Here is a 72,089-nt window from a genome sequence, read left to right as displayed (position 1 = left end):
ATGTAAAATTAAATATATATTATATTATTTTACACAAACAATTATATATACATATATATTATTAAAAACTAAAAATATACTATATGATAATTTTAATAATAACTATTTTAATGAAAAAATATTTTTAAATATTTGTTTTCTTATTTTTATAATTTTTTATTTTTTAAAAATCTTTTTAATATAATTTTAATTTCTAACGACACTAATTTTAAATTTTACATCATAAATAATTTTTCATAAATATTTTTTAAATTTATTTTTTAATTAACATTGATAAGATATACATATATATATATATATATATATTATATTACATTATATTATATATGTATATGTGGCTTATATATTTGAAGAAAATCATTTACAATTAGTCAAAAAATCTTGTTATTCAAAAATTCAAAAAATAACTACTATAATAAAATCTAATAAATTATTTTATATAAAAAATTAAATGATTTAAATAGATTATGATAAACAGTATTTTCCTACTTGTATATATATCCTATGTAATTTATTTTCTTAAACTTTGCGACGGAATTTACGACGGAAACAAATTCCGTCGCTAATTTCTGATGGAATTGTGACGGAATTTCGTCGCTAATTTTTTTGACGGATCAGCGACGGAATTAGCGACGGAATTGTCTGACAGAAAAAGATTCCGTCGCTAATTCCGTCGCTAAATACGGATTAGCGACGGAATTTAGCGACGGACAGAAATTCCGTCGCTAATCTGGACGGAAGAAATTCCGTCGCTAATTGTCAAAAAAAAATTGCGACGGAATTTCCGTCGCAAATTCCGTCGCTAATTCGCTGTTTTTGTAGTGTATATATATGTATATAAACACAATATCTCACTTTCAACTCCATCTTATTTCCTCACATCTTATTTCTCTGACTAAACCCATGGGCTAATACTGACCCATGTGACTGGTAGCTCAACATAATAAGCTCACCGATCAAGTGACATGAATAGGCCAAAATCCACAGAGCATAAGATCGAACTACGGGTTCCCCCTCTAGTCAACTAGCGGGGTGTTGTATGCCCTACAACACATGAAAGGGCCAAAGGATCAACTAGTGTATATCTGACATCATACCACCTTATTATTTCTATAATATGTATAAAATCCACCCTCTTATTTCCTCTGTAATATGTCTCCCACCAATCAACACTCACCATCCCCTCTCGTATTTATACTCATGAGATTTATAAAATAATCATTTACATATAACATAATAACTTTCACATTTACCAAAATCAAGATTTCAAAATTTCAATAATTAACATCAATCCTCAAAACCATTTCTCAATAAATTCATAATTTCATAACTATTTTTTAATAAAATGAAGTATCTCAAGGCAATTTCAATAATAATACATTTCATTGCACAAATCATAGCCGAATGGCATTTCAAGAATCTCATGTAATTTGAAATCACTTACAAACATCATACAAGTATATACATAACAAGTGGAAAGTAGTTACCTTTCACCAAGGCTATAAAAAAGATTACCACAAAATCAATCATGTGCTCAAACCAACAATCCAATAATTAATCTACACAATTAATATAACCACATATTAATATAAACTAATTAATTAAGCTTATACATATTAGTTAAATTTCTAATTCTAATTTAATTTAATTTAATTTAATGTTTATTCTAAATTTTCACAACTCTCATAACCTAAAATTAAGTATTTTAGAACCAAATTATAATTTTATAACAAGCCAAATTATTTAATTACATCCTTTGAACTATTTACTTTAATAAAAAGAATTTTTCAAAATTCCCACATATGAAATTATTATATTTTAAATTCTAAAATTTTCATTTCAAGTTTAAACCTCAAAACCAAACTATCAAAAATTTAATAGTACCTAAAATATTTATAAATAAATAATCTAATCAAAAATTTAATGGTACAATTATCAATTTTTTCACAAATAAAATTTTTTTAGCTAAAATAATTATTTTAAAACCTTCAATCATCCAATAGATGAAACTAAACTAATTAAAATATCAATAATATGTTAAACAATCCAAATAAATTATTTAACTTAATTTTGATTGGTACAAATATGATCTATATCATATATAACAAATTTTTTAATTAAATAAATTAATTTAAATACTAAAAACCAACAAATGGGCAAATCTAAATTGATTAAAATTAACTACTCATTTACCTCTAAATTCCTATAGTCATCTATTATCAAAACTCAAAACTTATCCCATATACAAGTTTTAAAATTTTCTCTAATTACTATAATAATACTACTATTAAGAAGCATAAAATATATAGAAAATATTCATGAAGAAAGTTTGATAAAAAGAAGTAATTTTATGTACCTAAATAGTTTGTCCTCTCTTTCACAAGGACTGTAGCTCTACTTTTGCTATCTCTCTCTCGCCCTCTTTCTCTCATTCCCTCTTTCTCTCTTGTGTCTGACGAAAAAGAAGAACGAAGTGTGGGGGTATATATCACCCCCCACACATTTATTAGGGGTAGCTCCCCCTAATAAATTCATCTAAACTTTCGTAGAAAGTCATCTCTCCTTTTTTTTAAATATTAAAATATTATTATTTTATTATCTTAATAAAATATTATTTTTTAAATATTTTTTAACTTTTTTTTTTGCATAAATCCTAAAATAAAATTTAGGATATTACACTATCGAGTATGAGGGTTTGCATCTCTTGTGTTTTAATTGTGGAAGGTATGGCCACCTTGAGAGAGAATGCCAGGGAAAGAAAGAGGAATCTATGGATAGGGAAGTTGAAGTGATGATGGATCAGGAGGGGGAAAGATGGAAGCAGAGAAGCCTAAAATTTATGACGAATGAATGACTGTTAAAAAGGAGAGGAGGGCAAGAAGGGGAGGAGCAGGAGGATCCTTTTCACAGTCTCGCTTTCCTGGTTCCCGTGTTATGGTATTGGTTGGTGAGGAGGGGAATGGTGAAAATGAGGTTAGATTTCAAAATGAGATAATTCAAGTACAACAAAATCATATACAGGAAGATAAAGGAGGAGTTAAGAGGAAGGTGAAGTTGACGGATATTAATAAAGGGATAAGAAGGGAAGGAGTACAAGTGGTGAAAGGAAACAAAGAGAAAAGTAGAGGGGAGTTCAAAAGGGTGGATTTAGAAGAAAGGAGGATTATCTTGAGAAGATCGGATGGTGCTATTAAGAGGAGGATTGAAGAGATAGAATCAAGTATTCAAAAATTTGGTGCTGTTACTGTCACATTTCAATTTTGAGGCCTAAAATCCCAAAAAGTATCCTAAAGAAGGTACACTACCAAATCCCTTTGAGCAGAAGTCCCAAAGATGCGAAAGGAAGGTAGGACAAGAATAGGAACTAAACTGCAAAGTGAGAAAGTTTCTAGGGGCAAAAGTGTAAATAAAGTCAGGGGATCCAGGAGAGTCTTAAGGATTAAAGAAAGGAAAAATAGGTTAGGTGTAGGCCTAAGGTTGAGATGCAGGTATCAAAGTGATGATTCATGAACCCAAGTAAGGGCAAAATCGTAAATTTAAGAAGTTATAGGCCAATAAGGATAATTATGAAAAATATACAAAAAATTCTAGAAAAATTTCATAAAATGGGAAATGGTGTATAGAGGGCTTTTGATAAAGATAAATGATGAAAATGCCCCTACAGTATCTTTAATAGAATTTTCATTATAGTGGCTTGGTTTGAGGTAATTATTTAGATGAAATAATTTGAGCCATAAGTAGGCCTTAAAAATGTGCATAAAAATGGAGAATAAGTAGTTAAGAGGCTAAAAAAATTTATAAAATTAGTCTTTTTTCCAAAAGGTCAACAGAGTGGCTTTAATAAAATATAAAGTCTAGTTTCGCCCTTAAGAGGCATTTTACAAGAAATTCAAAAAGAAATAGTTAAAAGAACGGTTATGACCCGAAAAAATTCATAGAATTTTCCTATAATTAGAGAAAGTTTATGGAGTAGACAAAGAAATTTTTTGAGTTTCAGAAGACCGTTAAGAAAGCCAGATAAATGTGAGCCAAGTAAATCAGGAAGAAATTTAGAGTTCAATTTTGATCCAAGGGTCAAGATCTAATCTTCTCCTTTTTTTTCATGAGATTTCATCACATGGCATGATGAGGCAAGAAAGGAGCTTGATGATTTCAAGATTATGATGTCACGAGGACACTTGGCAAGTTCTTGTGGAGGAAGATTTGAGCTTAGGACAAGTGGCCTTGGAATTGTCATATTTTATCAAAGGTAAAGTTGGCAACCCTTGTCATGATTTTGTCTATAAATACCCCTCTTAGAAGAGTATTTTGGCAAGCATTTGTAGAGTAAAAATTCTGTAGAAAATTAGAGAGAAAAATAAAAAGAAAAACATAGGGGTGAAGGCCAAGAAGATGGAACAAAATTCAAGCTTCAAGATCAAGGACCTTGGAACATCCAAGAAGAAGTTTCAATTGCAGGAGAAGAAAGTCACTGTCTTAAAGAACTGAACTCGAACATCAAAAGCAGGGACTTGACTTTGAAGAAAGCAGTGATTTTAGGGGTGGCATGAGTAGTAGACCCCCTGATGGTTGGAGTGCAGAGAAGGATGTAATGTTGCGGGGGAGTAGGGTAATATGGAAGGGGATATTTGCATGTATTTGGATTGATTTCTCCTATTGCTAATATTTTTGATGATGAGTCAAAATATCTTAGTTTGGAACTACAGAGGGGCTGGTGGTAAGGCTTTAGAGAGGAGTTTGAGACTTATTATGCATGAGAAAAAGCTAGATGTTGTGGTGCTACTTGAAACTCACATTCAAAGATAGAAGATGGTTGATGTGTTGAATAGATTGGGTTTTAGAGATTACCATATAATTCCTAGAGTGGGTTTCTTTGGTGGGATTTATGTTGCTTGGTTTGAAGGGAGAGTAAGTTTGAAAGAAGTGGAAACTGATAGGCAATTTGGTTGTTTTGATATCAAATTTGGCAATGAGGATAGCTAGAAGATCACCTTTACTTATGTTTGTCCTAGAGACAGAGATAAACAAGCCTTTTGGAAAAGAATGGCTCAACATGCTGTGGAGGACAAGGAAGCATAGCTAATAATGGGAGATTTGAATGATATTAGGGGGGAGGATGAGAAGAAAGGTGGTGCTCCCATCAACCAAGGGCGATGTACTAGGTTTGTTGAGCACATCGAGAAGTGTGGTTTAATAGAGGTGCAACCACATGGTAACAGGTACCCCTGGAAAGGACCGCTCATGCATGGATATGATCATGTCTTTAAAAAACTTGATAAAGGTCTTTGCAATGTGGAATGGTGCTAGAAGTTTCAAGAGCCAGGAATTAAGATACTACCACGACTTGATCGATGCTCAGATCACCATCCACTACTTTTTTATATGAAGGAAGAAAGAGGTTTGAGGGAAAAGAGACTTTTTAGATTTGAACCAGCTTGGCTCCTCCATGATAAGTTCAACGAGATGCTTCGGGAGAGCTGGAGGAAGGGAGGCGAAGTTGATAAAAATCTGGTTGAGTTGCAAAACGAGCTTAGAAGATGGAATAACAAGACCTTTCAAAACATTCAGAGGTGTAATAGGAAGCTTCTAATGAGGCTCAATAGGATTCAGCATAAATTAAGCCTAGAAAGAGGAGAACCGTGGGGATTGGTGAAGCTGAAGAAGAAGCTGCAACATGAGCTAGAAGATACTTTAAAACAGGAAGAGGTGCTCTGGTATCAGAAGTCAAGGGGTGAATGGATCAATGATGGGGATAGAAACACTAAGTTCTATCACTTAAGAACTATCAACAAAAGAAGGAGAAATAAGGTGATGATGTTGAAGAGGGATGATGGGGAGTGAATTAAAGATCACGAGGAACCGAAAACTTTAGCTTCGTTGTATTTCAAGAATCTTTTTAGTAAAGAAGAGGACTTTATAGATAAAGAGGTGAATCTGGTTAATACTTTCAGCACATATCCATTGTTGAATGACAAGGATATAGGGGGAATGGAAGAAAGGATAACAAAGGAAGAAGTGAGAGAAGCAATGTTTAGTATAGGAAGAACCGATGGGTTTCTAGTTGTGTTCTTCCAGAAAGCATGGGAGACTATTGGCGAGGAGGTGTGGTGAATGGTAGAAAGTATTTGGAGAGGTGTAAAGTATATGAGGGAAATAAATGGAACTTTGATAACTTTAATTCCTAAGATAAATAGGCCAGAGAGTATTAAGCAGATACAGCCTGTCACATCCCAAAAATTTTCATCTGCCAATAAAGGATAAAAAATTGGGATGAAGGTTAATGTAGGAACTAGACAGGGAGATTAAACAACTTTTGATATGAAACCCCGAAAAGGTCCGGGCTGACATTTCCGTAATTATCAGTCTAGGAAAGGCAAAACTGGAAAATTTAAGAAAAATTCTAGAAATTCCCCGAAAAATAGGAAAATTTTAGAGTAGAGGTTTTAAAAAATCGGTTAAGGCCCAAAAGGTGGAATTTCAGTGAAAATGAATTATTACAGAATTTCCCGTAAACAGAGGTTTTTCAGGAAATTATTAGAAAAATAAAGGAAAATAATTATTTTAATGAGTTAGAGGCCTCAATAAATTTGGAAGATTGATAAAAAATTCATCTAAATGTTTATTTGAAATTATGAAATTGATTTTAGGCCTTGGAAGCTCAAGAATTAATTTTAGGGAATTTATTTTCCCTTAGATTTGCTGATAAAAGCCTAATCAGAGAAAATTCAAAATAAATACGTAAAGGTGGTGAAAAATTCTAAAAATTTTCAGATCATATTCTTATATTAAAATGTAAATTATCATGGAGAGAAATAAATTTTTGGAGGTCTGAAAAAATTATGGAATCTTACTAGTGAATAGTAACCGATAAAATTTCTAATTAGTTTGAGATAGTGACTTGGTTTGTGGGCCATATTTTTGGACCAGCCCAAACCATTTGTGTGGCCCACAATAGACTCATTAAGGGCCCAATTTCGTGCAAAATCTGGAGGCTTCAATTAATTAAAGAAAAATACAAAAATTAAGAGATATTTGTGTGGAAAAATCTTGTACATGTACACTTGTTCAAATCTGAAAGTTTGGGGCACTTGATGGCTGCCAACACACCTCCTTATCTGTCATTTGGGGGTGCTAATTAGTGGCAGAATTTTTGGTCTATAAATACCCCTTGAAAATACAAAGAAAATGTTAGAAAATTGGGAAAATAAGGAGAAACTTTGCCACTGTTCATCCAGCCCTGTTGCATGAAATTCTTGAGGATTTTGAGGCAAGAAATCATCCAACTTACTTCAAGGAAACACTAAGGTATGTCTAAGCATCAATATCCCTAAGTTTTACATTGATTAAACAGGGATTTTTGCTTGGAAAAATGTTGGAAAATTCTGAAAATTTTGGTTGAGATATGTGATGCTTAGAAAAGGATAGAAACCTTAATAATTAAGTGGAATAAGCAAGATCAAGTAATGTATGGATTGATTTTTGGATAAATTAAAGTTAGGGTTTGAGGGGGGAATTTTTGTCTAGCACTATTCATGCAGGAGCTGATTGATTTTGCTTGATTTGATGATTCCAATGGCTTTAAAACATTTTTTTTTGTAGGGATATGTTGTTGGAAAGTGTATAAAATCATTAGAATCAAAAATAGAATTTTTAGAAAATAAATACCCTCTATTTGACCAAGAGGAGTTCATAGGGAAGGAGTATGATTTTTAAAAATCTGATTGCACCATTAGATTCCTCATGAAAAATTGTGTAGGATTGAGTTATGAAATGGTTGATTCTAAAGAAGGAATCAATTTGTTAAAAATCAAAGAAAAAGGGGGGAAATTGTTGAGTTAATGTTTAAGTATTAGACTTAAGTTGTTTTGTGATTAATACGGCCTATGATTATACTTGGTTTAATAGGCATTGAGAGGAGGAATTAAGGAGAAGCATTACTCCTTGGAGGAATTAAGTGGACAAGCTTTGCAAAGGTAGCTTTAAATTATAATTTGATTGTTTATCTTGTTTGTTTGTTGTGAATGTTGTTGCTTGGATTGGAGAAACTTTGTGATGATATTGATTGTTTGATTGACATTGGTTATGCTTTGGCCAAATGTTTTGTGGTATGTCAATGTGGATAATATAATGTTCCTCTCCTTGCATAATATTTGGTATGAATTCCTATGAATTGGTAATGGTTTGGGTATTGCATGACATGTCACATTAAACTTGCATTGATTTACATGATAATTATAATTCATATGCTACTAAGATTTCTTTAAAATCTCATTCTTCCTATGTTATTTTATGCCCTAATTAGGAAGTAGACCAAGCATGGATCAAGAAAAGGAATTAGCCTTGGCATGAAATGGCTTTATGAATATTATGTTATGTTAGAAACTTTTACAATATATAATGAACCTTACATGGATTTTGTAATAAGTTATGTATGACATTTTGATGTAAATTCTATTGTTATCTCATGTTTCAATGTTGGAATTATGCTTGAGGCATTTTGGAAGGAATGTGGTTGAAGGAAATAGGGGAAATAAATCAAGAAAATGGTAATTAGGGGATAGAAATTTCCTAAAAAGTGCTAAAATTGTAACACATAAAATAATAAGCAATTGTTGGAGTTTGGACATGAAATTTTACAGGCACATAGATCTCATTTTTAGCTTTAAAAAAAGTGGTAATTCATTAAATTTGGAGTTATGTGCTAAGAGTTATGTCCTTCCAAAATTGGGCAAAAATACTGGAAATTTAAAAATTTACCAAATGAACAGTACACTTTGACGAATTTCATGGAATTATTATAGATGGAATTAGACCTAATGATTATTTTTTCTCCATAGAACTCTTAGCAAGCTTCGCGTGAAAATTATAACTACTTTGTTTTGATTTTTTTGGATTTAGTTATGAATTTTCAAAATTTGTCCATTTTTGGATGAACAGTATACGGACAGGAGAAGCAGTAAAATCTTGAATTTTAAAATTTTCATCCAAAAATGTTACGAAACGACTTATATTGGTTCCAATTGATGTATAATTGGTTATAAAGAGATGTGTGACACGGCCTCTAGCACTTTGTAATGTTATATACAAGTGCATTCCTAAAATAATTGTCAAAAAGATGAGAGGTTGGATGGGGAAGGTTGTTGCTCCAAATCAGGCTAGTTTTGTGCCTGGAAGACACATACAAGATAATATAGTGGTTGCTCAAGAGTTGATCCATTCGATGAAGTAGCTGAGAGGAAGGGATTCTTTGCTTTGAAAATTGATTTAGAAAAAGCCTATGATCGATCGAGATGGAAATTTATTAGGGAGGTCTTGGAGGAATTAGGGGTGGAAGCTAGATTTAAGGAATTAATTATGAGATGTATCAAAACAACTAGTATGCAGGTGCTGTGGAATAGAGAAAAACTGAAGTTGTTTGGCCAGAGAGAGGGGTCAAGCAAGGGGATCCCTTGTCCCCTTATATTTTTATCTTGGGGATGGAAAAACTGGCTCATATAATCAATGATGCTAAGAACATGGGGAGTTGGAAGACTATTTGAATAGGGAAGGAAGGGCCAGAAGTTACACATTTGATGTTTGCTGATGATTTAATTTTGTTTGGTGAAGCTTTTGAAGCACAAATGGAGTGTACTATTCAATGTTTGTAGAAATTTTGTAGAATGTCAGGGCAAAAAGTCAATTTGAGGAAATATGTAATTTTGTTCTCTAGAAATGTCAATAGAGATGCTGCAAGGAGATTGGCCGGGAAGGTAGGAGTGCAGGTTGTGGATGATTTAGGGAAGCATTTGGGTATTCCCACCTCATATGGAAGATCTAAGGCTTCAAATTCATCTTAGAGAAAGCCAAGCAGAGATTGGCTAGGTGGAAAGCACAATGCTTAAGTATGGCAGGTCATGTTACCCTTACTAAATCTGTCTTAAGAGCTGTCCCTATGTACTCTATGATGATTTCAAAACTACCTAAGTTGTTAATAGAGGCAATTGAAAAGACACAGAGGTGTTTCATTTGGGGGCATAGAGAAGAGGAGCGAAAGACATATATGATAGTTTGGAAGCAAATTCAAAGACATCATAAATGTGGAGGGTTGAGAGTTCTAAATTTGAGTAAGATGAATAAAACTTGTATGATAAAGATGGCTTGGAATCTGAGAATGAATAATAGGGGCTTATGGAAGGAAGTTCTCCTACATAAGTATAATAAAAGGGAAGAGCTATCTCTAATCCTAAATGTTAAGCCTTCTGCTTCTCCTTTGAGGAAGGATTTAGGAAGAGTTTTGGATGACATTGGAAAGTGGAATTAGAAAGGAGTGGTGGGAGGAAGAGATGCGGGATTTTAGAAGGATGCTTGGATTGATAGTGAGACAATACTTGCTAATTTTAGAGTTGGTAGAAGTGAACAGGTAGAAGATTAGACTGTTGCAGATGTAGTGGGTGAGGAAGAGGGTTGGAAGTGGGAGCTGTTAAGTAGAGTTTTACCTATAGAGACTCTACAAAGATTACAAGCTAAAGTACTGCCAACAAGAGGGGAAGAGAATGATAAACTGCTATGGAAGGGGAGTAAGAACAGAACCTTTACAATTAAAAGTGCCTACAAAATTTTGAATAATGAAGATGTACAATTTATAAATAAGATTTGAGAGGTTGTTTAGAGATGGAGAGGTCCAGAAAGAATTAAAATTTTCCTCCTGTTGGCAGTAAATAATAGGGTTCACACTAATTCTTTAAGGCAGAGAAGATGGGGTGCATAAGGGTAGTGTGGTGTTTATGGTCTTGAGGAAACTACATTGTATGTTCTAAGAGATTATAAGGAGGCTAGGAGAGTGTGGTTAGAGCTGGGAGTTAAAAGGGATTTCTTTAACAGTTAAATAGCAGCAGAGTGGATCAAAGAGAATATTTCAAAAGATATGAGAAGAAGAGGTGTACCTTGGAGCGTACTTTTTGGAGTTTCTTTCTAGTCTGTGTGGAAACTGAGGAACTTAAGGATTTTTAATCCTGAAGAGGTGGTGAAGCTGTTGCTTAGTCACCTCTTTTGGATCCTTCACTTTAGCAGGGAAGTGGCAAAGGCTAAAAGGGTTGCTTATGACTCACCAGTTATGGTGGATCAGGAAGTATGGGAGCTGAGGTTTTGGACTGCTCCGCCTAGTGGATGGCATAAATTGAATGTTGATGGAGCTTGTCGAGGGAACCGGGACTAGCTAGGTGCAAAGGAGTAATAAGGGATACTGATAGGAAATGGGTCGTAGGGTTCTCCTCACAAAGGTTGGGTGCCGCACTTCGTTTGAAGCTAAGGCTTAGGGTACTCTGAAAGGTCTAGAGCAAGGATGGAATTTAGGGTTAAAGAAGATAATTATTGAAACTGATTTAGAGGAAGTGGCTTTGAGATTGAAAAGGAAAAGAGAAAGATGGGACATTTATTTGCAGTCTCTGGAAGTAGATATTTGATTTTGTAGACAGAAACTAGAAATTCAAGTTAAGAGAATCAACAGAGCAATGAATAGGTATGCAGATATTTTGGCAAAGATTAGTTTTGCTCTTACCCCAGAGATGCACATCTGGCGAGAAGCCCTGCTAGAGGTTTGGAGAAGATATGAAGAAGAAAAGTTCTTGGAGAGATTAAATGATGCGAGGAATCTAAGGATGTCAGCAGAGCTATTGATATGGGATAGGTAGCTTTTCTAGGCTTGGGCCCTCCTTTCTTACCAAAAAAAGAAGCTTGAAATTAGTAATATTACCAAATAAAAAATTCCTATAAAACTGTGTTATTATTTGCAAGTCAAATGTTATCAAAATTTATAAAGGTGTGAGAGCCGAATCTGCATTTTATATTTAATAATGGGTAAAGGTGCATCAATCATCCTGATTTTATTTCTCAAATATATCTAGTACTCTAATTTTTTTTTTGGTGCATCTACACTCTGATCTTATTTTTTTGGTATCTACAGCACTCTAATCTTTTTTCAGTGCATCGGCACCCTAAAGATACCATCGGGGTGGTGGATGGACTAAGAAAATAAGATCAACGTATTAGACATATAGTATAAAGCTCAGGGTGCTAGGTGCACCTTTATTCTTTGATAATTTTAAGTTTCTTTTTGAGGAATTCTTCCTTCCTCGAGTTAAATTAAATGGTCTCGTACGTGATATGTCCACTCTGGCTTCTCACCTCCCAAAGAGGTCAGTACAATTGGGTATATAAAACGAGGAGTTGCTAACCAACATTTAAACATTTAAAGAAGAATATAATTAAAGAGGCTAGGCCGTCATTATCATTAATTATGGAAACGAGAAATTAATCTCCATGCCTAAGTAATTTAATCTGCATCAATCCATATCCATAGTGTTTTGCAGAAAGATCAAAACTTGTTCACTTTGGTAGTCCAAATAAAAGAAAAGGACCTCTGTAATTTTTGCTTTTTATGTGATCATGTCTTCGTCTGAAAAGTTGATTTTGTTCACTCTGGACGTAGACAAGAATAAGAATAAAGTACTGTATGCTGAAGCAGGAAAAGACTTCGTGGATGTTCTACTAAGTTTCTTAACATTGCCATTAGGAGCTATTTCGAAACATGTAAGTGAGAAATTTTCTGTAAAGTCTTGCAGATTCAACTGTATAAGCTCACTGCGTCAAAGTGTAGAAAAACTGGACCTGAAGTCCTTTTCTGCAAATGGGGATAAAAAAAATGTTGCTTCATCCAAAGATCCCAATGGATGATTATTACAAAAATATTGGTTGTCGTAACTATGACAACACACCCTTCTCAAAGGGCTTTAAGGGCTATGTTCGTCAAACGACTTGTTATATTGTTTCTGATGATCTAAGATTAATGCTCAGCGAAACGAAGACAACACTGTGGATGGTACGAAGTTTTGGAATTGAAGATGTTAATGAGAGATTAAGGCAAACCTGCGATTGCTGAAATTGGGCTCTCTAGCTGCGTATATGGATATGGCTCTATGATTGGAAGAACGTAATGGTGTGATGGCCCAATATTATAGCCCATGATCATCCAGGCCACCTAGGCACTGGGTTGAAGATAGGTTTCAAGGGCCGAGAGCTTTGTCCACACAATTGAGTCCTCAAACCACTTCTAGCAATTCTACTACATCCTCTACGCTCAGTACGACTCGAGCTGTAGAGAACAAGTTGGCTGACGACAGTAAGAAGACAATGATTCCCATCACATACACTTCCAGATCAGTTCTGAAGAAGTATACTGATGCAAAAATTGAGCGTCACAGAGAATTAGGATTGTGTTTCAAATGTGATGAGAAGTATCTCCGGGTCATCGCTGTAAAAAGAAACAATTACAAGTACTAATTATGTTGGAGGAACCAACTGAGAAGGACGAACCTCCATTCGAACCAGCTCACCAGGAGCAGCCTGACCCAAACCCCCCTTTAGAGACCAAAAAGCATACTGGGAAACTCATATCTCTATCTTTGAATGCTCTGCGGGCTTCACAGGTGGTAAAACGATTAAGTTAATGGGACTCTCCATGATAGGGACATATTGATCCTAATTGATTATGGTGCTACTCACAGCTTTATTAATTATGACTTGGTTCTTGCCCTTTCTTTACCGATGGATCCCCATTTTGCTTTTACTGTTCAAGTGGGGGACTCCCGTAATGTGAGGTGCCGAGGGGTATGCCGTGATGTTTCCCTCTTTGTGCAAGGGCTCCACATTACACATTCCTTGTACCCCTTTAAGCTGGGAGGGTGAGATATCATCCTTAGAGCTGATTGGTTAGCATCACTTGGAGGTGTTGGTTAGTTGGAAGCATTCTACCCTCAAGATTGATCTGGGTGATGAATGGATTTGTCTCAAGGGCAATCCGACTTTACATAAGACTCAAATTTCTTTCAATTCTCTTTATAGGACTACACGACCCAAGGATGAGGTGTTCTTTGTGGAATTTATTGAATTAAAGATGACAAAGCTTACGTATACTTCAATGGATAGAGAGGTTCAGACCTTATTAGCAGAGTTCCCTGAAGTTCAAACACCTATATCAAGGTTACCACTGTCCAGACATGCTGATCATACTATTGATTTACAGCCAGGCTCCATCCTGCCTAATATCCGTCCTTATCGGTATCCACATTACCAAAAGTCAGAAATTGAGCAATTGGTGCAAGAGATGCTCACATTAGGAATTATTCGTCATAGTAAGAGCCCTTTTTCTAGCCCAGTACTTCTGGTTAAAAAGAAAGATGGTAGTTGGCGATTTTGTGTTGATTATAGGGCTTTGAATAAGGTTACCATTCAGGATAAGTTTCCTATTCCAGCTATTAAGCAACTTTTAGATGAATTGGGGGGTGCCCAGATTTTTTCTGAACTGGATTTGAAATCTGGTTATCACTAGATTATAATGAAAGAGGGTGAAGAATAGAAGATAGCCTTTCGTACTCATGATGGTCACTATGAATTCATGGTCATGCCTTTTGGCTTGAAGAATGCCCCTTCTACCTTTCAATCACTCATGAATGATGTTTTCCAGTAGCACCTGCAAAAATTCATCTTGGTTTTCTTTGATGACATCTTAGTGTATAGTGGTGATCGCAGCACTTATTTTCAGCATTTGCGCTTAACTCTACAATTGCTACGGCAGCATTTCTTAGTGATAAATGTTATGAAGTGTGTTTTTGCCCAGCCTAAGCTTGAGTACCTTGGTCATATTATTTCTAGGGATGGAGTTCATGCAAACCCTGCCAAGATAGCAAGCATGCAATCTTGGCCTACTCCCACCAATCTGAAGAGTCTTCGTGGGTTTTTGGGTTTGACTGGGTATTATCGCAGGTTTGTTCACCATTTTGGGTTAATTGCTACACCTTTGACTGACCTTCTCAAGAAGAATGCTTTTCATTCGACTGTGGAGGCCTAACTTGCATTTGACAAACTTAAGCATGCCATGTCCTCAACTCCAGTTTTGGCCCTTCCTGATTTTTCGCAGCCTTTCATTGTGGAAACAGACGCCTCAAGTACCGGGTTAGGGGCGGTTTTGATGCAGTCAGGACATCCTATTGCTTACTTTAGTCATTCTCTATTGGCTAGGCACGAGACATGTTTAGTATATGAGCGAGAATTAATGGCCATTGTATTTGCAGTAAGGAAATGGTGTTATTATCTTTTGGGCTGACCATTCATCATATGGACAAACCAAAGAGCTCTGAAATTCCTGTTGGAACAGCAAATTCTTGATGATTCCCAGCAGGGTTGGGTGTCTAAACTCATGGGCTATACTTTCCAGATCTAATACAAACAGGGGAGGACTAATTCAACTACTGATACCCTGTCGAGACAGCATCAACAATGTGGGCTCAATGCCATTACTATGGCTCAATCAATTGATGTGAACACTTGGGATATCGAGGTTCAAAAAGATGACAGCTTGGCTCAAATAATCTAATAATTAGCTACTGATCAACCTACTACCCTGGGCTATGCACTAAAGGGTGGTCATCTATTTTTCAAAGGCAGCTTAGTCTTACCTAAGTCATCGCCACGAATTCCCCTATTGCTATGCGAGTTCCACGACTCTCCTATCGGGGGTCATTCTGGATATCTTCAGACCTACAAAAGACTTGCTTCTCTTTTTTATTGGGATGGTATGCGTCGAGATATTCAAAAATACATGGTTGTTTGTAATAGCTGTCAACGTAATAAACATCTCGCACTAAGCCCTGCAGGGTTGCTCTAACCCCTTCTTATTCCAGATTAGGTGTGGACAGATATCTCTATGGATTTTATTTCTGGACTCCCTAAATCGCAACGTTATGATACCATTCTTGTGGTAGTTGACCGTTTCACAAAGTACACACATTTCCTACCACTTCATCATCCTTATACAACAAGTGATGTCACTGACCTGTTTGTTAAGGAGGTGGTTTGTCTCCATGGTTTTCCACGCTCTATTGTTTCTGATAAAGACAAGCTCTTTTGGAGCACTTTCTGGAAGGCTTTGTTTAAGGCTGCGAGAACTTCCTTGAATTATAGTTCTAGTTACCATCCTTAAAGTGATGGTCAAACAAAAGTGGTTAACAGGAGCCTGGAAACATATTGAAGGTGCTTTTGTAGTGACACTCCACAGACGTGGGCCAAATGGTTATGTTGGGCGGAGTATTAGGGCTGGTAAACCGGGCCAACCCACGGGTTGCGGGTTATACGGTGCGGGCTCAAAAGGCCCGTTTTCTGGCGGGTTGGCATTTTGCCAACCCTAACCCACCAACCCGCCAGAATTTTTATTCTTTTTTCTTGCTTTTTTTAATTTTTCTTATTTTTTTAAGTGTTAGCAATTATATATAATACAAAATAAAAACACAAGAAATGATATAAAATATTACAAACATCCAAATAAAAATTACAACACAATAAAATACAAATAGTATATGATTGTCCAATTTTCCAACATGATAATACACAAGTTCACACATTTTTCTTCAATGAAACCAATGAGCAATACTGAATAACCCTCCTTATCTAATTATTTCTAATGACAATAAATTTTGAAGTGAAAGTCTGCTTTACTTTTGCCTTTATTATCTATTTTTTAAAAAAAAAATAGGTGGGTTAACAACCCCTGCCAACCCGCCGCGGGTTCGGGTTATGGCCGTGCGGGTTATGTTTTCCAAGGTAGTGGCGGGTTGGCTTTCGGCCAACCCTAATGGCGGGTTGGCGGGGTTGGACCTGCGAGTCCAACCCATATTACCGGCTCTACGGAGTATTGGTTTATACAAATTACAATCGTTCGACGAGCATGTCGCCTTTCCGTGCTCTATATGGCCAGGATCCTCCTACCTTGTTTCATTTCCAGGAATCTGCTTCCCCTGTTGATGCTGTTACTACTCAGCTCCTGGCTCGAAATGCTATTCTAGGTGAATTAAAGCAGAAGTTAGAGCGGCCCCAGTAATATATGAAGCAATATGTTGATAAAAAACGTCGTCATCTCCACTTTCATGTTGGTGATACTGTCTATCTTAAGCTCCAGCCGTACAGAGAACGTTCCCTTGCTGTCCGCCCTAATGAGAAGCTCACCCCGCGGTTTTATGGTCCTTTTCTAGTTTTGGAGCGAATTGGCAGTATTGCTTATAAGTTGCAATTACCCCCAGAGGCAAAAATCCACCCAGTGTTTCATGTGTCTCAACTCAAAAAATCACTTTCTCCAGGTCTCATTTCCCACTCTCCTCCGCCTACACTAACTGCCGATCTGGAGCTCCAAGTTTATCCTGAATTTGTGTTAAAGCATCACAAACTCATAGATGGTCATATAGAACTTCTGATTAAGTGGGTTAATCTATTTGACTGTGACAGTACTTGGGAGGATTACGACGTTATTCACCAACAATTTCCTACTTTTCACCTTAAGGACAAGGTCCATCTTGATGGGCAGGGTATTGTTAAGCACGGGCCGAACTTGAAGTATGTTAGATAGAGGAACACTACAAAAAAAATGCATTTTGTAGCGGTTAAAATAAGAGATTTCTAGCGGTTCTAACCGCAACAAATAAGATTTGTAGCTGTTACAAAAACTGCTAGAAAATCAAGTGCAACAAAAACTTTCTAGCGGTTATGGCAACTGCTACACAGTATGGTCAAAACGCTAGAAACTTTCTAGCAGTTAGCTAACCGCTAGAAAAATCCAATAGTAGGAGACGAAATTTCTAGCAGACGAAAACCGCTGGAAAACGCAAAAAACTTTTGTAGCGGTTATATAACCACTAGAAAGTTCTAAACCAAATCAAATTTTGCCAGGAAATTAAATTTTTAAATTGACGCCAAAAAATTTCTAGCGGTTTGAACTGCTAGAAATTTGGCGCAAAATTTAAATTTCACGAAATTTGTCCCGTTATTTTTTCTATTTCTAGCGGTTTGGAACCGTTAGAAATGTTTTTCCAGGCACAAAAAAAAATTGTGGTTTTTTATTATTGGAAAATATAATATTATAAATTTAAAAACTATTAAATAGATTATATTAGAGAATTTTTGTTAATTTGTAAAATTAGTTATGTATTACTTTTTATATATTTGAATTTTGTAATAAACAATATGTCATTAAATTATGAGTGTGTTAAAAGAAGTGAATTTAATTTATTAAGATAATTGAATTGAAGATTTAATAAGACAGTCGAATTGAAGATGAGATAGTTTGTAATATTAAACCTAAACTGTTATGTTGAGAAGTATTTGGATCAGTTGAGGAGGGTATAACAAGTGTGAAAAAGAAAAATCTGAAAGAAAAGGGAAAATAAATATGTTAGAAAATTATAAGTAAAGACAAATGAAAGGTATAAGGACTAAGGACTTATAAAATAAAATTCACTTACCATATAGTGAAAAGAAAGAAACCACCATATGAGAGAGTAAGAAAAAAAGAGAGAATTATAAGGAAGAATAGGAGAGGAAAGAAAAGAGACGAGGTAAATGAATATAGAGGTGATATGATATTTATAGAGATCAGCGACACATTTGTAGCAGTTTTTTTGTAGCGTTTTGGTGCATTTTGTAGCTGTTTATCCATTTTCTAGCGTGTAAGTAACCGCTAGTATTTGTAGCAGTGTAAATTTGTAGCGGTTAGGAAACCGCTACAAATTGTAATTTTTTATTTTTAAAAATATAAACCAATTTTAATTTATACATATGTATTTACGGGGGGGATTTTTAATAATAAATTTGTAGCGGTTATGTAACCGCTAAAAATTATAATTTTTTATTTTTTAAAAAACTAAACTAATTTTAATTTATACATATGTATTTATGGAAGGAAAATTTTTTTAATAATAAAAATTTTTGATGTTGCTATTCTTCATCATCGTCCGGCCTGAAAGGACATATTTAAAAAAATTATGTTAGAATTATAATGTATTTAGAAGAAATTAGTAATTAGTAGTTAATTATTTAAATAATTTAAGAAAAGACGTATACCTGATAATTGGCAAATTATCATCTTCTTGAGGAAAAAAGCCTTTAAAATTCAGGGGTTGGAAGGGTTCACTGTCATAAATAATGTCACCATCACCCATATCATAAAGATTTCGTGGCTTGAGGTGAACGACCATATTCCAGTCTTTATGTTTCTCGTCCTCGACATAGTAAACCTGATGTGCCTCAGAAGCAAGGATATATGGCTCATCATCTTCAGATGCCCCCCTATGAATAAGTCTAGAGAAATTAACTGAGGTGATGCCCAAGTGGTCAGTAGCAAGTCCTCGTGAAGTTGTCATATTTACCCAGGAGCACTTGAACAATGTGACGGTGAAAGCCTGGTAACTCAACTCAATAATGTCAATTAGCTTTCCATAGTAAGTAAGGCCTCCAAAGCGCATATCGCCATCACTGCTGCTAGCATAACATCTTGTCTCGAATATCCCGCAAACTCCAGAGTTTTGTGTGAGCAATCCCTGATCACGTCCAACTGTACAAAACTTGAAGCCGTTGACATTATACGTGGTAAACCTTCGTGCATGGTCTAACAAACCTATGGAAAGAGTTTTGAATTCATCTGTGTATGGGTTGTTGTCATTATGTATTCGACGTGTAAACCAACTGGGAAACTCTTTGTGGAGTCTTTTATCAATGTCAGCAGAACGCGCACACCCCCGTAGCTAATGCCTGAGGTAACTTCTAAACTCACTACAGTAAAGTGTAATTTGTTAGAAGAGTCAGTGAGAAACAAATATAAAGTGTAAAAGCTAGTGAGCTTATATGATATACTTACTGCATGAAGGGTTCGACTTGGCAGCAATTTATCAAAATGTGTCTGTGTGCCTGGAGTTTCTCTGTAGGAGTGAGTCTGAAGAATTCATATCCTCCAACTGGTTTCCTGACAAGAGGAAATAAAGCTGACGTGGAAGGACCAGGAGGAGAATCATCTATGCGACCCGGGCGGTTAAAAGATGTCTCCATGTTGTCAAAGTACCTTGAACAGAAAGTTAGGACCTCATCTCCGAAATAACCTTCTGCTATTGACCCCTCAGGCCATGCCTTATTCCTAACATATGATTTTAATTTTCCCAAATACCTGCAAGTTAATATTGAATTAATAATTATGAGCAAATGAAACAACAATGTGAAATTGAAAGAGGTGGGGATAAAAGATAATCTAATACCTCTCTATAGGGTACATCCATCGATAGTGAACTGGGCCAGGAACCTTTGCTTCTCAAACAAGGTGGACAGTCAAGTGAACCATAACAGTGAAGAATGATGGAAGAAATATCATCTCCAAGTGACAAAGTGTAAGAATAATTTTATTTTGTAGCTGATCAAGCTCTTTCGCTACCAAGACCTTCACACACAACTTCTTGAAAAATGAACACAATTCCACCAAAACCACTGATACATCGGAAGGAAGTCTGTTTTTCAAGGCCAATGGAAGTAACTGTTGCATAAGAACATGGGAGTCATGACTTTTTAACCCAGTAACCTTTCGAGCCTACAGATCGATACATCTTGAGATGTTGCTAGAATATCCATCTGGTACTTTTATGTTCTTCAGCGTCGAGAGGAAGATATCCTTGTTTTGTTTCGTCAAGGTGAATTTAGCTGGTTGAAACTTGTCGTTTTCATCAGGCCAAGCCTCTTCACGAATTCCCCAGGCCCGTAAATCTTTTCTAGCTGCGAGATGGTCTTTGGACTTTCCAGCTTCGTTGAGTAACGTATATAGCACATTATCGCACATATTTTTTTCAATGTGCATAACATCCAAACTGTGTCGTAGCAAATTAGATTCCCAATAAGGAAGAGTGAAAAATATGCTTCTCTTCCGCCATTGCATAGGTTGCGTATCAGATGTCCCACGAGATCGTCATCCCAATCGTTCAGGATCCAGACTCTTACCAAACTCGACATTAACATCTTCTAACCGCCGCAAAATATCCACACCAGACAAAGTAACAAGAGGATCTCTCTTCTCTTGTTTCCCATCAAAGCAAATCCGTTGCAATCTAAGTCTGTGCTTGGAATCGAGGAACCGTCGATGTCCTATGAAGCACCACCTGTGACTGTGTGGAAGGCAACATGGCACGGAATCAAAATTGCACTTAGGACAGGCCAACCCAGTATGCACGTTCTAGCCGGACAAAGTTCCCAAATCGGGAAAATCATTTATTGTCCACATCAAGGCTGCACGAAGATTGAATAGTCGCTTGTCATATGAGTCATATGCTTCAACACCATTCGTCCACAGGTCGATCAATTCATGTATCAACGATTGTAGGTATACGTCTATATCATTTCCTGGTGCTTTCTTGCCATGAATGATCATGGAAAGCAAAAAGGAGCTATGTTTCATGCACATCCAAGGTAGTAGATTGTATGGAATTAACACCACCGGCCAGATACTATAACTTGTGCTCATGTTTCCAAAGGGATTGAAACCATCGGTTGCCAATGCAAGACGTACATTTCTAGGATCACTAGCAAAGTCTGAAAATTTCGCATCAAATGCTTTCCACGCCTCCGAATCTCGTAGGTGCCTTAACCTGCCATCTAAATTTTCCTCAGTTGCATGCCACCTCATGTGTTGAGCCATTTTTGATGACATAGACATTCTTTACAACCGTGGTTTCAAAGGAAAGTATCTAAGAAAATAATGTATTAAAAATTTCAAATACCGAATATTTAAAGACTGAACAAGTAACACATCATAATCAATTGTATTGAGAATTTCAAATATCGAATATTTAGAGACGGAACAAGTAGCACATTGTAATAAATTGTACCTGAGAATTTTGGCTGGTTTCTTCTTTTGCTTTTTCCCCTTCCGTACCGACTTATAACGTGACGTCCTGCATCTCGTACAAATCTCCTTGTTTGCATCATGTCACACCTTACTAATATATTGACTTAGGTTCCTTTTAAAACCATTTTTGAACACATTGGATGGTCTTGGGCTCACTTTTTACCATAAAAACGCTAAATTCGGATTTTTACTGTTCATCGGGTAAAAATCCAGTTTTTCTGGGCCAAATTCAAAAATTCATAACTTATTCTTAAAAAATCCAATTGGGGTGGTTCAAAATTCTAATTAAATCTCTTTAAGTCCTCTTTCAAGAAAAAATAATCTCATTGTCCAATTCCTTATGAGAAAGCGTCAGGTTTTTGAGAAAAGCAACACTGTCCATTTGCCAAAAACCCGGATTCCCAGATTCTGACCATTAACTTTGAAAAATCATTATAAATCGTATACTGAGCCATTTTTAACGTATTAGCTATCAATTTGAATCTCAAGACGTTATCTTTCATCATGCCAAATTTCATAATTAAACACGTTCAGGAGCATAATCAAAAAGTCACGTGAACTAGTCAGTGTCAGTGTGCTTCCAGCACTGTTAGTTTAATATGTACATAACCAAATGAGCTCACGAATTTTTGTGGCTAAACCCCACAAATTAGCCTTCAATCTACAGATTTCCCTTGGAGGATTCAGGCCCTAAAATGTTACATTATTTTTGGGGGATGAGATTTTTGAAAATCCAGTAGCAAATTAACCAACTATAGCACCAAGCAAGCATCATTATTATGCATGATCACATTAGCTACTATTGATGAACTAACATGCTTATCATTTGGCAAACTCAATCATGCAAAGGCCAAAGCAAGATACTATAAAGAGCAGCCACATAACAATCAAGAGAGCTCAACCACAATAATAGCAATTAACCATACAATAATCAACAATGCTAGTTAGTGGTAGTAGCTAGGTTTAACTTGCTACCTTGATCCAAAGATTTGTGCTTTCTTTGATTCTCTTCTTTTTCTTCACAAAGGTCAAATCCTAGCATGATAATCCATAAAAAGGACAACAAGAATCATTATCCATTTCAACCAAAAGCAAGAACATAACTCAAAAATACTCTTGCTTCATAAAGGTTCCATCTTTGCTCTTTGCTTTTGAACTTGTTTTTCATAGGGTTTAAAAATCCTTTCTTGCCTTATCCCCACATGTTTTTCCATTTTAAACACCATGGAACCATCAAAACATTGAAAATCTCATCCTAGGGGCCATTTAGTGTCAAAACCGAAATGCTCCATACAATACACAATAAAGAACACACTTCCAAAACACCCTAAAATCACTTGTAACCACTTGGATCTTTTATGTTTTGAAGTGTTTTACCATATTTGAGCAATATAACTCCTTCCCCTACACCATCATCATTTTGTCCAGCACCCAAAGAAGAGGAGAAACAAGATTTCCAACCATACAAAGCAAGAAAACAAGGCAAGGAACAACTTAGAACCAAAAACTAACCTCTAATCTCACTTGTGTGCTCCAAGATGCTATCTTTCTTCTTAGTTCTTCCTTGGTTCCACTTGAAACACTCTCTTTTCTCTCTTGGCTATGGCTTGCATGAAATGGAGGTCTGATTTTAGGGGAGGAAGTGCTCATTTAATGCTTCAAAATATCTCAACCACCACCATTAATGTTAATCCAAGTGTCACTACCCCCTTGGTTCCTTCTTTCTCTTTCTTAATTAAATAAATCTAAATGAAATTAATTACCAAAAGTCAAAATCCTTTCCATTTAGAAAATGACACTTGACAATTTCAAATCCTCTCCATTAAGGGCTTGACATTTGGCTCAATGAGGATCATTCAAAATACAAAGCTCTTTATCGGTGCACTTTGACTCCAGGTTTGAATCCTTTTCTAGAATTACAGTATTCTAACCTCTGTAATTATTTTCTATTAGAGCCCTATTTTATTCTCCTCATTTTTATCTTTCTAAATTGCCCTCTTTTGTCTCGAAATTAATTTCCCTATAATTAACATAAAAGGAAAAATTAATTTCCTTTTCTTACGGATTTTTCCGCTTTTCAAAGAAATTAGGGAAAATCTTGGATATTTGAGGGTTTTCTTTTAATTCCAGAATTTCTTATAATTCCTTGAGATATCATAGGAATTTTCTTAAACCTTTATTCTCCTTAAAATATTTATTTGGAATTTTCCAAATAAAAGCCCTTAAATTAGGCTAAATCACCCTTAAATTCCTTTGTAATTTCTCTAAGGGTAATTTGACCTTAAAACTAATTTTATAATCTCATATAATTCTCAAAGGATATTATCCTTATTTTTCCCTCAATTTCTATGACTTGGAATATTTTTCTTATAATTATTCTTGACTAATTTTCCTTAATTAGTCAAACTTTTCATAATTGGCTTGGAAAATCATAATAATTATTTTCCACCAAAATCCTTCTATTTCTCCTTATTATTTTTGACCCTCAATTATTTAGGAATATTCCTTATTTCGAATTACCATAATACTGGATGTGACACATCATCTCCCCAGTATAACATACAGTCGTTTGGGCCTGCATCTATCTTCTTATAGTTTAAGCCAAGCTTGTTAATAATCTTCTTTGCTTCATAAAAAGATGGAGGGAATTCAGCTTGGGGGAAAGCATCTCCCAGTAATTCCAAAAACATGGACATCGCCTTGTCAGTCATACCACACAAGCATTTGATATGATACAACCTCACCAAGAATGACAACTTTGAATACTTTGTACACCCAGAATAAAGAGGCTTGTCAGCTTCATTCATGAGGTCAAAAAATTCCCGAGTAGTTTCGTTTTTGAGAAACTCCAATTGAGGCCCCTCTACTTCATCTTCATTGGGATTCGGGCTCTCGTGAACGCCAAAAGCATCACGCACAGCATCGTTCACAGCATCGGCTTCATCCACTTGAACTCCCATCCACCGGTTCATTACCTAAGTTATGTTGTTCTTTTTCACTTGTAACTGATTTGGAAATGTTATTCTGATTTAGTGAAATTAGTTTCAATTGGTAGCTACTTATGGTTGTCTGATTTTGAAATTATTAGATAAAAGAGAACCTTTGTAAACTTGATTTGAATTGGGGGTATTTTATAACTCAAGTTTAGAAAGGGATTAAGTAATGGTGAGATTGTGGTCTAGCTCTTTGATTTAAGTTTGGGGGATAGTTTTTCTTTATTTTTTAGGTTAGTTTTCTTCTTTTTGTTTGTCGGTTGTTTTGTGATTGTGGTGTGTTATTTGCTTAGTTTGTGTGTGGTGTGCTTTGCTTTCTCTTTGCAGGTAACAATCCAATGGCCCCCAGGAAGAAAGCCCGTGCTACCTCCCCTGATCCTCCAATTAAAGAGCTCATTGAAAAAAGAGGTTTGCATCAAGAAAGAGAATTTTCATGCACAAATAAATTCGGGTTCTATAAAAAAGCAAGGAGGCTCAACCTCTTAAATCTGATTGGTCCCAAAGGTGAAGGGAATGAGAAGCTGGTCAGAAAATTCTATGTTAGAGTGGCAACAAACTTGAGCAATGAGATGTTTATACGGTACTAGCATTTCCTCATTACTCCGATGCGCATCAGAGATCACTATGAGCTTCCCAAGGTGGAAAAGTGCCAATACAGTGGTATCTCAACAATCAGAAGGAGATTCCCCTCGATGCCATCTCAGCAACACTCACTGGTTCTGATGAGATGTAGGTACGGCCTAAGAGGGGCCAGGCATATATTATGAGAAAAGACATGATACCGGAGGCTAGAATCTGGTTGCATATTGTCACAAGAAACATTATGCCAACCACGCATCTCAGTGAAGCCTCAAGGAATCTGGCACTCCTGATATATCTGTTTATGATCAAGGCAACAGTAGATGTACGGAAATTGATTTTTGATGCCATCTGGGATGCCTGCAGAGCCCACAATACAAATCTCGTCATGCCTCACCTCATCTCAGATCTGCTATCTAAAGTGGGGGTAGAGTGGAAAGACAAAGATCGAAAGTTCAAGCCTGTTTCACCATTCAACTACTCTAATCTGGTTCCTGAACGAGAACAACAACGGATCACTGAAGCCATGTTTGCTGAACAATTCCCCGAGGAATATAGAAGGCAACAGGAAGCTCGAGCCAGTGCCAGTGTTGACCCTACCACTCAAAGCTTGGATCTCCTCCACGAGAAATTGGACAGAGAGATACGTTACAGGAGACGTAGACAAATGCGCATGGAAGAGCTATTAGTCCATATTGCAAGGAAATTGGACATTGACACGTCGGATGTGGAAGATACAAGCACTGAGGCAGAGTCACCGGAAGATGAACATGAAGCTGGAACTTCTGGGGCTGGTATTGGCTCGGGCGATGATATGGCCATCGATCCATATGCGAAGCGTGATGAGGATCAGGGGGATCAGTATTCTGAGGAGGAGGATGACTAGTTGGGGCTGTTTCTGCTGCTGTTGTTGCTTGCTTTGTTGCTTTTATCTTTTTGTGTGTTTTTGCATTTTCTTGCGTTTTGGTCTTTTTGGTGTGTTGTTGTTTGCTCATATGATTCTGGCAAGGCTACTGATGGCCTATTGAACTGATTCTGACTGTGGACCAATATCTGTCATTGTTGATTGAAAATGTGAATGGTTAACGGATTTTTTGATTGATTAATTGGTGGATGCTTTTAGTAATTGATGATTTCATAATGATTATCTGATGATGATACTATTGATAGTTGTGCATACTGATATACTTGTACAGGAAGAAAAGCGAAATTTTGACTTTCATGCAGCGAATATTTTTTTTTTTTCAATTCTGCCTGCATGCCCTGATTTTTACTTCCTCTTGTTGACAGTGAGGACACTGTCAATTTTAAGTTTGGGGGTGAGGATTGATTTTTGTGGATAACAGGATTAAATTTGAAAATTTTGTGGATAACAGGATTATATTTGAAAATTTTTGAAAGGTCGTTTTGTTGAGAAAATTTTGAAACAGCTGAAACAGTAGAAATTTTGTCAGCTTAAATTTTTGCTCGGTTGATTTTATGAAATATGAGCTGAAGTGGCAAGTTGTCAGTTGAGAATGTATGAATGGTCCAATGATTGAACAAAATGCTTGGTTACTATGCTTGATAGGAAGTTTTGAATTGCTCTTTGATGCTTGATTTGTGAGGTTAAAACCTATGTTTCTTTAATTTTGGAGAAACTAATGCACTAAAAGGGTCAAGACATTTCAAGGGGTTATGTTGAGGTTGAGTGGATAATTTAGTCTCTATACTTTTGTTTCAACTAAATTGTTTCAGAACCTTCTTCTGATTTCTCAAAGTTTATAGTTTGTTCTATATAAATTTGAAAAAGGATTAGGGCAGTTCTTAAATGCGTTTGAGCCTTTCAAGCTGACCTTATAGGTTTTATCCTTTGAACCCATGTTTTGAGCTAAAAAAAAAGTATATATGTTCAAGTTTTGTTTCAAACCATCACCTCTTCCTAACCCAAAACCAATTGAGAAAAACCATGAAATTCCTAGCTTTGAGATAAATGGGAGTTGAAAGGATAAGGGTTTCATGAAATGTGGAGATTTTGAAAGGTTGGCAAGGGTAGTTAATTATTCTGAAAATTTAAAGTGTTAGGAGCTAAGCTGTAATTTTTTGTTTTCAATGTAAAAAAAACAAAAAAAAAAGAGAAAAAAAAAGTATATATACATATCTATATACAAATAATTGTGGTACAAGTTTGGGAGAATGAAAGTGGTTGAAGTAAGTTCTGATTATTGAATATCTATTTATCTCAAAGTATTTGTATGATCTACTTTCCCCTTTCTTTCCTAAGCCATTACCTCTTGGCCACGTTATAAGCCAAAAAGTCCCTTTGATTTCAAATGTATATGGGGTGAATTGTAGACAGAGAGAGAGAAGAAGTTAGGCTTATGAAAGGATGCGGTTGAAGGTTAGTATGTTGGCTAAAGTCTCTCATTCCACTGAAACAGTATCTTAAGAGATGCTCATTGACTCTATACACACACTCACACTCCAAAATCATTGAAAGTTTGTTTTAAGTTCATGAAACTTGTTTCTTTGGGTGATTCAGTAATTTCCTATCCTGTATAGTTTCTTGAGCATTTGATGAGGATACAACTGTTCCTACAATCTTTAATGTGCAATTTTGTCACTTAGTCGCTGATTTGTTGTTTTACTCGAGGACGAGCAAAAGTGTAAGTTTGGGGGTGTGATAACCTCTCGAAATTCCTAATGAATTAAGCTGATTTAACACTCTTTTATTGGGTTTATAAGTCAATTTTGTAGGAAACAAAGCCTGAGGAGAGTAAAGAATGGAAAAAAGCTGAAAAGAAGTCATCCGCCGCGGCCTCTGGAAGAAAACGCCGCGGTGGATCAAACAGAAAGGGAGGAGTGCGCCTCTGTGAAATCTGCCGCGGCGCCTTGCTGAATCCGCTACGGTGCCCAAGCTATCTTGGGAGGAAACCTGTTCGGTGAAATCCGCCGCGGTCGATTATCACGTGCGCCGCTGCGCCTGAGCCACAATGTCATTTTGTAATAGGCGCCGCGGCGCCTGGCCCCTCGCAGCTATGCGTTTTACTTGCTAACTTAAAAAATTAGGGCATATAGAGGTGGATACTCGGTTTTCTAGAGAGAGTTCGACTTTTGGAGCAATTTTGGAGGCTGGCTCTGCTAGGGTTTGGAGTTTTGGAGGCTTAGAACCTTTGGGCTTGAAGCTAGAAGAGATTCAAAGCTTGTAACTTGAATTTTCTGGGTTTCCTTCTTCTTCCCTTCTTGTTTCTGCTATGACTACTAGATACTATTATAGTTGTAGTTCTTTACTCGATATGTATAGCTAAATCCGTTTTTCTAGGGTTATTTTGATCTATTGTATGGATTGAGACTTGGTTTTACTATCTCTTGAGTGTTAATGATAATATTCAGTCGTTTTTACTTTGAGCTTAATGCTTCCTTTTGTCTGGCCATCATTTGGATTGATTGATTGATTAGTTTAACTTGAGAAAGTTAAACTAATTCGTGAACTTAGGTAAAAACATGCTAGTCCAGAAATTTAATTGAGTGAATAGATGGTTTGTCGATGGATCAGAGATGTATCTATTGACCTAGCATAGACTAAATGGGTTTTGGTTTTTAAAGTGCAACCTTTTCAAACAAATGCAAGAGATTGTTGTGTTTTAATTGTGTTTGCAAACATTTGGTTTTGACTTGAGAAAGCTTAATCAATTCTGTAAACCCAGGCTAACTGAACTTATTGTAAAACACTACTTGAGAAGTAATTAACCCAGTTTCATGAAGTACTTTAGTGAAGAATAACCCTAGTCTCTTAATTGTTTCAAGGTCAATTTGATTTTATACTGCTTTAAACCATTGTTTTCTTAATTTCATTTCACAAACTCTTTTACAACAATTATTTCACTTAACCTAATCAAATACACAATTATGATTTTTCAACTCGTCTAGTCTTAATCTCTGAGGGAACGATACTTTTTATATTACTTGCGACCCGTCCACTTACGGTCAAGTTATTTGGTGAACACTGAAGTAGTGAGAAAAACCATAAAAATGGTTGATGGGGATTTTCTGAGTATGCTTCAACATGATGGTCAGGAACCTTTTGAAACCCTTGAATCAAATTTACAAAAGATGTATTTGGTAATAGGGAAAGGTGTTCCTTGTTATACCTTCATTACCTGGTTGAGGCTTGGTTTATATGAACCAAACTTCGGATGGGGCAAGCCAACCTGGGTTTGTACTATTGGAGTGCCTATAACAAAATGTGATTATCTTGATGCCTACTTCTTCTAGGGTTGGAGAAATAGAAGCCTGGGTCACCTTAAATGAGCTTCATATGCCCCACGTTGAAAGCAATCCTCTACTTCTTCAATTTGCTTCTTTTGATCCTTAACCGCTCCCTTGATTTGTATGTATACTTATCTCTGTTTGCTAATTTAAGTCAGTGTTGGAGTGTGAAGTGTGTGTGTGTGTTTGAGTAATGTTAGCTGAATTTCTGAGTTACGTTGTTGGTTAAATATGTTTTGGACTATTGATAAGAAGTGATCAAGTCATTGATATAAAAGTATGTTGTAGTTTAAATGTTATCTACTCTGTGTGGGTGTGGGTGTGTGTGTGTCAGTTGGAGTTTTATCTCCTTTATTATTGACCTTTTATATATCCGTCAAAAGTTTTATCTCAAAAGTCTCCATCAATTTTGTAATCACCTTCAATTACATACACTCATTCATAAGACTCATTTTATAGTATATTTTATATTACAAAATAAATCTTATATTTAAAAGCGAAAAAGCATCTTACCTGATAGAAAAACATGAGAAATATTGGATATATTCAATGAGACGGAGATCTCATCATGGTTTTGTTTTTCCTTTTCCCATTTATAATTTTTCTTTCTGAAAAATAAGGGACACAGGAAAAAAAAGGGTTATTTGAGACAGAGAATAAAAAGACAAAGTCCCTGGGGGATACATGGGTTTTATCAAAATAATTACGGAAAAAGCTAAATTTCAAAATATTTATATTGACTATAAATAAATAAATTTATTAATTTTTCGCTGCCAAGTGAATTGACTCAATTCAAACATTGCCGGTGAGAACAAATTAAAAGACTAAACTGAAACTTAATCTAAATTTGGAGGACCAAATGCATTCCTTCTTATTCATAGTACAAGAAGTTTTATGAGAAAATTTTAGTCCATTTTATAAGACGTTTTGATGGTTTTAATTACCATTAATTTTTTTCTCCAAATATGCCCATATTTAATAAGAATAGTGAGAGAAAAAATTAATACCCTTTTAATCTTATTTATAAGACACTTTCAACATGTTTTGCACAGATTAAGAAAAATCTTAAACTGCATTAACTCTCCATTAAAATATAACAACTTTTAACTTTACCCCTATTTAATATATACTCCTTTCAAAAAAATAACTATCTACATTATAATAAATAAAAGATAAAATAATACATTCATACTAAAAATTTAATAAAGTGACTTATAAATAAGATTAAAATAAAAACTCATCTTTCAACCTTATAAATAGGGCAAAGAAATATGATATAAGAATTTAGTATAGTTAATAAGAATAATATTGGGAACCACTTAAATTTCATGAAAGGTCTAAAATTATGGACTAGAAAGAAAGAGTGTATTTTTTTCCAATCAAGCACTGAATCATCTTCTCGATCGTCCGCATATCAACCCTACCAGACAAATGGAGGGAAGTTCCAAACAAGCACCATGTCCTGATCGGTTCCGTGCAGCCCATGGGCTTTGGGTTCATCCACTTGGGTCCCACAACCCCTCGGCAATGCCCAGCAACCTCGGCCACAGACCACAATGGCTACTAACTTAAATTCTAGAGTTAAGTTGTATTTAGCATAAGATATCCTTTTCAGTAGTATTTAGTATTCCAAATTAATTTTTGCTGCTTCTAACATCTGAAATCATTTTTTCAGTGGTACTCATTTTTCTCAGTAATTTTTGGAGCACACTAAATTATTTTTTAATTAGCACTTAGTATCTTAAATATAAAGTGCTCATACTTACTATAAGAAAATACTTGATGAGCAAAACTGCATAAAAAATTGTTCAATATTAAGTCAATATCATAAATTTTGCGATATTTAAGATATTGGATGCCATTTAAAAGATAATTTAGTATGTTGGAGACACAAAAAATTATGAAAGATATTGAGTATTACTGAAAAAAATATTTTTGAATACTCGATGTAGCAAAAATTAGTTTAGAATACCAAATACAACTGAAATTTATATTTTAAAATGTTAAATGCAACTTAAATAGCAACTTAACTCTAGAATTTATTATTTCATTTGGGCTAAATGCAACTTAAATAGCAACTTAACGTACTCGAAGTCGAGATAAAATTTTTTAGATATTTATTTTATACACAATAAAATTATTTTTAAAAAACTAATTTAAACACCCACTCGTCCGACTCGCTTGTGAACCCAACCAGCGATCAGGTGAATTTGTGCGTACGCTTCTTGTCCCAATGAAAAATGCAACAGAAATATTTATTGCTGAAATTGACATGTTATGTGTCCTCTACTATTTGATCAAAAGATTTTCTAGACAAGATGTTGGTGGGGACAGCACTGAAATTCTCCAAAAATTTAGCAAATTTTCCAACTCCATAACACTATGCAAATCTTGTTAATGACAACACCTATAGACAAATAGAAAATTCAAGTCGGGCCTTAAGAACATTATCCTTAAGAGTGGCAAAGTAATAGTGCACTCCTTAGGATTAAACAAATTCTCCCTCTTAAAATAGGGTGAGTAAAGAACAACCAAAGATGAAAAAACAAAAAACGTTGCTCGAAAGCTTAGAAGTTAGAACTTGGGAATGTGGTGAACTTTATTCTAAAACCCCATTTATAGGCCATGAATCACAAGAGAGCATTGGGCACTTAAACACAATTAAATATCAATTGCGAAATCATTAACTCACTTAATGAGGATTTAAAATTATTAAAGATGTCGGTTACAAACATTGAAGAGGTATAATAGTGATTAAAGTGATGGATTAATTAGACACATATTTTTCATAAAGAGTACCTAATACTGCATTTGAGTAGTGCACAAGAGGTGAGTGGAAATTACCACATTCACCTCAGATAGCCTATTGTGTGCACAAGCTCACTTTCCTTCTTGACTCATTTAGTAGCCCAAAATTATTTATTACTTGGATATTCATAATTTCAAACGATGTGAGACTTTTCCTTTGACCCACCCACACACATAATATTTACAGCGTAAGATTCTGCGTATGAGTTTGATATTAATACGTTTATGTCCCTACGTACGTTTAATTGTATTAAATCAGGGTGGAAAAAAGATTGAGGCTGAGCTTTGGGCTGCGCGGTCAGCTTTCTGTCTTTTGCATGAAAAAGATTCGAAGGGTTACTCCTCTAATTCTATTTATAAGGTACTTCTAGCATATTTCATATTGATTAAGAAAAATCTTAAAATGTATTAACTCTCCACTAAAATATAAAATATTCTAACTTTACCCATGTTTAATATATACACCTTTCAAAAGAAATAACTACCTACACTATAATAAATGAAGGACAAAATAGTACATTCCTTTTGAAAATTTAATAAAATGACTTATAAATAGGATAAAAAAAAAACCCTTCTCTCTTTATCCTATAAATATGACCAGAGGAGTATTATGGAATCGGATTCTCTTGCTCCTGTGTCCTTATTGAATGATTGGATTGTGAATAGGAAGACTGCTAACATATTCATTGCCCAAATCTGAAGGCTGGTCAATGAGAGTTGGGATATACATATTCTACACATTTGTAGAGAAGGAAATTATTGTGCCAACTGGATTGCAAATTGAAGCCTGTCACAGGACATTGGTTTTCTGCTTTTGAACAATCACCTGAGGGATTGAATATGCTGCTGTATAGAGATTTGCCGGGCTATGCTAGCTCAAGACTTCTTTCAATGGTGAATGAATAATTTGGGCGATTTGCTCCGTTGCTCATAAAAAAAAGCGCCACTTGTGTGAGACACGCTTAAATTGAGATGCATTTGAGCTGTTGAATTTTTTTTTCCCATTAAAAAAAAAGGTTATGGACTTATGGATCTTATTATTGAATAAATAACATTAAAAATATGATTTTAATTTTCAAGTTGCAATATTTACTCATACAGATGGATATTTAAATATTACATCAGCCCATACATATTAAACGTTAGGAGAGAAACGCAATCAGGTCCTAAGTAAAAAAAAAATTATTAAAAAGTTTTAATGACAACAAAACAGTTTGTAATGACAAGTTTTAGAGCAGTTATTATGTTTACTTGTCATTAAGATTTTTTAATAATTAGGTCTTTTATTTGAGACCTCATTACAACTCTTCCATATATTAAAGTGCAAGTTGAAAAATAAGATGTACTAGTGGGAACATGCGCATTGCGTGGCCACATGCGGTCGCTGCTGCTGGAGAATTCTTTAGATGTTGATTTTTTTTCTTAATTAGATTATTAGAAAACGATGTTGTTTTTCAAAATAAAAATAGGATTAGTTTCTTATATACCTAGTAATCATTTTCTTACGATATAACACACAAGACTTCTATATTGGTAACTTCATTATTTTATACAACTGATGAGTTGATGGAGATCAGATTGATTATACGAGTTAAATCCTATTCCTTAATTGCTATAACTGCAGTAGCTAGGTTAGATTTAGTTTAACATGGGTTTGTACTACTCCTTTTAGAGTTAAATATAAGAGCTACTCCCTCTTATCCTTATTATAAGAGCTATTCTAGTATATATATTTTTATAAAACCCTTTGATAATTTCAATGAGTATTAAATACTTTTCCCCCCCAATATATGCCCATATTTAATGAGGGTATTGATGGACCAAAAATTAATATGTTTTTGGAATTTAGTATAATTAATGAGGGCAATATTAACATTCACTTGAATTTTATGACTAATTTAATATTTTTAAATAATTTTATTGATACCTGCGAATTAGGTAGCCTATTCTTATAATAAGGATAAGAGGGAGTAGATAACTAGTCCTTCCTATCTCTTATATGAAATGCCTTCCAAAAATAAAGGCTGATCTAAAGTATAAGATGCCTAGTTAAAAAAATCAAATGATGTTCTCTTTTTATCCCTGTAATTTTAATAGATTTCTTGTAAATTAAGAAGGCATTATGAGGTCTTCCTTAGTGGGGTATAATTGTAATATTGGAATTTTTTGGTAAAAGAAACACAAAACGATCCAACTTTTGCATGAAGCATTTTATACAAATTAAGGACTGGACGGGGTACCTCACATGGATTAAGGAAGTTAATTTCATCATTAGTAAATAAATGAGTGGTGTATTTCTTAAAATATTTCCTCCAGTCCTATTTATAAGTTTTAAATTTAGGGAGAGATACGTTGTATTTTATAAACTTCAATTTGGGTTGTTTTAACATTTAATTTTTTTTTCAAATTTATCCTTAATTATTTATTCTTTCTCCTTTACCTTACTCTCTCTCATCATATCTTCCTATACATTCTCTTTTATTCTTTTTCTCATTTATTACTTAGCCATATTTGAAAATAGAAGTATATTTATAACCTATTTATTACTTTTAACTAATTTTTTTATTATTCATAAATTTGTTATTTGAAGCTTATAATAAAATCACGAAGGAGTACCTCTCATTCTAATCATTTATGTTGGAAATTAACCCAATTTATGTAATCAATACGATAGTTGGAAAAAATAATAAAACCAGGAGACAAAAGACGTTAAGATGAATCAAATGTTGTGCGGATGATTTTTCACATGAAGACATAAAAGTATATGGGGGGAGGGGTACGAGTCGAAAATAAACGCTATGCATGACTTCACAGGCTCATAGCTTACCAAGCTTTTAGATTTTCTGTATTATTTAAAGCTCCGCAATGTGTGTCAAGAAAATAAACCAAACCTCATCAACCTTCTTGCAATTCTACTAAACCCAATCTTTTCTCATATTGTCTGAGAAATATGGCAGAAGGTGAGGTTGAGATTGTGTCCAAAGTCACCATAAAGCCAATATTTTTTTTTTCAAATTTATCCTTAATTATTTATTCTTTCTCCTTTACCTTACTCTCTCACATCATATTTTCCTGTACATTCTCTTTTATTCTTTTTCTCATTTATTACTTAGCCATGTTTGAAAACAGAAGTATATTTATAATCGATTTATTATTTTTAACTAATTTTTTATTATTCATAAATTTGTTTTGTGAAGCTTATAATAAGATCATGAAGGAGTACCTCTCATTTTAATCATTTATGTTGGAAATTACCCCAATTTATGTAATCAATAGGATAGCTGGGAAAAATAATAAAACCAGGAGACAAAATGTAACATCCCATTTTTTTTTTTATTTGTTTGGAGACTTAGTACGGGTAGTGCTATATATAAAAATTATTATAAAATAAAAGAGAAGAGAAACAATATATTTAGATGTAAAGATTAAATAGAAAATAAGAGTCTGAAATAATTAAAGAGAGCTATGTATAAATATTTAAAGATAAATAAAAGGGGGATAAAATATTTAAAAATATATATATTTAGGAAAGAATGGTTTAAATTTTAAATTTACCATATCTGATAGGATTTTAATAATAATAAGAACAATAAGTTAAGATCAAATAAGGGGATGGAGTTTAAATTTTATAAATTCTACAAATACCCAAGAACGTAGTTTCTATCTCATTGGTGGTTGCCGTAACGCAAACCTGATCGCTCTGTAGGTAGCTTCTCCTTTGTCCTTCCTTTTCTTTTGTATTCCTTCTCTTTTGTACTCTATCCTTTTGAGCCAAACCAGCAGTCTCTTGTCTCTTGTTCTTTTTCTTTTTGTTTTTCCTCACAGCAATCTTGACCGGCTTACCTTGTCCTTTCTTTGCAATCAACAAATCACTGGCATGGTCTTCTCTCAAAGGTATATAAACATATATATTATTTTCTTTCTCACACACTCCTTATACACACACACACACACACATGCACGTCTCCCCACCGCTCCCTCTTCCTTTCCACAATTTTCCATCTTTAATATATATATTTGGATATGTCTGGATCACTACGTACCCGTCCTATCATCAAATTGTACCCATGTATATAGGTGAATAATTTAGTTGCACATGAATGAAATAAAACGCGCATGACGTGAGCGATGATCAAAAGGCTTAAGGTTAGGAGAGTTTTGGGCCTTGTATCTAGTTACATATGTATATGAATGTTTAGGATAATTTAGTTACCTTGCCATATTACATTTTTCAAACTCACAATGTGGACAAATAGAATAAAATACATAATTGATGGTTTTGGATTAGAGATAACTTACTCCTGTTCATCTGGTCATCGTTTCTTTCCCCAATACATATGTGTACATATATACAACATCAATCTAGTTTATAAACTAAAATCTGCAGGTTTGGAAATTTCTAAAAAGAATTCAAGACCTTCCTAGAATTTACTATTATAGTGGACTAATTAGATTATAAAGGAATATGAATTTAAAAGAAGATTTATGTTTCCAGGAGATAAGTTATAAGACACTAAGATAACTTTGGAGAAACTTCAGTGTAGGTTTAGGATAGACTTTTACTAGTTTTGAGCTATATATATATATATATATTAATATTATTGTATATATGTGATTCTTGTAGCCTCTCACAGAGAGCCTTGGTTGTTGAAATTTTTGTTTAACTGCTTGTGGCTAAAGGATAACAGTTAACGTAGATTTCTACCTACTTTGCTTGCTAGTGACTCCTATGAGTCCCTTAATAAATATAGAATCTTTAGAGACATGTCATTTATTGTTTTGAGAAAAGATTTGCTAGGAATCATGAAAAATTCTTCTAGATCCAAAAGCTAACCTTGTGGGATGATTTCTGCAAATGACCCATATTTGAGTCTTACTGTTTTATAATTAGTTTTATTGTTTGTTGTTGATGCATGCTAGGTGCTGTGTAGTAATGCTATATATTGTGATTCGTGAGATCTAATCCTGTGAATTACTATACTATATGCCATTGCTGTGATATTTTATGATTATGAAATATAACTATGGAAAATAAATATGGTGGAGGATTGATGGGAAATTGTGTGACATTGTGACCACGTAGTAGGCTGCCATATGGCGCTTTATGGCTGGCCCATATTACCAGGGCAGTAACCCTTGGCTTGCGACACTCCAGAGGTATCCCAGGCAGTAACCCTTTCTGGAGGAACCCATGGCCCTTATGTGCTTTGCCTACTTTGGCCGGTTTGCATCACACTTATGGGAAGCTTGCAAGAGTCGGTTATGACGTGGGTAGCAATTAGCCCATGGGTTCATTTGACAGTTATAAGGAGGTTATAAGGTGAAACTGAAAATTTAATATATTGTGATAATGTGACAATTATGATGCATTTTATTTAGTTTGAATATTATGACATAATATGATCTTAAATGATATGCCTGTCTGCGTGCTATTCATATGCTATTGCTAACTATTGATTTAGAACTGTTAGTCCTACCTGGCATCTCATAAGGGTACTAGTAGATAAGGTGGGTAGGATTTATGTTACTGAGACAGTGGTCTCATTCTGTTACTTCATCAATTTCAGGTGAGAGCAGCAGGGGAGACGTAGTGGGGAAGGCACTGTATGTGTGAGGTCACTTATACTAGTGACTGTGCTTTGATTCTAGAATTTATGTTTGGTTTACGTTTAATTGCCACCTAGGAGCCATGATATTCTTTAGACTGTTAGTAGCTTATTTTGGACTTGTTATTACTACTAGACTGTTTTGCTTCTTTGGCTATGGATATTTTTATTGATTGCCCTAAGGGCCTTAAACCCACAGCTGAACATTGCGGCAATTGCATCTAAATAAGTGGGTTATTTAGTGATGCCTTTCTTGTGATTTATTTTATATAATGTCTATGTTAACTGGGTATGTCAGGGATTTAAATAACCATGTTAGGGGTTTAGCCTTTTTTTTCCTAACATGGTTAAGGCGAAGAAGTAAGTATGATATTTTTTTATAACCATGATATGTGCTTGGGTATGGTTTTTCTTTTTATATATCATGGTTATTCAGCGAACAAAAAAAAAGTTAGGATTCTTCTTTTATGTACCTAGTAAACATACGCAGGTGCTACTTGTATATTTAAGTATGGCATAATTTTATGTGGGATATTACACAAAAGACATTAAGATGAATCAAATGTTGTGCGGATGATTTTTCACATGAAGACATAGAAGTAGTTGGGGGAGGGGTACGAGTCGAAAATAAATGCTATGCATGACTTCACAGGCTCATAGCTTACCTAGCTTTTAAATTTTCTGTATTATTGAAAGCTCCGCAATGTGTCAAGGAAATAAACCATACCTCGTCAATCTTCTTGCAATTCTACTAAACCCAATCTTTTCTCATATTGCCTGAGAAATATGGCAGAAGGTAAGGTTGAGATTGTGTCCAAAGTCACCATAAAGCCAATATCACCAACTCCAAATCACCTTAAACACTTCCAAATTTCTCTCCTTGATGAGATCGCTCCTCCTCCTTCTGTTTATGTTCCTGTTGTTCTCTTCTATTCTGCTTCTAATAATGATTTTCCCAAAATCTCTCGAAAGTTGAAGAGTTCGCTATCTCAAATTCTCACTATCTACTATCCATTCTGTGGAAAAATCAAAGGAGCAAAAGGAATTATAATGTTGATTGTAATGATGAGGGTGTCCTTTACCTTGAAGCTAGAGCACCCTCAAAGCTGTCAGATTTTCTCAACAATAATACCAACCAACAACTCAATGAGATTAAAGGGTTTCTTCCATTAGATCCCTATAAGCCTAAACTAGACGACGATGATGAAGATCGTCTAATAATGGCTGTTCAGGTTACTGAGTTAGGCTATGGAGGCATGGCAATTGGTGTGTGCATCTCACATAAGGTTTGTGATGGGACAACAGTAGCTACATTCCTCCAAGCTTGGTCTCAAAAGGCAATGGGAGAAGGAAGTGAAGTGGTGGCTTCTTCTTTGTCTCTTAATATGAAGCTTCATTGCTTTTTCCACCCAAAGGCATAGAAATTGACTTCAATAACATGATAGGCGAGAAGAATATTACAAAGAACAGACTCTTGTTTAGTGAAAATAGCTTATGTACCCTACAAGAAGAAATTTCAAGAGGTTGTGGCTTTAAGCCCACTAGAGTTGAAGCTGTGACAACTTTGATATGGAAATTAGCCTTGCAAGCTGCAAGAACCATAGAAACAAGTCACAAAAGTGGTTCATTCATGTTCCATGCTGTGAATATACGTGGCCGGATGCTACCACCATTGCCAAAGAATTCTCTAGGTGACATTAGCATACTTCACTTATTTGTTGAATTATATGAACGTTTCCATTCACTTGTTTAATTTGAGGTTTCAATTGACAAAATGTAGGTAATCTTTTTCTAATATAGGTAATCTCTTTGTATCTGCAATTTGTCCATTGTTTGAGGTTGACAAAGAAACAACGGTGGAGCTACAAGATTTGGTAGAAGTAGTGAGAAAAACCATAAAGATGGTTGATGGGACTTTTGTGAGTAAACTTCAAGAAGATGGTCAAGAACTTATTGAAATCCTTGAATCAATAAGACAAAAGTTGCATCTGGCGGCTAGGGAAGGTGTTCCTTGTTATATCTTCAGTAGCTGGGTGAGACTTGGTTTCTATGAAACAAACTTTGGATGGGGCAAGCCAACTTGGGTTTGTACTATTGGAGTGCCCGTAAGAAACGTAATCTTTTTTATGCCAGCGAGTTCTGAGGATGGAGGAATTGAGGCTTGGGTCACCCTGAATGAGCTTCATATGCTTCAATTTCAAAACAATCCTCTCTTACTCCAATTTGCTTCTTTTGGCCCTTAAATACACCGCTGTTCTTTATTATTACTTGCATTTATTTGCTAATATTTAAGTTGGTGTTGGAGTGTGAAGTGCGTGTATTTGCATATTGTTAGCTGAATTTCATATTATGTGAGTTGTTGGTTATGTATTGGATTGATAAAAAGTGATCAAGCAATTATATATATGTTGAAGCCTTAAGTGTTATGTCTACTGTATGTTAAAGTTTCTTTATCTACTTCATTCTTCTCTAGTTCTAAATGTAAAACTCATTTTATAGTGTAATATTTACATTATAGAATGAGTCTTGCAATTAGGATCGAAAGTTTTATCCCAAAAGTGTCCATTAACTTTTGTTTGGGTTTTGTAGTCACCTTATATAAACTACGAATATCTTACCTGAATAGGAAAACATGATAAACGCAAAATTCCTCTATCAACTTTAACTCACATATAGGCATAGGACTTTCAACTTTCTAAAACCCTAAAATGAAATTTTGAAAATTCCGTCACCTAAGATCAATGTTTACTCCTCTTGTCCTATTAACAAGATAGACGGAGAAGAAATTTTTTTAGCTCTATTTATAAGGTCTCTCAAGAGAACTTTTTTATATAAGTGTATAATTTTATCTTTTATTTATTATTATATTTATTTTATTTTCATGTGGTATAATATATATTGAATAGGGATGAATTTAGAAAGTTGTTGAATTTTAATGCAGAGTAAATAAAGTTTAAAGTTTTTTTTTTCCGGTCCGTGATTAGTATGGATGAAAGATTATGTTCGGCATCCATTCTATATTATTTATGTTACCAAGGAATTGATACTCCCTATTAACTCGAAAATCGATTTAAAGTATTTGATAAAGATCAGTGTATTAGAAATTTAATGAAGGTTATTGCCTTCCGCCACAATCCTTTTGGATAGCTTTTGTTGAAACGAAGATATAGACAGAGAAGAATCCACACATCGTGGTAATTGGGAAACCTCCCTCCGTAAAGGACCCAAAATCAAGTTGAATAATTCCTTTAATATGGGTTTTTTAAATATATTTTTAATCTTTGTTTTTATGTATACTTAGCTTATATATATTTATAATTATATTTATTATAGATCAAAACATATATTATATGTAACATGACTAGCCATGTAATATTATATTATAAATTTCATGCGCTTTTTAGTTATTACATATCTGAGTGCTTTTGAATAAAATTACGTGAACATTATATATATAAATGTATATTCATTTTGTTGATAGCACTATTGAGGTATAAACATTAGTATTACTATCCTTGCCCATTAATATAAAAGTTAAATAATTAATTTGATGATATTAATGAAGCTAGTTAAATTAGTTATTTATAATAAATATGTGTTGGTTTTCCTAAACTATTTTCTTTAATTGTGTACATTAGAACTATTCTTTGATAGGAACTCTTATTACAATCAATATAAACACGTTGAAGAAAAATAATAACTTTGGATCAAGTTCAACTCTCAACTAGCTCTTGTATTAAAAATATATATGATAATTCAGACATAATCATTCTAGAGTAAACTCAAATTTAACCAAAATGAAGTTTGTAAAATGAATTCTGGGGCCAAAAGCAAGTTTGCAAACATTACTCCAACCACATATTAAGTCACTTTGACTAATTCTTCTCCTTTCTTACCTGCTTCATATTCCTACTATTTGTCAAACACATTTGTAGCCAAAAATTCACCTTTGCATGGAATCCTCTCCCCCTTTCCCTTTTCATATCCTACTAAACATGGCATGTAAGAAACAAGTCCTTTAATTTGTTAATCCTGATATTCAAATGGGTCCTCTTATTTCTGTTGGCAACAAGATATATATCCCTAGACCTTGAGAATATTGTCCAACATCTCTTTAGCAGCAATATGATAATGCGTTTGAAATTTTTACCACTTTGCAAAACCTAGGAAATACATGATCTTGAGGTAGACTATAATACAATTACGAGACTAATCATAATTAACATGATGTTGTTACCATTAATTACTCTTAGCATTTTTTTTTGGCCATAAATCACACATCCCCACTGTATTCTTTAGAGAGGATTCGAATTTATAACTTCATCCCTAATGAAAACTTTAGTAAAGCATTTGGTGTCATTGCCTTACAAGGCCCCAACTCTTGGCATTAATCAAACTCTATAATGCACTGCTGATGGATCATAATTATGCCCATATTACATACACAATATAAGACATGTCTTTATACGCACTCATTCATCCTGCTTTGCATCCATCCATTCATGTCATGTGCTCAAATTCTTTTGTTCTCGCTGAACATATGAATATATTTTTTTTAAAAAAAAATTACTTATTTTGTATTCTTTCAATTGCCTATTTTCATTTACTAAAAACCCTGAAATTCATATAGAACCAAAATAGAGTACAATAAAAAAATTCAACCAAAATAACAGTAATTCAGTAGAGTCAGATCCATTCCATAAAAAAAGAATTCACAATCCTAATATCATCCTAACCATGTTTTAGCAATCAAAATAACCCTACACATACAAGAAAATTCAATACCATAAAATCTTGTCTAAATGTAACACCCTGAATTTTATGACTTAGGATGGGCAGAAAAGAGAAAATTCATTAAAATTATTTATTTGCCAAATAAGTTGGGAAAAATTATGGAATATTGATTTTTAGGGTTTAGAGACATTTTGGAAAAGGTATTTCCCCAAAAATGGCTTAAATAATTTTAATGGATCATTTTAAGAGAAAAATGGTTTATTTTTTCCGAAAATTATGGAAAAATACTTAGAGATTTATATTTAATCTAAAAATTTTAGGATGATCATTTGAGATAGTAAAGAAGATAGTTGAGGAATAAAATTCTTAAATGAGTTAAGGATTAATTCCTGGAATTAAGAGTTATTTTCTTGGAAAATTCAAAAAAATAATTGAGTTAATTTTTGACCCAAAATTTTTAGGGAAATTATTTTATGGGTCAAAGAAGATAATGGAGAAGGAAAATCCAAACAAGACATCATGGAAAAATTTCTGGATTTATTCTATAATTTCAGAAATTTAGTGAAAGGATGACATTGGAAATAAGAATGTTTAAAGGGGCAAAATGGTCCATTAAGTCACACACTACCCGTGCCACCTTCTTCATTAACAATCAGCTCACCGTGGCATTCTTTCATTTCCTTCCATCCGTGACAGTGAGAGAACTCGAGAGAGGGAGACAGACCGAGAGAGAGAACGGAGAAGGAGTAGTGCCGGAGGTGGTGATCTGAGGAGCTACACTTGCATGCAAACCGGTTAAACTGTCAAGGTGAGTATCCTGATCAACCTCCCACCATTTTCTTTCCTGTTATCCGAGTGGTTATGGCGTGTTTGAAGAGAGAGAGACAGAAGGGTAGTGAGAGAAAGTGATGGAAAGGATAAGAGGACCGATGGATTCGGATTCTATGGGTAGATTGAAGTGTTTGATGTTGGTTTTTTAAGCTTGCATGTGAGATTTCTTGCTGTGCTCTAGTTTGGCCGAACAGGGGGGGGCATCATGGTTTCTGTAAGAATGAATTTCGGTTCCTTATTTACTTAGTGAGAGGAGTTGATCTTGAGGCTGTAATTTCATTTCTTCCTTCTGTTTTCTTGCTGGCCAAACTGGCATAGCACGAAACACACACACACATATATATATGCATGTGCCGCGGGATCCAGAAGGAGTTTGTGTGTGACGGGTTGCTCTGTTTTTTTTTTTGAATCCGAGACAGGGGAGTGTATTCGGTGCTTGCATGTTGTTTACTTTAGTTTTCTGATGGGACTTTGTTACTGGTTACAGAGATTTTGGAGTGTATATATATATGAGGAAGAACCGAAGCTTGTGTGTGTGTGTGTGTGTATAATGTGTGTGCGTGCTTTGTTGTTGTCATGGGACTCGAATTCATGGAGCTAAGGGAAATGGTCACTGGTTAGATGATGACCGTTTTGGAGAGGAGACCGAACTGATATATATATATATATATATATATATATGTTTGTTACATGTGTGTATTGATTGGAGATATATAGAAATCTAGAAGTTCTAGATTGGGAAGTATTTGAGCATTATTGAGAGCTAGCTAGGAATTTAGGTGTTAATAAAGTGTTTGAGAATGTTGCTAAGGCTATGGGAAGCTTAGAGATTAAATGATTGAATTTAGGATTTATTTTAATAGCCAGTTACTAAGTAAAGTAAACTGTATGGGTTGAGATAATTAAGGAATAAAGCGTTCTAGAGAGAATAGTTTGAATAAGAAAAATTGTTCAGGATGACCAACTGTTATGTAAGGGTAGAGATTAAAGAAAATTTGGGATTTAAAGAGAGTTATTGAATTTATGAATTACAATTGGATCAAATATTGATCTACCCTTACAAACATGATAGGTTTTGATATATGCTCAAGCTCACCAAGAAGCAGAAAGAAAGGAGAACGGTAAGGTTTTATTTGGAGGGAAGCAGACCAGGTAGTAATTCTTTCCTACCTTACATTTATGTATGATTACTACATGTCTGTTTGTGCCATATTGCTATTCAAAAAGCATGAGAATATGTAATCCTTAATTCCTTGCATGAGTTAATAGCCGTGATCATGTGCAGCTGAAAGATATGGGGCTTTATGAGCCATTATTTATGCGGCCTTACGAGCCATTGTATGTCCGGCTTTATGTGCCGTTGATTGCGCATTCAGCTAATAAATCTGACTATGTGTCATTGCACTTAAATGCTTTTTATGCATAACTTGCAAGGTTATGTTCCATATGGCTTGTTTTGTATACTTTATGTAATTTGCATATGTGTTTGATGAAAATTACTACTACGGGGATTCTTTAGAATCTCACCCTCCCATTTATGATGAACAGTGAAGGCTAGTAGCTTGAAGGATAAGGAGGTTGTTTGAGAAGAAGGTGAGCTGGTTGAAGAGTAGAGATTGCTATTATATTCTGTAAATATGTAGCAAAATATCTTAATAAGTTAATACTTATTTTATTATATATGTTATATGGGCAAATAACTTTACTTGCTCTATGGAAATATTATTTCTTATCCTCTATAAGAAGGTGAGCTTGCCAGGTGCAAGTATATGCTGTTAACCAAGAGCGTTGCTCTATTTTTTTAATATGATATTATAAGATTGCACAGTATGAAATCAATCTGGGTTATAATAGATTAAGTAGAAAGTAGAGTTGATTCAGGATCACTCTTTAATTATTATAAAGGTTTGAAATTTTTTATCGACGAATTCCAACGTTGAAAAAAAAAATTCCTGTCTTTTCTCAGGTAGGAAACCTAGCGTTAGAGATTCACAGACATTAAAAATGATCCTATTAGTATATGTAAAAGTAAGGTGTCGCACTAAACCTTTTAACCTCATGTATCATTTTGAGAATAAAAACTCTTAAAGAAATTGTCCTGCCAAACAATCTCTAATAGCATCAATCTCTTCATCAGTGTAGGAGTTGTCATCATCGAAAATCTGTAAGTTTATAAATAAGGAGATTGAATTTATCAAAATAAGAGAATTAAAGAAAAACAACAATTCAGTAGGAAAAAGCAAATAATCATAATTAAACTAATTATTACTATCTCTCAAAATTTTAATACATTCAAACTCAATAATTTCAATATCCGCATTTTGCATTTCCTAGTTGCAAATGACATTGTAAAATCAAAGTGAGTAGGAAAGATGAACATGTATATATGTGAAGTAATATAATTGTTGATGACATTAAAGAACTTAAATTGAAAACACTTACTTTCAGTTTGCACTAAACAATCTTGTCATGTTTTCCCTTGCGCTTCCCACCCCGTATATAATATGTCTTCAAAGACCTATGACCAAATAGAAATGACTAAATATTAGAACAACTTAATGCAGTAGGAAAAATAAATATATGATGACAAAACTTATGTGTTGAAGACACATTTGATTTTGCCACTTGGGGATGACCCAATGAATTAAACCAATAAATGACATTATCTATGGGACAAGGAACGCACAATGACCAATGTCCATTGAAATATAAAAAGAAATGAAACAAATATAGATTATTTGAAAATTGAATATATAGATATATAGATATAGATATAAGCTGCTTGCTTTTCAATGACTGGGGCAAAATAACAAGGTAAGTGAGTCTCTCTAATGATATTATCCACGAAACTCAACCGCCTATCAACAGTATTTTTCAAAGGTTGCAAAGCGGCTGAACATATGAATTCATACAAATATCCCTTTCTCGTAGAAGCACACAAGTTGTGAAAGTAGCTATCATCAATTTGATATGAGACAAAAATTAGTTCATACATATAAGTAAAAAATAAGCAATCAAAAGTATAAATCATAAAATAGAATCATATTATTGTCAGTTGAGTCCATGCAATGTCTAACTGATCCAGAGATAGAAAGTCCTTAAGATCCTTCTGGTCCAATCCAAAATGATATGTCATTTGATCCCCCACAATCCCAATAGGCATTTTTATATTGACTGTGTTAACTGATTTGTAAATGTCATACAGTTGTGCCAAACAGGAAAATTTAGTAGCATCTTCAACATCCTAAGAAAAAAATAGAATAAAGATAGGTAACATAAGTAGTGTATGAAAGAAAAATCAGAAAATGCTAATGTGTTTTGTACCATTGGGGATATGATGTCAATGAGTCTTTTAGACCATAAAATAAAATATCCTTTTGCTTAGCCTAGCTTGCCAACCTTGTCACTAGGGAAAGACACATCTGCACCTACCTCCTCCTCTCGAATAGCTGTAACTGTCACCTTGACCAAGTCCGCTTGAATTTTTTGATGATGAATTTTAGACCCTTGTGTTATTTAATGGCATTGGCAATAGCAGCATTTTTGGGTCATCTAAATAGAGAACACAAGGTTTTCCATCATTTGGTGTGGGACCAGGGTCAAACAGAGCTGACGGCACTTGTGATTGAAATTAAATGGAAAAAATGTTGGCAAAATTCAAAAGAAATTAATTAAGTTGCGATTAATTTTATACCTGAGGTGTATGTTCTTCTTGTTGAAGTTGCCCAATTTATATGCTTGAGACCAAAGATCACATCTCCTCATGAATTTCAGACAAACTCATTTTTGAAGAATTGACGAACCTCACCACTTGTCATAATCTCTTGGCGAACTTGTTCTCAAACTATGTCTATCAGGTCAGCACTTAGGACACTTTTTCCTGTAGAGCTTTGTGAACTGGAACCAAAGAATTGGGTTAAACCAACTGTCTTTGATAACCCTCTTACTCGACTAGGATGGTCTAACTACTCAGTTGTTGTTGGTAGGATGTCCACCCTTCCACTTGGAGTAAAAGAATCTTGACTACTCTACTCCTCAAGTATATCCTATAACATATAAGTAATAAATAAAAAGTAATTACAATTTTAACAGAATGTAAACACTATTTTAATTTAATTATTTTAATTTAACTACTTATAATTTTTCTAGCAATGTCAACAATAGTTCAATTGATATATTCACCTTTCTTCATCCTGTATGCTTCCATGTTCTATGTCGAGAAGGAGGAGGGGGCTTGAACAACAATGTTGGGGTCTAATTTTGCAGCTTCTTGCATTTTTTTTTTTGAAATCAACTTCTATGATATTTTATTGTGCCTTTCTATAACCCTCACGAGACATGTAATGCTAATATACATTTTTAGATTATTTTTCTTTATTTGAAGCCCTTCATTTCTACAAAAAAAAAATGAAGTTACTTAAATGAAATGAAACTAGTTTATATGGACAGAATCACTTACTAGAAGTTTACCTGAAATTCAAGATCTAGCCATGACGCTACAAATTTTCTCCAAGTGTCTTCTTCAAGAAAGGAGTAAATATCACATGAGTTCTCATCCTTTTTAGCCCATTGAATGTAAGTATGAGTGAGAATTGTCTTAAAAATCTTTTAATCACCAGCCTACTTGCACTATGTGTGCTATTGAGAGTATCATAAGGATTAATTCTATCTATGCAAAGCCCAAGATGAAGGTTTCTTGACTCACTATCAACTTCTGGATACATTTCATCTATTTTCTTCCACTAAGAGAAATTGGTAGGGTGCCTGAGATGTTTTCTATATGATATTTTCTCGTCAAAATGCCATGTCAAATTTTTTGCCTCCGTTGCATTAGCAAACAAACGTTTAAATTGTGGTATTATTAGAAGATACAATAGTACCTTCAAAGGTTGCCTTTTAGTTGTCTTATTAGCATCACCATCACTACCTATGTTCTTCTTTACTTTATATCGTGAAGATAAGCATTTTGGACACTTACTAAGATCAGCATACTCTTCCCTGTATAATATGCAATTATTAGGATAGGCGTGTATCTTTTCATAGCCCATACCCATCTAAGACAAGATTTTCTTTTCCTTATACACACTATTTGGAAGAACATTATCAATTAGAAGCATATCACCCAGCAATTGAAGTAACTCTGTAAAACTTTGTCCACCCATTAGTTGCTTTCAAATTGAATAATTTCAATACAACTGTCAACCGTGTATACTTAGAACACCCAAGATATAAAGTTATCTCTGCGTCTCTTTATAAGCTGTCATTTATATGTGATTGTGCAAATAACCCCATTCCAACATCATGAATCATATCACCCATTCTATCATTCAAGCCACTCATAACTTTCTCTTCTTCAACCAATGGCATTGTTCCTCTTTCGCTATGCCATATCCATCTTATATATCAAAAATTTATCCTATCACAAAATAAGTGATCCTTGTATCATCAATAGTCAATCATCTTCCATTTAAACAAGTAACACAGGGGAAAAAATACTTTTCACTTTTGTTATAAGCATTTCTTTTTTGTAAATTCAATAAATTCTTTTAGCTGGGAAGAAAATGTGAAATGGGGAAGGGGAGAGCGTTAACCTCGAGTTAGAAATTGAGGGGGGACCGTACGTCAACCACGAGCTGGAAGATGGAAGCTGGAAATAGGGGGCGCAAGATTAGAGTGTGAAATGGGGGCAGCGCAAGATCACAGTAGTAGTGTGAAATGTGAAATGGGGGGCGCAGCTCCAAATTTTTTTTAAACAGGCTTGTTTGTTATGATCGCCCTATACTCTTCTGTTGAGTGTAGATGGATGTATCACCCTTTTTTCCTCTATTTTCAATTCCAGACGAAAATGGATCTTTTGTAATAGTGAGGAGAAAAAAGGGGTCTCATAGATGCTTATAACTTTATATATTTTATTTATATGTTGTAGATATATATTTTACCCATCCATATAACTTTTTTCTTTTTGACAACAACATGTTTTATTATTTATTTATTTTCTAATGTTTAGATTGGTGCAACATTAATTCATGAGTCCCACATCTAGTTATGTTTATTTTATTAATTGAACGGATCATATATATATATATGTATGTATAGATATACTTCCTCCCTATCTATTATACTCCTCCGTCCTTATTATAAGACCCCATTTGACTTTTTATTTGGTCCTAATTATAAGACCCCAATCCATTTTGTCTCTTATATTTATGCATTTTTTTCCAAGATAATCCTTCTAATAATGATAGTTTTAGCCAATATACTTAATTAGCAAGGATATTTTAGGAATGACAACACTTATTTATTATAAATAACCAACTTAACTTACTTCCTTAATCTCCTCAAATAAGTCAATTGGGTCTTATAATTAGGACCGGAGGAGTACTATACTTTTCTAATCCTATTTATAAAACACTTTTAGCATATTTCATATAGATCAAGAAAAATTTTAAACTACATTAACTTTCTATTAACATGTAGTAATAACTTTTCAATTTCAACCCTATTTAATATATGCAACTTCAAAAAAAATATCAACACTATAATAGATGAAGGACAAAATAATGCATTCATGCTAATAAGTTAAATAGGTGATTTATAAATAGGACCAAATGAGTATATAATTAAGGCATCTCTAACCACATCATTGAAACCGAAGAAAGGTGGCTTAGTCATTAAATTTATCTGAAAATAGAATTAATTTTTTTATTTTACTCATATGTAAATAGGACATTTTTATGTGTTACCATCTCTTATAGTTAATAGGGAGAATTACAGTGAGTTCCTAAAAAAAATAATTGTTAAAAGTCTCAATGATAACTGAACTGTTGAAACTAATTGTCATTTATTAAGGACTTGCAATAAGAATCGTCCATGTTTTCTAAAATGTGCGTTATAATAAGACCAGAGGAGTGCGTGTATTATCAAAGATGTGACTCCACCATTAACACACTCATATAATTAGGTAGTCGCATTTAAATTCATGAAATTATTGTGGGGATTCAGATTAAATCTGGCAAAAAACATAAATGAAAAATAAAAAAATCTTGTTGGTTGAGTCAACACCATCTCACCTGGTGCCCATCAACTAATTAATGCGATGCGTCACTTTTTTCAAATCCAAAACCAAATTAGCTTTCCATTGTACTCTTCTCTTTATTTGTTAAGCCCATTATTTTCATACGAAAATTACGTTTCTCTGTATTTTACTACCAAATGTGAATTGCAAATTGCACTATTTACTTATATAGAGGGATATTGAAATATTTGATAGGAAAAATAAGATGCATTCGCATGGATTTACGTGTGTTGTGAGTGTGTAAGTTTCAATGAAAATGATTTTGTCCGATTTAATGGCCATGGAACGAACAACAGCAAATAAGGCTGCTTAATTAATCATACGATCCTTCCTTCTTCTATTTATAGTTTTATTTTCTTTACTTATGTCCACATTAATGGATCATATATCCTCGTTCTTGTGGCATTTCGATTAAAAAAAATTCATCATAATGAGTACGGATAACTTAAAATTTTTTAATTGATTTTTAAGGAAAATAGACGATCTCATATTGAAAACATATTTGATGCGGCCATATGGAACGTAACCAGAAATTTTTATTATGGGGTAAAAGTTTGTTAGTAATAATTAAAATCTGAATTAAGATATTATAATTATTTTGAAATTTGAAGATAATATAATAATCAAGAATAGCATATAATAATATTAAGCTAAATATAATTACTTTTTAACATAATAGTGAACTAAAAAAAAGCATGTTATGATCATAAATAAAAATTAGTTAGCAGCAGGATTTTTTTTAGTGATTAAAGATTGTTCTTTTAATTATTAATTAAATAAAACAAATGTAGATGCTTCCATGAAACCTAAGAAATAAGTCATGTACAAGAAACTCATGAAACCTAAGAAATATATTTATATTTATATTTATATATATTGTTAATATAATTTTTTATTTATTGATTTTGCCCTTATTTTGGTTTTAATCCTTTAAATTTCAAATCATAAATTTTGATCTCAAAAAAGCAAAATAGTCTAAGTTTTTGTTAGATTATAGAAACCAGTATTTTAAATGAAAAGAAACTTGAAAAACAAAACCTATAATTTAAAATTAAAACATCAAAACTAAAATGAGGAAAAAAGCCCATATATATGTGTGTGTGTTTGTGTACTAGGATTGAAATAGCTTTTTACTTTGCACGACGAATATTCATGATTTCTTTTTTCCTGACCAGCATTCATGATGATTGCTTCACCATTCATTTGGCAACCTTAACAAGCCAAAGAATTAACACAATGGTTAAAATTTTTGACATAAGATCGATTCTTTAGAGCGGCTAAACGGAACAATTATTTCGTGATATCAATTTAGGCAAAACCTTCCATGAATGGCTATGATCTAGGCAGAACAGACAAAATCCCCCCCCCCCCCCAAAAAAAACCAAAAAAAAAAAAACAAATATTTACATACCAAATGAACCTCCCCCAATGAAGGTGGAAGAGGAAACCATCTGGATAATTATTCTGCTGTGTTATGGTTATAAAAAGCGTACAAACGGAGAAGCATGACTTTTACAAAAAAGCACAAATTCGTGCCCAAAAAAAAGGGCTTAGAAAGCCTTTACACGAAGTCACTTTTGAAAGATGACATTTTTTTTAACAACCAATGTTATAATTGCAGCTTTATACAAAAGTATATCTAGGCTTCACAAAAAGTATGTTCCTACTGAAAAGTGAAAACCATATGCTGATACCGTTTACAACACAACAAAGTTCAGCTTAACATTAGAAACTTTGGTTAATAAGCACTTAACTTTAATCCAAGATTCAGAAGCCAAAAATCTAAACAAAAGCCCTAGTTGCAACAATCTATATTAACATCAATTTTCACGTCTCTTGTTTGACAAGGTTAAGGAATGGACTCAAACCAGTTGTCAATGCTGATGATGTGAATATAGCAGCTCTGAGAATTTCATACACCTGCAGCATTAAAACCATCATGGGCAAGGTTTTAATCACCGACGTAATGGAACTAGAGAGGAAAAAAATAGAAATACCAAAAAACTAAAATTACTTTCTCTACTCTATCTCCTTACTTTATTTTTCAACCCTTTTATCCTTTCCTGTTCTTCTGATTTGACTACAGCCTTTTTATTTGGACTCTGAAATTCAGGTTTTAGGTTGTGTTACATTTTGACATCTCAATCACTATTCAAGTTATTAAATATAGATCATTCAAAGTTTTCGTTATATATTGAAATTTGACAGCTCATTATTGATGAAGTGTTAACTATAAGTTGTTCAAATTTAACTAAGGTCAGGGTAAACAACAGGCAAATTCTCAAAAGAATTTCTCAATGAGTAAACGGAGGGAAGTAGATGAATGATGAAGAGAAGAAAAAAGAATACCTCATTTGCCCCAATGCGTATGAGCTTCACCTCCAAGTCTTGCTCGACAAATTTGGATTCACGCAGAAATTTCAAAGCAGCAGAAGATGAAAATGGTTCTGCAGATAAATCATCTGTCACCATGAACGTTGTTCCCTGCTTAACATAACAAGCATACCTACTTTCTGAAGCCTCACTTAATTTATAATAAATTGGTAACATCTGGTTTTTAACTTTACGAGAGGCAATCATGGGATTAAGTAGCTTGTTCTTCAGATCAGATTTGAAATATCTTGTTGAATCAATACCAGCCAAACTTTTGTACAAATTGTCAATGCAGCCCAAACCAGCATTGCCTTGAGCAAGACGTTCAACTACACCTAGTGGTATGGTCAGGAAACTTAAAAGCTGATCCATGAGCCCCTCTTCTGCTTCAGCAAACAGAATTTTCCTCTTTGATTTTGATATCATTATCTTCAACTTCATCTTCCAACCGTCATTGATTTGAAGCTCACTTTTCATTAACCTGGACTGTGGTAGTGTTTGACAGTTCTGAATGTTCAGCTTTTTGCGTAAGAACAGGTCTGTCAATGGTGTTTTTGACCATAAAGAGAACTTCAGGAGATCCAGTACCTTCACAAACAAAGAATGCAATAATAGTTGAGAATAATAATAATGGAAAAAACACAAACCTTGTTCTACAATTCTACAACATGCTTACCTCTGCCTCAGTAACATTCACAGTCAATTTCTCCGGAACATAATCAATACCGAGAGTTTCTAGTATCCATAACGTTGAATTCAGATCACTAGGCATCAGTGTTAGATCATCCGCAACTATAAAACATGATGATTTGCGAAGATAGCCAGCAAAGCCCCTGGACATCTGTGGGTCATCAAAGTTATATACCAGAGTTTTGGATTCAGCTCCCATTGGATTGAGTGGATTCAGCAACTTTTCTTTGATCCAATCCCAAGAGAAATACTTCTGGTCCAGTTTCTCAACACTTTGACGCAGTGAGGAAATACAGTTAAATGTGCAAGGCTGTACAGTAGATTCCTTACTAACAAGTCTAGAGACAGTTGCTAATGGTAGTGTCAATAAGCTCAATAAAACATCAACGAAGTCGTTATCTGCTTCAGCATAAAGAACCTTGTTTTTCTCAAAGTCTATGTGCAGAGTCAATGAAATGTTCAGATTTTCCGGCGAATCCATGATCTTACAGAACAAAACCAAGAGGGTAGGTCTTTCTGCAAAAGACAAATTTCATTGCTACAAATTTCAGAGGACACACGCCGAAAAGAGATATAAACTACGTAATAAGCCAAACCCAATATACCAAATAATGCAAAATGGATGTTCTTTTTGCATTTCGATGTGAAAGTTCTAGATAGATAGCATTTCTAAATATACCAAAAAAAAAAAAAAAATTGTCATCTAACATGCCTCAGGTTCCAACAACGATGCGGGATTTGGAAGTCTACAGAAGAGTCAAAATTTTCCCTTTTTCTCCCAAACTTTTCTATTCGCAAATGGGTCCTCGACGGCTTCGAGATTTGCCATGGATGCGACCGTGAATCCGAAAATATTGGAACACAAGTACGATGAAGAGACCACCGGAGGGCACGACGGTGACACAGAAATGGCCGACCCCACAGGCGGAAGATGGCCCGGTCTTGAAGTGTTCGCTTGGCTTTACTGAACAGAATAGATTAGTGTATTAGGTTTATGGCTTCATCTGCGGCTATAAATATGATCCACTGACCATTAGATTAATCTGATGGTATATAATCATGCACGTGCTATAAAAACGCGGGAATTAAACAATATAAAGGCGGGAATCAATTTCACGTGGCAATATGCAAAGTTTTTTTTTTTCGCTTTTTTTTTGGCTCAGAAGCGAATTTTGCTTTTGTCTTGTTTTTGGATGCAAGGATACATGCTTCTCTTTTGTCTCCTTTGCCGTTTTTGCATGTTCTAATATTTTTAAAACCCAACTGGCTCATGTTTCAAGATAAACTTTCACAACATGAACAAAATAGTGTGTCTGTCTACTACCTCATTTGGAAGTACAAAACTTACTTTTGGATCCTTAAAAATCAGTTGAAATAAAAAAAAGGTTAACGTGCATCCAGCATCCCGAACTATTTTTCCAGGTACACCTAATGTCTTAAAGTAATTTTCAGTGCATCCAGTGTGCTAAACTAATTAAAACGGTGCATCCATATCCTAGGCTAACAGAAAAGTTAATTTTGACTGTTAACTTGCTGACTCAGTCGAAGATTGACCGAAAAATCCTACGTGGCGGATACTTAGGCATCTGATGTGTATTATTTTGATGGGTTAAGGTGAGTCCAGCACCCTGAACTATTTTCCCACGTGTGTCCAGTGTCCTAAAGTAATTTTTGGTGCATCCAGTGTCCCAAACTAATTAAAACAGTGCGTCCATATCCCAGGCTAACAGAAAAGTCTCGTTTGACCGTTACCTTGCTGACTCAGCTAAAGGTTGACCCAAAAATCCTACATGACGGATACGCAGGCGTCTGATGTGTATTATTTTGACTGAAAATTCAACTTATTTCCTTCTCTTCTAACATTTATCTTCTGCCAATTTTTAAACTTAAAAAAAAGCAAGACCATTGATCCATCCTCTTAAATCTTGGTACATATACCACCCATTCAATCCCATCCTCGTCTTTAACATTTTATCCCATTTCTTCTACCACTCCAATTTGAAACCACAATCGCCGTCACAGCACACTTCCATCTCCGTCTCTGTCAATTCCTCATTCGACTCGCATTTGCTTTCCTCCTCATAGAACATCGTAAATTTCCCTTTGGTCACTCCGTCGACATCGCCGTTGCCTTCCGAGAAAACACCCGCCGCCATCAGGCTCGTCTCGGGAGCTTTAGTCAAAATAATACACATCAAACGCCTGCATATCCACCATGTAGGATTTTTCAGTCAGCCTTTAGTTGAATCAACAAGGTAACAGTCAAACGAAACTTTTCTGTTAGCTTGGGATGTGTATGCACTGTTTTAATTAGTTTGGGACACTAGATGCACCAAAAATTACTTTAGGATACTGGGCGCACCTGGAAAAATAGTTCGGGGTGCTAGGCGCACCTTAACCTATCAAAATAATACATATCAGACACCTACGTGTCCGCCACATAGGATTTTTTCGTCAACCTTTGGTTGAGTCAGCAAGTTAATGGTCAAATTTAACTTTTCTGTTGGCCCAAGATATGGATGCACCGTTTTAATTAGTTTGGGACACTAGATGCACCGAAAATTACTTTAGGACACTGGGTGCACCTGGGAAAATAGTTCGGAGTACTGGGCACACCTTAACCCAATAAAAAATCGTGGAATTTTTATCAATAGGCTACAAATAGTAAAATAAATTCTTCAAACGCTACATAGTGGGAATTATTTCCACGAATACTACACTAAAAATTGTTCCTGACTTGAACAACATTTAAAATTCATCTAAGTAAGAACAATTTTCTCAATAAACATTGTTTGGCGTGTAATTGAACTTCATCTTGGTATGAATAACTTTTAAACTTCATCAGCCTTTGAACAACTTATTTACAATCTCTCACCACACAAATACCCCTACAAGGATGTTAATAATGATCATATCATTAGAATAATGAGTTAATCATTATATAATCATAATAGTAATAATTAATATTACATTAATTAAAAAGTGATTAATGAAAATAAGTAATGATTAATTTTTATAAAATTAATAATAAATAATAATTAAATTGACATGAACAAAAAATAAGAATTGATTTACCTCACAAATAATGACTCTGGGTGCCACATGTTGGTCTCCTTTGCACACTTGTAGTCATTATTGTATATTTACTTCTTTAGTTTGATCTAATGTCTCATTTGCCTGTATAGTTGGCGTATTTAAATCAAACCAAGGTGATTTGACTAAAGAAATTGATTGCCGAGAGATGACAAATGCTTCATTTAATAGACCACCTTGCTTAATAGAAATTTATAAAAGCAAAACAACAAATAATTGAAAACAACCCCTTGAATCTAAGAGCGAAAACCCAAAGAGAGTAATAAAATATTTCTGGGTGTTGTAACTTCTCAATTGCTTATTTCAAAAATCACGCAGAAAACCAGATAGAAATAGAAAATAGGGAAAAAGATGGAGTTCTTTGACAATGGAATTCGCCGAAATTCTTCAAAGAAATGAAAAGTACCAAAACTCGTCATCTTTGTCACTTTTGCTTTGTAAATCCAAGATTCCCACCAAACATGTCCTGATCCCATATTGCTTTATATTGCTTTTAGCTATTTTTTTTCCCACCGTAGCTCATATATATGAATAGAAAGGTCAAAGAATACGCACTTAAAGCTTAGAAGAAGACAAGATTAATGGACTCAATTGCGTGGCGGCAGCTTTTTGGGTGTGAGCATAGCAGATTAGGGCGTAGAAAAATAAGAGGATTGAAAACTCCAAAAGGCAAGAGAGGAATTAAAATATTTTACTCAGGTTCATTTGGGCATATAAAATTTTATCTCTCATCTCCCCTCCAAAAAAACCCACTTTTGGAGGGGAAGCTAGAAGGGAATAGGAAGAAAAGAGAAACCCTCCCTTTTATAAAAAATATTTCAACCAAACAAGAAGAGGGGAGCAACTCCCTTCCCTTCCTTAAAAAATGTACCAACCAAACAAAGGAAGGGGAGTACATGTTATTATTGCTTCATCTAGTAATCAATTCTTCACTTCTCTATTCTCTTCCTTTTCTCAGGGAGTGTTTAGGTACAAACAAAACCATGGTTTTAAAAGTGTTTTTACGGTATACGAAGTAAATATGTAGAGGAGTTTACTTCAATTTGCAAAAAAGTGCTTTTCAAAAACACTTTTGGGGTTACCAAGCACCCCTTTAGAGACTTTAAGACACGAACTCAAACCGATGGTCAAAGTTGAGGATCATGTTAGTGTAGCTTTCAGGATCCCCAATACCTACATTCACAAATTAAAGTGGATTAATGTCTCTTTCTTAACTTCTAAACTGTAATTTAATTCAATTCATCAAATCTTAATGACACACTACCTCCAGTCCTAAATATAAAAGTTAGTTGACTAATTTAAATAGATTAAGAAAACAAGTTAAGTTAGTTATTTGTAATAAATAGGTACTGTCTTTTCTAAAATATCTTTACTAATTAAGTTTATTGTCTAGAACTACCATTATTAGAAAGACTATCTTGAAAAAAATAGATAAATATGAAAGACAAAATAAATTAAAATCTTATATTTATGATCAAAATAAAAATAAAAAAAGGTTTTATATTAAATAGCGGAGCCAGTAGCTTTCTTAAAATAAAAATATAAAAGGTACGTTCATACCTCATTCACACCTATTCTAATCTTCCTTTCTTCCACGTCGTTCTGTTGCCATAATACCAAGTACGGTGTTTCCCTCCTCACATAACAACGATCCCAGTTTCCTGGGGACAAAAATCCATTGTAGGAACCGGTAACATCTCGCTATCGATTTCTGGGCCAATAATGCACGGATCAATGCAGTTACTCATTGGATTAGAAAACAATGAACCGAAATATCTAGTTTCATCCGAATCCAAATCAGCCACACTCTTGTACAAATGATCGATGCAGACCAAACCAGATTTAGCTCTTGCAAGGCGTTCAACTGCTCCTAATGGTATAGTCAGGAAACTTAAAAGTTGATCAACGAATTCTTCTTCAGCCTGAGCAAACTGTAATATGTTCTTTGACGTTGAAATTATTTTCAACTTCATCTTTCTACCTTCCTCAATCTCTTGAATCTCATCACTTGTGTCAAATTTGAACTGATGGGGTAGTTGGGTTTCACAGTTCTGTATGTTCAGCATTTTTAAGAATAAATCTGTCAACGGCTTTTCTGACAAAAACGAGAACTTGAGAATATCCAATACGTTACAAAAATAGTAGAATTCAAGGAGGAAAAAAAGTTAACTTAATCAGATGCAAAGAAAATGACCCAACAAGTTTAGCAAAATACTATGTATTATACCTCTTTCTAAGAGTCTCTCGGGGACGTGCACATCTCCGATCATCACGACATTGGGATGCAGCAACCTCTTTTTATCCCCATCGAAACAAAGATACTTGGTTGTTCGTCTTGTCTACGACGAGAGTCAATGATATTGTCTTAAGATCTTCATATGGAACCATTGATAACTCTCTATTTTTAACATAATAAAAGAATATTCTAAGTAATTTTTTGAGAGTTATCAATGCAATTTAGAAGATTTCTAAGAGTTAATTAGAAAATTTGATCTTTCAGTCCCAAAAAAAAAAAAAATTGATCTTGAGCATTATCTGGGGGATTTTCTTGTAAACATCTTAGTTTTCAAAATTAGATAAAAGTAGTTTAAATTAGGTTGCAAATAAATTCAAAAGTATTGAAATTACCTTTTGTTTTATTTTATTTTACTTCAATTTCTTTTAATGCCTTGCGGTGGATTCTTTGTCTTATCATTTCTCTGTAGGCTAAAATATATATTTGATTCTTTAACTTTATGTAAAGTCTTAATTTGCTCTTTTAATTTTAAAAAGTACCTTTAACTCTAAAATTTTTAGTTTTAAATGATGATTTTTTGTAATAATAATGGTTATTTTGAAAATTAAACTTAATATGTTAACATTTAATAATATTTTATCAACATTTAAAAGTTCAATATTGTCATTTTTTTATTAATGATTTTAGGGTTAGATAACAAAAAATTTACTTTTTAAAATTAAAGAATCAAAATAAAATGTTATATAAAGTAAAAAGACTTAAAATATACTTTAGTTTTTTTTCTTAATTATTATAGCATCTATTTGTTTGCAGCACGACGCACCGTTCGGAATAGGGAAAAGGGGAGGACTTCTGGAAAGCAGGGGAGACCACGCGCTGCACGTGTGAGAGGCAAGGGCAGAGGGTTTTCGAATAGAGGGAGATCACTGTTCATAGGGGGAGGAGGCTGACACCGTTCATCGTAAGGAGGGGTTGAGTGGACGTCATCTTCTTCTCTGCCTTGGTTCGACTAGTTTAGGGAGCGAGAGAGGCAGACATTGGAGGTGGTCCTCGTTCTTCCTCTTTACTGAGAAGTAAAAGGAGGAAGCCGGCACTGTTCTGGACGATCTTTCTTCGCTGGACCTGAGGAGAAACGCCGATTGGCTCTGCGAGGAGAGACGCCGAGCTGGTTCAGAGAGAGAGAGAGCTGGAGGCCGACGGTGCTGCTCTTCTTCCTGAAGTGCGACGAGCTTGAACGGAGCTACCAAAGGACACCATTCAACTTCATTTCACTGTTTAAGTGGTTGTCTCTTTTGTCTTTCGAATTTCGTTGTGCTATATGATTCTGAAATTAATGTTGTTAAGCTGAGATTGGTGAAAGTTTTGTGGAGCTAATTTTCTTTTTAATCTGGAGGAAGTATGAACTTGCTAGTTGATTAAACTTTGTTTTCACTGAATTGAGAATGCTTAATACTCCTCCGGTCCTAAACGTAAGACCTTTATACACACTAGTATAAAGGTCTTATGTTTAGGACCGAAGGAGTATTAAATTTTGGTTACTTAATCTTGTTTTTTTATTGTCTATTTGATGGCTGCCCACCATTAAGTGTGAATTTGAAAATTAATTTTTACCTTGACAAAAGATATTTTAATTAAGCTCTTTGATTAAGTAATATGACATTCGATTAATAACATAATTTGTGATTAGAATAGAAATATACCTAATTATCCCATATAATTGTTGAGAAGTGAGACCAGCTTGTTTAGCCTCTTAGTTAATTGTATGAGAGATTACATAATTAATTTAAAAGAAAATTATAAGTCAATGGTCATTTGTAGCTAATTATACTCTAGATTAACAAAACTAACATTAAAGCTAATCAATTTAATGAAAGAAGGTTGGAGAAGCTAGCAAGGAATTGGTGACTATTGGTTGGTCTTTTTAACATTTGCTTTAATTAATTTGATAAAGCTTTGTTTTGTTTATGTTAATTTCTTTCCACTCAATTTCATAAAATTTTGATTTACTCAGCTTAAACAAAAAGAGGATTTTTACTGCCTAATCATTGTTAATTGAGTTCTCTGTGGGATCGACCTTGATTTGCCACTATTTATTTTTGTGACCCATATAATATTTGGTAGCGTGAAGTTTTTGAACCATAATCTTAAAAGGGCAAAACAAGATGTACTGACGCAGTTGAAGATGTTAGATATGATTACTCAAAAAATAAGTTCCTTAGATATAATGATCTTTTAAAGAGTAGTATTTCTCAAGGCGTTGCGCCTCCTCGTTTGCTGCATATTCATATATCGTAGGCTTCTGGGGTTTCGGTTTGTAAAGTAACCATGTCTCGTAAATGATAAATGATAAAATATACAAATTGCTTGTAAACTTAAAAGGAATAATTGATTTTTATATTTATTTTTGGGAAACTTTTTTTGTTGTTGGACTTAATGTGCTATAACTCTATGCGGTTAGGGCAGGATTGACTCGACATTTTACCGGTCAAAAAACATAATGGACCCTTGAATTATCACTTTACAATTTGTTTAATATTTTACTTTAGAGTTAATGTTTGGTGCACCGAGGATACAGATAGTGAGAGAATGATGCACTGTGTTTTAGTCTATTTGATGTATATTAATTATACCTTCTTCTTCTTTGTTGCCAACGTTTATTAATTATATCATCAACTTATTGTTATATATTCTAATGTTCACATAAAATCAAATTCACTTTTAGATGGTAAGGCAGAAAATTCAAGATATTATTGGCAAGTCTCTGGGCAAAAAAAGATATTATTGGTAAGTCTCTGTCTTTTCGTTGGCCAAAAAAGTCTCTGTCTTCCAACTTAAATATGAAAGACTTCGCACAGAATCATTCTATTTAAACAATTTACTCTGAATAACACAACTCTTTTTAATAAAATCTAAAAATTCTTTTTCCCCTCACTCCTTGTCTATATAACCTAAAGGCAATCTGAGAGGAAAGGGTGCCTGTCTCTCTGCTTTAGTTTCCTCCTTCTTTAAGCCAGCCTCTGGTTCTTCTTCTGCAGGAACGAATAGTGGAAAGGAGAGAAGCTTCTGCTTCTCGTTTTTCTCTGTCTTTCTTCCTGACATAAGTAGGGGGAAGACAGATTATACAGTCTTTTGTTTTCCTCTTCCTTTTTATTATGTTATTTGGGTGTGAATTTAGTTGTGTTGCAACGAGTTTGATTTTAACCACGTGTGGGTAGTTTTTTCTCTAACTCCGCCTATATTGTATAGCCGGTCCCAAGCTTGGATAAAGGAGGAGGGTTGTGTTAAGCCCTCGACAGCCAACGTAAAAACCCGTCGAATCTTATGAACATGGATCAACGAAATAATTATGCTAATGCTAGGTCGTTGCCCAGAAGTGACATGCTGTATGGCTCAAGTACAATGAGAAATGAGCTAGAGCCGCTGCATCGTCACCCAGATGTAGTGTTAAATGAGCGAGGGCTACCGTACTCTCTTAGATGGAGGCGGCTAAAGAAGTTAGTTCATGAGACTGAGATTAGATTTGGCACTTGGAATATTGGGACGCTAAATGAGAAATCTATGGAAGTAGCAGGAGGTATGAGGGACAGAAGGATTAATATCTTGTGCCTCCAAGAAACCAAATGGACTGGAGAAGCTGCCAAGGAACTTGGAGAGTATAAACTTTGGTACACAGAAAAGGTGAGTGCAAGAAATGGGGTTGGTATCATCGTTGATGGAACATGGAAAAAAACGTAGTAGAGGTTAAAAGGTTTGAGGACAGAATAATATCATTAAGAGTAATTGTTGGAAAGGATACTATCAATATCATTAGTGCCTATGCACCTTAGGTTGGGGCAGAGGCACACCTTAAATATAAGTTCTGGGAAGATATGGAGGGGTTGGTTCAAAGCATACCACTCGAAGAAAAAATGTTTATCAGTGGGGACCTTAATGGACATGTTGGTAAGGAAGCAGGACAATTCAGCGGGGCCTATGGTGGTTTTGGTTTTGGGGAGCTTAATAGTGGAGGACAATCTATTCTCAACTTTTCTCTTGCATATAATCTTAAGATTGTCAACACTTGTTTTAAGAAGCGAGAGGAGCATTTAATCACATACAAAAGTGGTGCCTCAAAATCAGATATTGATTTCTTTTTGGTTAAGAATCCGAATAGAAGACTGTGTACTAATTACAAAGTGATTCCAGGAGATAGGGTGACTGCCCAACATAGAGTACTTATCCTTGGTGTACGTTTTAAGAGTATCAGGCAAAAGTACCATCAAGTGGTAAAACCCAGGGTTAAGTGGTGGTAGTTAAAGGGTGAGAAGCGGGAGTTATTCAAAAGGACCCTTTTGGAGAGAGGGATTTGGGAGTCGCAAGGAAATGCAAACATGATGTGGGAAGAGATAGCTACAATGGTTTGTTTGGTAGCTAAAGCAATTTTAGGAGAATCCAAAAGTCCTGGTCAGAGAGATAAGGAGACTTGGTGGTGGGATAAGAGTGTGTAAGAGAAAGTCAAATAGAAAAGAGATTGTTTTAAGGCCATACATTTGTGCAATAGTGTAGAAACTGGGAAAAGTATTAGTTGGCTAAAAAAGAGATGAAGAGAGCAGTGAGCGAAGCATGTACTAAAGCTTATGAGGGGTTTTATCAGGAGTTAGGAACAAAGACAGGAGAAAGAAATATTTACAAGATTGCGAAGCAAAGGGAGAGGAAAAAGAGAGATCTAGACCAAGTAAAGGATATAAAGGATGAAGATGGTAAAGTGTTAGTTACTAATGGTGATATTAAGGACAGATGGGAGGCTTACTTTTACAAGTTGTTTAATGAGGGAAGCAATTATGCGACTCAGGACTTACAAGACTTGCTAATTAATGAAGATAATCGGAATTTGGCTTTCTACTGCAGGATCTGTATCGGAGAGGTTAAGGCAGCTCTCAAGAAAATGGACAATGGAAAAGCCGTTGGGCCTGATGGTATCCCTATTGAAGTTTGGAAATGTTTGGGCGATGAGGGTGAGGTGTGGCTAACTAAGTTTTTTAATGAAATTTTATGCTCTAAGAATATGCCAGATGATTGGAGGAGAAGCATTTCAGTTCCTATTTACAAGAATAAAGGAGACATTCAAAATTGTGCAAGCTACAGAGGGATAAAACTTATGAGTCATACGATGTAGTTATGGGAAAAGTGATGGAATATAGGTTGAGGCTGGAGACTTCTATTTCAGAAAACCAATTTGGATTTATGCCAGGGAAATCCACATCAGAAGCAATCTATTTACTAAAGGGGTTAATGGAAAGATATAGGAGTAAAAGACGAGATTTACATATGGTTTTTATTGACCTGGAAAAGGCTTATGATCATGTGCCAAGAGAAGTAATGTGGAAGGCTTTGGAAAAGAAAGGTGTACGGGTTGCTTGTATCAAAGCCATACAAGATATGTATGAAGGGGTAACTACCAGTGTAAGGACGCCTGGAGGTGAGACAAAGGACTTTCCTATTAAGATTAGTCTACATCAGGATCCTCTTTGAGTCCGTACTTGTTTAACATTGTTCTGGATGTTCTAACTGAACCTATTCAAGAAAGAATCTCTAAGTCCATGCTTTTCGCGGATGATATAGTTCTCGTGGAGGAATCAAAAGAAGAGATTAACACTAGATTGGAGTTATGAGAAGGACTTTGGAGTCAAAAGGTTTCTGCTTGAGCAGGAGCAAAACAAAATATATGCATTGTGATTTTGGGGGAGGCAAGGAAATGGGGATTTGGAGGTGAAGATGGGAGAGCAAATCATTCATCAAGTATCAAAGTTTAAATACCTAGGATCCATTATACAGGAGGATGGGGAAATTCATGGAGACGTTTCTCATAGAATACAAGCTGCCTAGTTAAAGTGGAGGAAATCTACCGGAGTTATTTGCGATAAGAAGGTACCTAAGAAACTTAAAGGAAAATTTTATCGGACTACTATAAGACTAGCTATGTTGTACGGTAGTGAATGTTGGGCAATAAAAGGAAAACAAGAGCATAAAGTCGGGGTAGCAGAAATGAGGATGTTGAGATGGATGTGTGGTTATACAAGAAAAGATAGGATTCAAAATGAAAATATCAGGGCAAGAGTCGGTGTGGCACCTATCCAAGAGAAAATAATTGAAAATTGCTTAAGATGGTTTGGACATGTACAAAGAAGGCCATTGGAGGCCCCGGTGAGAAGGGTGGATCAGACAAGATGGAGTCCCATAAAAAAGGGCAGAGGAAGACCGAGAAGAACACTTAATGAGGTCATTGAATGAGACCTCCTAGTCAACAACATATTTAAGGACTGAGTTGTTGATAGAGCACGATAGCGTCGTGTGATTCATGTAGCCGACCCCACCTAGTGGGATAAGGCTTGTTGTTGTTGTTGTGGGTAGTTTTTTCTCTGCCCTGACCCTAGAGTTGCTATGAAGGAGCATGTTGTGAATCATTGATTTTTGGATTAGAGCATATTGGAACCATTTATCTATGCTTAATATTATCTGTTTACTCAATCTTGGATTTCCTGTCTATCTAATGTTTGACCAACATTAAGTATGAACTTGAGGAATTTAGATTAGTTTTGGAAAACGAAATCTTAATTGGACCATTGGATTGGGTAGCCTGGGATTATAAATTGTTCTAATTTGTCATTAAAAGGAATATACCTACTGGACCCATACAATTGTATTAGAGTGAAATTGATTTACTATTGGCTTTTGGGCAGCTATGTTAGGAGTGACATTTTTAACTTAAAGGGACGGGTGTAAGTGATAAAAAAAATTTATACCCATTAATACTCTAGATTACTAAACTTATTTTGAATACATTTAATTGGGTTATTACATGCTCTATCAATTGAAGAATGGATTAACCACTCTAGGTTGTCTTGATGATTGTGGTTGTTGAAAAAAATGTACTACTCACAGTCCTAAATATAAGAGCTAGTTTGACTTTCAATTTGGTTCTAAATATAAGACCCGAATTCACTTTATCTCTCATATTTATGTATTTTTTTAAAAATAGTCCTTATAGTAGTTATATATGTTAAAAATTTCATCAAATGGTAGTTTTAGCTGATATACATGATTAGCAAGGATATTATAAGGAAGATAACACCTATTTATTACAAATGACTGACTTAACAAACTTTATCAAATGGTAGTTTTAACTAATACACATGATTAGCAAAGGTATTATAAGGTAGTCGTTAGTATTTTGATTTTCTTTGAATTACACCTTGATCAATCTCACTCTTATTATGATTTCCTCAACCTAAATGAAAATGGGAAATTTAATGCCTAATCATGAGTGGACTTCATTTGAAGACATCTTATGCTTCTAAATTTGCCCAAATCACTCACTTTTACAATCACAATTTATTCTATGATTTCTTTGTGCCTCATATCTATATATCTTCTTGTAGATTCTTTTCAAATACCCTCCAGCGAAGTTGTCAATATGGGTACAAAGGATTTAGTCTCTTCTGCATAAAGAACAAATCTATGCAATGCACCATTTCGATCATGGCTTCATCGCAGAAATTGGAGGACATTTCATTAACTTTGTTCATAGACGATGAGAAAAATAAGGTTCTTTATGCTGAAGTGGGGTTTGACTTTATCGATATTTTAGTTAGCTTCTTCATGTTGCCCTTGGGAACTATCTCTAGACTTGTAAGTAAGGACTCTAGTGTACAGGCTTTCAAATTTAACTGTATTTCCTCACTGCGGTGAAGTGTAGAAAATCTGGACCCAACGTATTTTATTAAAGATTGGAATAACGGAAAGTTCCTAAATCCAATCAACTTAATGGGATATTATGGATCTCGATATGACTTTGATGATGAAGAGCTCTCAGTTTTTTAATGGCTATATTGGCGGTCGGTTGCCAATATTTTGGTTAGTTTGTGATGATCTAACAGTGATGCCTAGTGATATAAATACCTTGTGGATAATACAGAATTTTGGGGTTGCGTATGTTCCCAAGAGATTAACTGTGAATGTTAGTGAGACAGTGGTAAGTGTAATTTTTCGTCAAAATGACATTCCACATATTTTTTCCCCTTGATTTCTCTTCATTGCTTAATTTGATTTCTTCCTCCTTATTATTTCTAGTCCCATCATTTATTCATGCTTTGTTTTGTGAAGCTATGGGATCTACTCAAGTTGACGTTGTTATGGTCAGAGACACCATTGACTAATTTATTCTTACGCAAGGAACTGCACGTTCATTATCAGAACCTCCAAACAAAATCACAGTCCATTTTTGAAGTGAATCAGTCACAAGACAATGGGGGTCATAAGATAAGGTTGAAGGTAGTAGTGTCAAAATCAAAAAACAAAATATTGTTTGCAGAAGCAAAAACAGATTTCACGGATCAACTTCTAAGTTTCCTCACTCTACCACTGGGAGCAGTTAAATTTTTAGGCTTCTCAGTTGGTTAGGGGTGCCTTGATAATTTGTACGGGAGCTTGAAACTTTCGACCGTGGGTGTTGGTGTAAGATGTAATGGTCAAGACTGAAAATACACATATGAATGACGAAAATGATAAAATATATGGTTCAATGGATTAAGTTTAGTCACATATATAGAAATTATGCACTCAATACAATGGAATATGCAAATATCAGTGAATTACAGAGTTGCAGAAAGGAGTAGAAAGAAGGAAGCAGGAAGTTAGCAGGGAAAGAATCTTCAGGGGTAAGAGAGAGAGACCATAATCATTTCTACCCCCTCCATAACAGACTTTGTCCTTATTATACTCGACCTGACCCTCCAAATCCCATAGTAACCACATTTTGTGTCTCCTCCTCTAGTTGTGCTTGCATATGAGATTTGGGCCACCTTTTGGGTCATTTCCTAGGTTCACTTCTTTTGGGATCATGACATAAGATCCATACTTACAACTTTAGTGAACAAGAACTCATCCAATCTCATTGCCTCCAAAATCGGGAAAAAATCTTACATGTATCACACTTTATGGAGATTAAAGATGATGGTTGCAGATGATTTATCCTTTCAGTCATTTTCATGTCCAGCTGCTAAAGAATTACTGAGTGAATCCAAAGTCCAAGAGCAAGATTTGGAAGTAAGAGACATAGAATTTGGTGTGAACGAGGCATAAACTAAGAAAATGTATTGTTTTCTAGTTTTCTTGGTTATTCTTCTAGTACTCCTGTGCTTAAAATCACCCCCCAAATATAAGCTGTATGCTATTGGTGCTTAATTAACTTGGTTAGGTTTTAATGCAGGTATGGAGAATTCTAAAACCTGCCATGTTTTCATCATTAGCTTTGACAGAAGGTTTGAGGCCATTCCTTTAGGTTTTTTAATAATAAGGTGTTCGGATCAACGAGAGGTCAGTATATGAAAAAGGTTTTGTGTAAAAACATTTTTCTAACTGCATTTGGGAGTTTACAAGTGAAACAATTGATCGTTAAATGCAGCTATAGTATTTGGATTTGAAGCAACAGTAATTAATGATATTATTCTGTTTATTAGCTTTACTACTCTTTATGTTCTCTTGCGTCTTTGTTGATTTTGTTTTGATTATAATCATGGAATATGTATGCTTGGGAAGATAGGAAGATTCTGTAGTCTAAACTCTAAATTTTCAAAATAGAATAGAAATCATTATGATATGTTTTTTGGTAACGCACTACTTCAAAAAATTAGTTAAGTTCGTTATTATAATAAATTGATATTGTCTTGTCTAAAATATCATTGTTAATTATATACTACCTCCGGTCCTAATTATAAGAACCAATTGACTAATTTGAGGAGATTAAGGAAGTAAGTTGAGTTAGATATTTATCCTAAATAGGCATTGTGATGCAGATTTAATTTAACTAATTAATTATTTTTTTATTATTGTTTATTTTATTAATTATTTCTGTATTTTAGATCGTGGGTAGTTACTCCACTCACCCCACTTCCCCACTCCCCTCATTTTATTTCTTTTATTTATTTTATTTCTTTCTTTTATTTATAGTTTAGGGTTTCAGTTTGTAATCAGACTTGACATTTGGAATTTATCGATCAGTTTTTTTCCCGTTCTCCCTGCTTCTCTGCTCCTCCTCTCTTCTTCTTCCTCTTCTCTAACTTCTCATCCCTTCCAATCCTTTCTTGTTCTACATCAATTTTGGTATCAGAGCCAGGTTGATTGCTTCATTCTACTTTTTTCAAACTCATTTTTCAATCCCCAAACACGCCCTTGTTGTAAAACCACCCACAGCCGCTGCTCCTTCACCATTGTTCGCTCATTTTTAGATGACCGTTCACCGCGCCGCCACTTCCATTCTCACCGTAGGCAACAATCCGTCCAGATCTCAAGGTTTCACAACCAGAAACCACCGGAAACAGCCTCCACGATCCAGCCGAACTCCCTCTGCACAACATCACCGTAGGCGTCACTTTGGAGGCCCAGATCTCACTCTTCCGGCATTCGATCAGCGTGAAACAACCACCATTAAGTCCGCCTCGAGGAACGCGGCCTGTTCCCTGAGTTTCACTGCCAAAAAGTCCTCCATGTGCCTGAACGTGCCATCACAGTCTCTGCGTGTGAGATCCACGCGCCTCCGTGCTTCTGCAGTTCTAGATTCGATTTTTAGCAAAAATTACACATTCTGACCCATATTTTCTAGAAAATTTCACCTTTGCCCCAGATTTTGAAATTTTACAGTCTGACCCAATACGTTCGAGGAAATTACACTTCTGGACCCAGATTTTGTCAAAATTTTCACTTTGCCTACAGAATCATTTAGACACTTTGGGGTAATTTTTAGTTTTCTGGTCTCTTTAAATGCATTGGTAAGGCGCAATTGACCCTCTCTTTAACTTACTATGACTAGTTTGACATACTGGAGGTTACTATTTTGCTTTTGCCATTCTATTGATTATTATTTACTGTAGATATTATATTTTATTAGCATTTCCATTTTTTTAATTTGGTTTTATATTATTCTTATTAAAAAAAAAAGAAAAGAGAGAGGGAGAAAAAAAGAAAAAAAAAAAGGCAAAAAAAAACAGAGAGAGAGAATTTATTTTCATTTTATTAGTAGCTCTTTACTTGCTTTATTATTTGTTGTTAGCTTTCGTCTATCTATTGCATGACTATTCGTGATATTGAAAATAGACAAGACACCTTAGGCCAAGCACTTCAATCTTTAGAACCTCGTGTTAGCTCCTTTCAATCCCAAATGGACCAGAGACTTCAGACCTTTGAACTAAAACTGAATGAACTTACCAAATGCCTTAAGGAATCTTTGGCTGAGATTAAGCAAGAATATAACTCCCAGTGTCAGGAGCTTAGAACCACTACTCAGGAGCTTGAGATAGCTAATCAAGAGCTTAGGACCTCCCAGCAGAAGATTAGGAATTCTCTCCTAAGGATTAATAGGCAAGTATTTAGTAAGGGTGCAGAAGGGATTCTTGGAAATGTCCCTGAGACCAATCAAGCGCACCTTAAGCCCGACACCGATGGACCATCTCACACTAGAGTCTCCCAACTGTCTATAGGTCCACGTAACTCGCAGACTAAACCGCTACACGTTGAGACCCTTCCCCCACAGTTCAAGGAAGAGGACAACCCATGGGATGAGCAAGGGACAAAGGCTCGCTACGAATCCCATGTTGCGAACCGACGAGCCTATGGAGGATACGCCACGCGCCCTAGGTATGGACAAGACCCGTCGCCGCCCAGATGATACCGAGACACCCCTCGACAAGACTACAATGATGATGCGACGAAGAGGGTTTAAGTTGAGGCACCTGACTTTGATGGATGTTTAGACGCGAATGCCTTCCTCGATTGGTTAGCCACCATGGACGACTACTTCAAGTGGTACAATATGAGTGACATACAGCGCGTTCGTTTTACCAAGATGAAGCTCGTAGGATCTGCAAGGAAGTATTGGCAGTACGTCCAAGCGAACCTTGAACGCTTAGGGCAACCTCCTATCACTACTTGGGAGGAGATGAAGTTGAAGCTTAAGGAAAAGTACGTGCCGGTCAGTCACTTAAGCATGCTTTTCAACCAATTGAACAGCCTCAAGCAGGGAACCTCATCGGCAGCCGACTACGTCTCTTGATATGATGACCTTCTGATCCGCAATGACTTAAATGAACCGAGTTTTATGGTTATTGAGAGGTTCATCAGTGGCCTTAGGGATGACATACAGAGGGAGCTCAGAGTAAACCGTCCTTACACTTTAGAGGAAGCATATCATAAGGCTATCGACATTGACTCCCTGCCTAAGTATCCCTCCTTTAGGCGTCCCAGCTTCTCTGGATTAGAGTCTCGTCCAACATGCAGCTCCACTGTTTCGGCCAATCAACGGATAAGTCAACAACTTTCAGGGCCAAGCGCTTCTAGACCAAGAGAGTCATCAACCTCGAACACTCGCACAGGTAGCTCATCGATAGAGTGTTTCAAGTGTCACTCTAAGGGACACATCGCTTCAAAGTGCCCGCAACGTGCGTTGCTTATTGAATCTCAAGATGGTGCACTACTCGAGAGCGAGCCAGATGTCATCATCGACCTTGTCGATATTCCTTCTGATGTAGACAAAGAAATTAATTGTGATGACATGCCATTAGGTCATCTTGGAGTGATGCGATGCCTCCTGACTGTCCCAACGCCAGATGACTCATGGAAACGGAACAGCATCTTCCACACCTTTGTGAAGTGCAGTGATAAGTCATGCAAGTTGGTTATTGATAGTGGAAGTGAAAGGAACGTGATCTTTAGTCGAGGTGTCGCTCGTCTTGGACTTAAGACAGAGCAAATTGCTAAGCCTTTTAGAGTTGCGTGGGTCAACAACACTTCATTGCTTATCACTCAGCGGTGTCGTGTCCTACTCCATTTGGGCGACTACAAGGAAGATGTTTTATGTGTCGTGATCCCTATGGATGTGTCTCACATTCTTTTAAGACACCCATGGCTATATGACCATGATGTCACTATCCAGGGCCGAGCAAACAACCACATCTTTAAGCATGAGGGCAAGACCATCTTACTTCGTCCTACGAAGCCTGAGCCTAAAGCAAAGGGTCCAGCCCCCACGAAAGGATCCACCTCTAAGCCTATC

The 72,089-nt window shown here is 35.0% G+C and overlaps 2 protein-coding genes and 1 long non-coding RNA gene across 4 annotated transcripts; 2 read left to right on the top strand and 1 right to left on the bottom strand.

Annotated features, from left to right (window-relative positions):
• Positions 1-38,759: 38,759 nt before the first annotated feature.
• Positions 38,760-39,394, top strand: LOC114761203 (salutaridinol 7-O-acetyltransferase-like). The gene is made up of 2 exons (XM_028950531.1): positions 38,760-38,952; positions 39,063-39,394. The coding sequence occupies exons 1-2, from the start codon at positions 38,760-38,762 to the stop codon at positions 39,392-39,394; spliced, it is 525 nt and encodes a 174-aa protein (XP_028806364.1).
• Positions 39,395-52,440: 13,046 nt separating this feature from the next.
• Positions 52,441-54,295, bottom strand: LOC114761174 (uncharacterized). Its single transcript, XM_028950504.1, has 3 exons — positions 53,663-54,295; positions 52,963-53,574; positions 52,441-52,533 (listed from the first exon to the last, which is right to left on the bottom strand). Exons 1-3 carry the CDS (start codon positions 54,155-54,157, stop codon positions 52,441-52,443), a joined length of 1,200 nt encoding a protein of 399 aa, XP_028806337.1. The 5' UTR covers positions 54,158-54,295.
• A 6,244-nt stretch (positions 54,296-60,539) lies between these two features.
• On the top strand, positions 60,540-67,499 carry LOC114761177 (uncharacterized). 2 transcript variants are annotated; one of them, XR_003742118.1, is made up of 4 exons: positions 60,540-60,745; positions 60,775-61,789; positions 66,424-66,673; positions 67,217-67,499. It is a non-coding gene; the product is annotated as an uncharacterized LOC114761177 (long non-coding RNA). The 2 variants fall into 2 exon arrangements; XR_003742117.1 differs by lacking the exon at positions 67,217-67,499 and having other exon boundaries at positions 66,424-66,989.
• Positions 67,500-72,089: the final 4,590 nt, after the last annotated feature.

The sequence above is a fragment of the Neltuma alba genome, unplaced genomic scaffold, assembly GCF_004799145.2.
Source record: "Neltuma alba isolate B1F8T4 unplaced genomic scaffold, ASM479914v2 tig00011088_pilon, whole genome shotgun sequence".
NCBI classification, from domain to species: domain Eukaryota; kingdom Viridiplantae; phylum Streptophyta; class Magnoliopsida; order Fabales; family Fabaceae; genus Neltuma; species Neltuma alba.
Note: the sequence above shows the minus strand (reverse complement) of the source record. Positions and strands in the feature narration are given on the sequence as shown.

Excerpts from the sequence above, each read along its gene's own strand:
- LOC114761203 (XM_028950531.1), top strand. The coding sequence starts at position 38,760 with ATGGCAGAAGGTAAGGTTGAGATTGTGTCCAAAGTCACCATAAAGCCA. Across the intron at positions 38,953-39,062 it reads AATCTCTCGAAAGTTGAAGA|CTAGAGCACCCTCAAAGCTG; the intron begins GTTCGCTATCTC and ends TTTACCTTGAAG.
- LOC114761174 (XM_028950504.1), bottom strand. The coding sequence starts at position 54,157 with ATGGATTCGCCGGAAAATCTGAACATTTCATTGACTCTGCACATAGAC. Across the intron at positions 53,575-53,662 it reads TGAATGTTACTGAGGCAGAG|GTACTGGATCTCCTGAAGTT; the intron begins GTAAGCATGTTG and ends TTGTTTGTGAAG. Across the intron at positions 52,534-52,962 it reads TACGCATTGGGGCAAATGAG|GTGTATGAAATTCTCAGAGC; the intron begins GTATTCTTTTTT and ends TTAATGCTGCAG.